The 60,948-nt window shown below is 40.1% G+C and overlaps 1 protein-coding gene across 1 annotated transcript; it reads right to left on the bottom strand.

Moving 5' to 3' along the window:
* Positions 1–20,392: 20,392 nt before the first annotated feature.
* Positions 20,393–25,916, bottom strand: LOC133461179 (C-type mannose receptor 2-like). Its single transcript, XM_061741979.1, has 6 exons — positions 25,769–25,916; positions 25,538–25,575; positions 24,519–24,890; positions 22,916–23,343; positions 22,638–22,740; positions 20,393–20,560 (listed from the first exon to the last, which is right to left on the bottom strand). Exons 1-6 carry the CDS (start codon positions 25,837–25,839, stop codon positions 20,535–20,537), a joined length of 1,038 nt encoding a protein of 345 aa, XP_061597963.1. The 5' UTR covers positions 25,840–25,916; the 3' UTR covers positions 20,393–20,534.
* Between the last annotated feature and the right edge of the window lie 35,032 nt (positions 25,917–60,948).

The raw sequence follows: 60,948 nt of genomic DNA, 5'->3' as shown, positions 1-60,948 counted from the left end.
GAAACTATCAAATAAATATGACTTAAACCAGTCTAATGCAATACCTTGAATCTCAATAACAGATTCGAGTCTCTGTAGAAATATCTTGTAATCATTTGTATCAAATGCAGCACTGAGATGCAACAAGACAAGCAGAGATATAAGTCCACTATCACAGAGGCCAAGAGGAGATCCTTCCTGACTTTCACCAGTGTAGTTTCTATGCTAATATGCACTCTAAGTCCTGACTGAAACTCTTCAGGCAGATTATTTCTGTGTAAATAATCACTGAGTAGATGTGCAACTATTTTTTCAAGAATTTAGCATATGAAAGGGATCTTAGATCTTTACACTGGTTTCATGTTCGTCACAGAGTAGATTTTAAAAATCCTGCTGTTAGTTTTAAGTCTGTGAATGGTTTAGGACCAGAATACAGCTCGGAAATTCTGGTCCATTATGAACCAACCAGAACCCTCAGGTCGTCAGGGTCAGGCCCACTTTTGGTGCTTTTCCACTAGTACCTACAGTACTCGACTCGAGTCATCTCAACTCGGCTCGACTCAACTTGTCCTAGTTTCTTTTCCACTACAATCCAGTACCCAGAGCAGAAGTAGACGGGGTTGGAGTGAAGCTGCTGTGACGTACTGTTGAGCATGTGACACAAACGAAGAAGAAGAATATAACACCAAAGGTGTAGAACATGGAGGAGATGATATATGTGCTGCTGGCTTTGTGACTTGTGTTTGATATCAAGTAAAAAAATGAGAGAGAGAGAAGCTTCAAGCGCTGGGGCTTTTTCATTTTTTTTAGCTCATCTCAGTGCTGCTGAAAAGTCAGTTGGTAGCCGTGAGCAGCTTTGGACTGACAAAGCTTCTGGTAGATCTTTTTGTTCATTATCGCCCATCCAGATCCCTTTGAGAGTTGAACCATGGAGCAGACATTTGTACTGCTTTTGCTTGTCGAATAAAATGAACAAGAAACCCGCCTGCAGAGTCGCTCTTCAAATGATGTTCACATCCTGACTCTGATTCCAACCCCCCGACCAATCGGTGGACTGTAGTGTGATGACGTCAGATACAGCCTGACTCAGCCACTTAGAACCTCGGCAGAGTAGTTACAGAAAAGTATCTACTCGGCACGGGTTGACCCCTAGTGGAAAAGCACCAAAACCAAGTTGAGGCAAGCAGAGTCGAGTTGAGTAGGTACTAGTGGAAAAGTACCATTTCTGTACCCAGAGTTAGGACCAAACACGGTGAGGCAGTGTTCAGATTTTATGCTCCTCACCTGTGGATTTCCCAGAATGCATTAGGACTACTGAAACTCTCAAGAGCTTTAAGTCAACATTGAAAACCTCTTTTACTGCTGCATTTCAGTAATCTCCCACAATAAACTACAAACTTTATTTCTTGCATTTCATTTGATTAATTAATTTTTACTTATATCTGTCTGCCTTTAATTTTTGCTTTTAAATTATTACTTTTTAAATGCATTGGAAAATATTTATTTTTATGTAAAGCACCTTGAATTACACCTTGACCACGAATGTTAAAATCACACAATGACCTTGTCTGTATTTAGCACTAGCTGAGATAGAGTCTGAGAATTCAGACAAGAACTCAGAATAAGGGCCATGTGAACAATACACAGCCACTAATAAAACTGCAATTTGTGCTTTCCATTTGAGATGAGATAGACTAACAGTCACTGAGAAATCCTACAAGTGGCTAGAAAAGGGTGGTGTGAAGGACAACACTTATAGTAGCAGCACAAGAACAGGCCTTTAATCAAAAGTGTGATAGAGGCCAGGGCCTACCACACCAGACAAGATTCCCGCTGTTGACTGTGTAAAATATGCCAAGGGACAGTCCAGCACATAATAATGTAGACGGATTTCAGAAAAAAGGCCTTTTATAAGAAGTAAGGAGCATTTATTGGTACAAGTTGGGAACCAGCCTACCTTACATATTTCAAGGGTGCTGAGTCCAAAAAAAACGGTACCCGAGTGAAATTTTGAGTTTTTTACCTTCTAATTTCCATATTAAAATGGCCGCCAAATTGCTCATCTTGCAGTTATTGGACCATTTCCTCCTATTTTTTTTTCTAAGTAGGCAATCAACATGAGGAAATTAAGTTTCTAGATTGATAGTCAAGGGTCAAACAAGGATATAGTGGATGCTCAGTGCCTTTTTTATATATATATATATATATATATATATATATATATATATATATATATATATATATATATATATATATATATATATATGCAAAATACCAACTTTTAAGGTGAAATTAAGCATTATTTGTGTCATTTTTTAAGGCCGACATAAATATTAAATAAAAGTTACTCTGAAATTTTGTTGTCTGGGATTTCATGTTATTTTTTATTTTTTTTTTTTTTGCAAATTAAGCATTTGTTCTCTAAATTCTCTAAAAACCCAGGTAAATAGGGAAAAATATTCAAAAAGAGACCACCATGAAACGTACCAAGTTGAATATTTAGATCAGTACATAGCATGGTCAGTCCCATCGCTGAGGACCCTTTGCCTGAGGTGAATTAACAGTAAAGAGGATCGTAACAGTTTCACACGCTTTGGTACCTATAGCCACCTGCAGCCACCTGCAGCCACCTATAGCCACCTGCAACCACCTATAGCCACCTGCAGCCACCTATAGCCACCTGCAGCCACCTATAGCCACCTGCAGCCACCTATAGCCACCTGCAGCCACCTATAGCCACCTGCAACCACCTATAGCCACCTGCAGCCACCTATAGCCACCTGCAACCACCTATAGCCACCTGCAACCACCTGCAGCCACCTATAACCACCTATAGCCACCTGCAGCCACCTATAGCCACCTATAGCCACCTGCAGCCACCTATAGCCACCTGCAACCACCTATAGCCACCTGCAACCACCTATAGCCACCTATACCCACCTGCAACCACCTATAGCCACTTGCAGCCACCTGCAGCCACCTATAGCCACCTGCAACCACCTATAGCCACCTGCAACCACCTAGAGCCACCTGCAACCACCTATAGCCACTTGCAGCCACCTATACCCACCTGCAACCACCTATAGCCACCTATAGCCACCTGCAGCCACCTATAGCCACCTGCAGCCACCTATATCCACCTGCAGCCACCTATAGCCACCTGCAGCCACTTATAGCCACCTGCAACCACCTATAGCCACCTGCAGCCACCTATAGCCACTTGCAGCCACCTATACCCACCTGCAACCACCTATAGCCACCTATAGCCACCTGCAGCCACCTATAGCCACTTGCAGCCACCTATACCCACCTGCAACCACCTATAGCCACCTATAGCCACCTGCAGCCACCTATAGCCACCTGCAGCCACCTATATCCACCTGCAGCCACCTATAGCCACCTGCAGCCACTTATAGCCACCTGCAACCACCTATAGCCACCTGCAGCCACCTATAGCCACTTGCAGCCACCTATAGCCACCTACAGCCACCTACAGCCACCTATAGCCACCTGCAGCCACTTATAGCCACCTGCAACCACCTATAGCCACCTGCAGCCACCTGCAGCCACCTATAGCCACCTGCAGCCACCTATAGCCACCTGCAGCCACTTATAGCCACCTGCAGCCACCTATAGCCACCTGCAGCCACTTATAGCCACCTGCAACCACCTATAACCACCTGCAGCCACCTACAGCCACCGGCAGCCACCTATAGCCACCTGCAACCACCTACAGCCACCTGCAGCCACCTACAGCCACCTACAGCCACCTGCAGCCACCTACAGCCACCTATAGCCACCTGCAGCCACCTGCAGCCACCTATAGCCACCTGCAGCCACCTATAGCCACCTGCAGCCACCTGCAGCCACCTATAGCCACCTGCAGCCACCTGCAGCCACCTATAGCCACCTGCAGCCACCTATAGCCACCTATAGCCACCTGCAGCCACCTGCAGCCACCTGCAGCCACCTACAGCCAAATGCCGAAAATCGGGGCTGTTATGCACTGCAATGTGTACATGTCAGAGTGATGACCAATGTCCTTGTTTAAATGTGGAGTTGTAGTCCTCAAGCATACCATGGGTAACCAAAGAACTCGGAAAAGGACTGCAGAAAGAAATACTAATCAAAATGAAATTCCAAAGACAAATGGCACACAAGCAAACTAGAAAGGTATAAAAACAATTTACCAAAACAAGTGACCTATACCCTATAGCCACCTGCAACCACCTATAGCCACCTGCAACCACCTGCAGCCACCTATAACCACCTATAGCCACCTGCAGCCACCTATAGCCACCTATAGCCACCTGCAGCCACCTATAGCCACCTGCAACCACCTATAGCCACCTGCAACCACCTATAGCCACCTATACCCACCTGCAACCACCTATAGCCACTTGCAGCCACCTGCAGCCACCTATAGCCACCTGCAACCACCTATAGCCACCTGCAACCACCTAGAGCCACCTGCAACCACCTATAGCCACTTGCAGCCACCTATACCCACCTGCAACCACCTATAGCCACCTATAGCCACCTGCAGCCACCTATAGCCACCTGCAGCCACCTATATCCACCTGCAGCCACCTATAGCCACCTGCAGCCACCTGCAGCCACCTACAGCCACCTACAGCCACCTATAGCCACCTGCAGCCACTTATAGCCACCTGCAACCACCTATAGCCACCTGCAGCCACCTGCAGCCACCTATAGCCACCTGCAGCCACCTATAGCCACCTGCAGCCACTTATAGCCACCTGCAGCCACCTATAGCCACCTGCAGCCACTTATAGCCACCTGCAACCACCTATAACCACCTGCAGCCACCTACAGCCACCGGCAGCCACCTATAGCCACCTGCAGCCACCTGCAACCACCTACAGCCACCTGCAGCCACCTACAGCCACCTACAGCCACCTGCAGCCACCTACAGCCACCTATAGCCACCTGCAGCCACCTGCAGCCACCTATAGCCACCTGCAGCCACCTATAGCCACCTGCAGCCACCTGCAGCCACCTATAGCCACCTGCAGCCACCTATAGCCACCTGCAGCCACCTGCAGCCACCTGCAGCCACCTACAGCCAAATGCCGAAAATCGGGGCTGTTATGCACTGCAATGTGTACATGTCAGAGTGATGACCAATGTCCTTGTTTAAATGTGGAGTTGTAGTCCTCAAGCATACCATGGGTAACCAAAGAACTCGGAAAAGGACTGCAGAAAGAAATACTAATCAAAATGAAATTCCAAAGACAAATGGCACACAAGCAAACTAGAAAGGTATAAAAACAATTTACCAAAACAAGTGACCTATGGAACTTACAGAAGAAGACAGATGAAAGCAAAGCAATTCAGCTAGAAAGATGAAAGAAAATATACAGAAACAAGATGTGATCTGTAGAACTGTTCAAGGGAAGTTTCATGTTTTTTTTCCCCATTCACTTAAATTTTTCGATGTTTGAATTAAGAGCATTATGCTTTGTTTGCATAAAAAAATGAATTCTCAGACAACTTGCAATGGTGATTTTCTTAATTATTATGTAATATGGAATACACCACATATCATATACACACTGGGAACATTTAAGAGTGATATTGACTGAATATTTATGTCGGCCTTAAAAATGACTCAAATAATGCTTAATTTCACCTTAAAAGTTGGTATTTTGCATATATATATATATATATATACATAAAAAGGCACTGAGCCTCCACTATATCCTTGCTCTGACCCTAGACTATAGATCTAGACACTTAATTCATCATCTTTGAATGCCTACTTACAAAAAAACTTGGGGAAAATGGTCCAACGACTGAGCAAGACAGGCAGTTTGGCGGCCATTTTGATATGCAAATTAGAAGGTCAAAAACTCAAAATTTTGCTCGGGTACCATATTTTTTTGGATTCAGCACCCTTGAAATATGTAAAGTAGGCCGGTTCCCGACTTGTACCCATAAATGCTCCTTACATTCACTTTTTGGGTACATCCCGTCTAGTCTATAATAGCAGGATGTAAAATGCAGGCAGGTAAAGCATGGAACACCACAACCAAGAATTTGAATAGTGTACAGGAACACGTGAACTGTGTAGGGGTCGGAGGCCCAACAGTCTAGATAGGAGACAGTTCTATGAGTGGTGAAGAATGAAGAAGAGAGCAAAGATGTTGTGGGACTTCCAAATCCAGAACGATAAACAGGGGATGGCTAACCAACAAGACGTTGATGTGGTCAAAAAATTCCAGAAGAGAGCAGATGTGATAGACATAGCAATCCTAAGTTATAGATGAAATGTTATCAGGCTATATCTTGGCTTCTTTCCATCATGTAATGGATATGATACTTTCTTCTTCTCAGGTTTTTTTTCTCTCAGAGTTGCCTTCCTGATTGGTTGCGAAGTTAGCAACAAAAAAACAGCAAAAAGATAGCAGCAGCTTATTTTCTAAAGTGGTTCTGATTGAAGAGCTGGCCTTGAGTAGAGAGAGTGTCCCCCTAAGAAGGAGAGAAAGGAGAGGAAAGATGGAGAGGCAGGGTGAAAGAAAGTGCATGAGTTAATGAGAGAAAATGTTTATAGCCAATGGTTTGACGTCAGCATTTTTTTCTTAGCATGTCACTACGTCTTTCGTCCTACAAGGACAGATGCTTTGTGCTGAGGGTGCAGGCCCTCTGTTACCGCAAAGATTCTGCTGGCTTAAACGCTGCAACATTTCAGCGGTGCCTACAGTATTATTATACTGTAAAAAAGTATTACACCCACACAAAAGTAATTTGTCCAGCACTGGGGTGTAAATGTCATTTTCGACAGGAGCATGTTTTGAAATGAAATAATAAGTAGCTACACATTTAGGTAGATTTAGTCACATTTCAGTAATTGTCAAAATTCAACACTTTATGTCCAGTTGAAGACAAATAAGACCAAACGTAAAAAAAAGTCAATAATTACCTAATGTGACACTACATCAGCCCTGCGATGGACTGGCGACCTGTCCAAGGTGAACTCCTGCCTGTCACCTGTAATGAGCTGGGATAGGCTCCAGCATGGATGGACACCACATCACTGTTATGGATGATTATAATTCCTTATAATACATCTGTTATCTATCATAATGGCTCATGATGTCCATTATAAAATCATCCTTTATGATTCTGATCTTTTTAATATATTTAAACACCAGCATACAGAATGTATATAGGCCTACCAGCGTATTATATATGAATAAAACCAGTTGGTTACATGATGGCGTGGTAGTTACTGCCTCACAGAAAGAACAGGAGTAAGCCTGAGTGTGTCGGTTTGTATGTGGCCCTGGAGTGGTGACCTGTCCAGGGTGTACCCCTGCCTTTTATCCAGAGAGAACCGGGACGGGGTACAGCAGATCCCAGTTACCCTAAATAGGAATAAGTGAGTATACGTAGGTAATGGATGAATGGATATGTGAATGAAAAGAGCGTGAAATTAAACTAGTTATGTTGGAGTCCCTTTTCTGAAAGAACTATTATGTATGTTTGACTAATCCCTTTTCAGCGTGACAGGCCGATAAATCTTTAATTTTCTGTGCGCACTGAAGCAGTGTAAATTGGAGTTCTATAAGGAGATGATCAGTGTGTTGCTTACATAAGTTCAACAACGTCATTTTATGTCGTTAAGAGGCCTGGACATACTCAAGCTCAATATTTATGAGCCATTCCCCAACATTTCTGCAACACAGAGATGCTCCTGCCATGTTGATCAGCAAACAAGGCTACATCTGGAGGTTTAAGGGGTGGTGCTGCATTAAGTCAGAAGATCTTTGGCTGGAGTCTCAGCTGAAGTCCAGAGCATTGCCTAATGTTTAATACCTACTAGGGGAAGTTCTAGTGAGCTAAACTCAATACCATTTGTTTGTAGAATAGATGTTTCACACACTAAGGTGTCCTTCAAAATTTCATGGCAAACAAATGTTTTTCAGAAGCAGATAGCTGGAACGAGAACTCTGTTGTGTTTTACTTATCTCACAGTCACAAAGGTCATAAGAGGTCATTCTTGTGAGGATTTCCTCCTCAAGGTTTAGCCAGCCTGGCTACAGTACTGAAAGGACACCTAATGTTGTTCTTGTTATTTTAATTTAATAATGAATTATATGCATATATTTCAAAGCCCTTTCTTATAAGTGAACAAACTTTATTTTCAGTCAAATTAATCCAAATTACTGGAACATTTTCCTTCCAGCCCTCTTAAAGTTTGGTATAGAGAACGCAGTTGTGAATTTGAAGCCAGCCTCCTCTGACTGATATCCCTCAGATTTAACAGACTAATGTATTGAACCTGGGTAGGTTCACTCTGAGTAAAGAGTGTGTACTTTGACTATAAGAAATCCATTACCAATGGAGCCTTGATTATTTTTATTTGTATAGCACAATTCAACAAGGGGATTCAAATTGCTTTCCAGAGAATAATAATAAATGCACATTTCCTGGTCCAGCAGCAGCTACACTTAGACAAATTTGTTGAAGAAAGAAAAACCCACAATGGTCACTAAAATAACTTGTAACTGACAAAAGTATTATCCATCAATCCATCCTACATATGGGCATACATACATACATACATACATATACAGTATATATATATATATATATATATATATATATATATATATATATATATATATATATATATATATATATATATATATATATATACATACATGTACACAGCAGTAAACAAAACATGATCCCACTCCTTCAATTCTCTTCCTTCTCCTCCTTTAGTTTGCATCAGCCAGATTGAATCCACACATCACGACCTTGTCAGCAACACTCAATCAATCTATATCAAACTAACCTACTTTAGAGTATGAATGGATGTATGCATTTTTGGAAATGTCTCTTTTAATTGTATATCTGTGCCCGGAGAGGAGTGCCTAAATCGCCATCACAATTTTTTTTATATTAGTAGATGTCTTTTTGGACGGTAGTATATTTCAAAGGAACATTCAGATAAAAGTCTAGCACCCACATTTTCCTAGCAGAACATTGCACCGCAACATTTTAATTATGGACCTTTTACATATAAGATGGTTATATATTGGGACTATAAAGGTGTATATCTACAATGAAACCTTACAGTGTTAAAATATAAATAAAATAATCTGCTTTTTCACTTCTAATCTCATTGCACTGCACCTTCCACAAATGTAGTCATCCCCAGGTGTGCTCCATGAGGAGGAGGAAAAGGGAGAGGCTTTGATGATGATAGCGGGCTTCAAGATTGCTCCCTGTCCTCTTTCTGCAGCTTTCCACCTTCCTCTTGTTACTTAAACTTAAACAGCAACCTTGGCTTACAATATGCAATCACGGCTCGCTGATCTGTGCACTGCATAGGCTTGTATCCAATCCACATCGCTTCACTAATTTCTCTGGAAAACACACACATACAGAAAACTGCTACACTGAAACTCATTCCCTCTTTGTCTCTCAGCGGCATTATTTCTGGTGGTTCTTACATTAAATTGTTTGTAGGTGGGGGTGGGGGTGTGCCATCCTTTTTTAAGTGAGTCAGGGAAACACCTTATATCTTAGGGAAACATCTTATACTATACACCACCACACAGCTTAATGCATCCATTGTTTTCCAAGAGTGTCTCCTTTATTATCACGAATGGAAGCTCATGCTTATTTAGTACATCATAAGAGGTGCAGGCCATTAGGTTTTTCTTCTCCGGACTACAGACAGCTTTTATAATTGCAGAGACTGAATGATTACTAATTAAACTTACAGATTTTTTTTTTCAAAACAAATCTTTTGTATCATTTTGCGGCACACCTCTAAAAGGAAGGCTGTTAAGTCTTTTATACAAAAAGGATCCCTGCAGCAAGACAAAGAAAACAGCCTCACAAATACACCAGTTTACACAGGTGTATTTGCTTCCAGACTACAAATGAACAAGCCTGGTGACAAGTCAAGTTACCAGGTATATTTATTAGATTTTATTTTGCTCTCCTAGTGATCGTGCAGATTCTGTCATGCATCATGACTACCTCCTCTGTGGATATATTATTTTATTTTAAGTTTTAACTCTGTAATTGCACTCACATTTCTCCATTCCCAAACGTTTTTGAGTGTAATTATTGGTTGTCCATTGAATTGAATAGCCATCTTTAATTTTATTTTAGAACAAAGATGGCGCCACGGATGGTGCCTATGCCTTTCAGTACTTTGTGTGCTTTTGTGTGTGTTTTTTTATGGGTTTGTGACTTCAAACCCCATAACTTTCAGTAGAGATGAGCTTTTAAATCTTAAATGTCTCACCTTGGACATTTATCCAAATTTCTGCTCAGACCCAGGAAGTTTTTCAGAACTTTTAGTGGGCGGAGCTGCAGCTCTTTGCAGATGCGGAAGGCGAGCTTGTAAAGCTGAGACAGCACAGTTATCGACTGGTGCTCCCAGCCATCTATCTCGCCAATGTCCGCTCTGCCCAACAAAATTAATGAGTTGTTCCTTCTGAACCGAACCAACAGAGATTTTGCACATTCTGCTGCTCTTTGAGAGAAACCTGGCTCTGTGACTCTATCATGGACTCCCAGGCTTTCAGCTGCTGTGAGTAGACTACTTCACAGAACATGCATGAGGTTTGGTGTGCAGATGTCAGTGTTTCACAAATATTGCGGCTGGATTCTGGAGTGCCTTGTTCTGAACTGTAAGCATTTCAAGTCACTGCAGGAGTTCTCCTTCATCTCCGTCTGTGTTTACATCCCACCGCAGGCCAATAGGAGCAAGGCCTGGCTGAGCAGATTATGTTTAGAATAGGAACACATAGACTCTGGTTATAATTCTAGAGGACTTTGAACCACAAACTTCCTTAATACAGACATGTACAGTAATGTGTCCTATAATAACATATTAGACCACTGTTACACTGTTCTGAAAGATGCATATTGCTCTGTCCCTTGAAGCTTAAATCTGCTGATCCCGGTAGTTAGGACAGTGAAGAAATGGACCAGTGAGACGAAAGTGAAGCTACAGGATTGTTTTGACACCACTGACTGGATTGTTTTTGAAGCTGCAGCCACCAACCTCAACAAACCAGCAGATACTGGTTTATCTAATAGCTCAGTTTATGAGGATGTATGTGCACATTCAAAAACACTAAACCCTGGTTCACCCCAAAACTCAACACTTTTGCAGAGCCAAAGACACTTACAGGAGTGTGGACAGAGCCCTGTTCAGACAAGTCAGGAATATGCTGACAAAGGAGATCAGAGTGGCCAAAAGGGACTACTTTGCAAAGCTGAGGAACAACTTTACAGCTAACGATGCAGTATGGGGAGTTTCCATTATCCCTAGATTTGCACAAAACCAAATATCGAAAAAGAATGTAATGGAAACGGCACTAATTGTTAAAAACTCCAGAATATCGAATAAACCTTTAAACGCTACCAGGAGGTGATTTTTCAGGCAATTCGATAATCCACTTATCAGCAAAAGTGTAATAGAAATGCTTTGGCAGCGCTGAATGTGATGTAGCCTGTCAATATAAAGTCATCAAAATCTAGTTTCCAGCTGTTTTTTCATTGAGGATTTCATTAATACGATGAAGTTGTCCTGTAACACTACTTAACTACTACTTAACCATTATACATTATATAAGAGCTTTACCTCTAAATAATCATTTGAATGATTATCCACTTCCTTCATCATGTGGCTATTTTCACAACAGCGGTAGCGGAAATCGTTTTTAGATTGGATCCCGCTAATATCGCTGGATGATGAATGCGCGTTGGTAATGTAAATGCAAGGCATGTAATTTGTCAACCTGTGCCTGGAGGCAAATTGAGGGGAGGGAAGGTGAGTCCGGAGCCGTCATCCACGAAACATAACGTAACAAACATAGCACGACAAACATGGTAGTCTAGAGACTACCATGCTACAGAGGTGGGCTTGGGTATGGAGGACCCTGGTTCAAACCCTGGAATGGCACACAAGATGATACGTCTTGCCCCTTGAGCAAGGCCTTAGAAACATAACGCGACAAACATAAAGTCACAAATATATATATAGTTACCATCTGTGTTCTAGTACTTTCTTGACAGGCAGTCTGCTGAATCTTTTAACAAAGCACATAGGTAGCCCATCTGAATGCAACCATGTTAACGTGGGAGCCATCAATCGGGTTGTGATTCATTGACTTTGGGTAGGATGACATAAAAGCGCTTTCAAACTGAATTATGAATTATGCTCGCTAATATCGCTGTGTCACTTTAGAAGTTTTGCTTGTATCAAAAGTTGAGAAAAGTTTTCAGGTCCCAGTGCCAGCATCAGCCAATCAATTTCCGGCTATATAGCCTAGGTGCTAGCAAACGTAATCAAACATGAAAACAGGTCAACAGATGTTCATCTTGCTGATGAAGGGGATTACTATGTTGAATGTTGACAATATGTCGAATAGGTTTGGCATCATCCTGAGGGATTGCTCAAACAGTACACCATTCGAGTGAAGCCGACTCACAATCCATACATTCACTCCACTGCCCGTGTTGCTGATCAATAGAATGCACCTAAAAATCACATGTAGATCGTTGACTGTACAAAGCACTGATAACTGTACCTGTCATGGAAAATTTACCATTCATTAATATAATTTTGTTGGTTTGACGAAAGCATAATTTATGGACAACCCAAAGACACACTCTCCATCAAACCTTGCCAACTCTCTCCTGTGTGAGTGTACAGTAAAGGAAGTAGAGCTGACAACTCTGGAGGCCCCTTGAGTACGGTCATCCCATGAAGGGTGTTGATTCTGAAAAAGAGCAGATGGTTCACCATGTTGTAACCACATGTTTTACACATCTTTGCATTGTTTGTTGTGCTGAAGTATAACCATTTAGTACAAATCAGTCTGATGAATAGTGTTATTTCAAAAGAATGTAAGTGTTTGAGCTCTCTGAAAACAATATCCATTTGTGAGCCGGTGGCCTCTGATGCTGCTGGTGCATCAGATGACTCCAGATAAACTTCAGTCTTCACCACAGCTCCCAACACTGAACGACCTAAATGTCCTTAAGAAGTATAGTCTGGACTGTCCCTTCTTGTAACAGATCCTCGGTGCTGCACCACAAGTTTAGTCTGTTGCCCAGGTATCTAGTATTCCTCCAACTCCACCTCTTTCCCAGGATGGAAATGGTGTTTGACTTAGCCCTGGTCGTCCTAAACTCCAGTCACCTCTTTTCACATTCGTCTTGTTCTCATTTAAGTTGAGGTGATGTTTCCGTAAGATGTCACAAAGTGGCCACCAGTGTTGCTGTCCACCGCAACACTGGACCCTGACTTCCACGGTAAGTCTGAGATGTACAGAGTAAAGAAAAATAGTGAGGGTACAGTCAGTCCGACAGCCTTTTGAGAATCTTAAAAAGGTTCTGTTTATAGAGTGGGCCATTACACTACAATAAGACAAAGCTCTTATCTAGTAAATGTTCCACGAGTTATTTCAATATGCAAGGTGAGAAGTTGGCCTATGTGTGTTGATTTCTTTGTCCTAACCAAGACTGAGGTGTACCTAATCGCACTTACAGTATTTCGATAAAGAGGAACAGACCGAGTGGTTAATCAGTTGGGAATCACAACAGTATGCTGAAAATGCCGCCTCAGATATTCAGTGGTGGTTATGTAATCAACTCTTCTCACCATGTAGACACACACGTGCCCCTATATGTGGCAGGAAGGAGGAAAACATCACGGGGACTGCAGCTGAAGCCATTACTAATTCACAACAATGGCTTCGTAGGGCGTGGGAGTGTTAGGTAATCAGATGGGGGACAAAGACACAAACACACATCTCTACAACCAAATGACAGATGACAAATGAATGGGGAGGGGGTGTCTTCCCACAGTAAACTATTCTGAAGAGACTACCACCTTTGAAAAACTGTGAACTAACACAACTGTCACTTTGTTCTGCCTAAATCTGAAAATATGTTACTCAGACACGATAACATAAGGCAAGGCAGGGCAATTCAAAGTGCTTTACATAAAAAAGATTTATGAAATTCATTAAAAAGGAAAAGAGTATTTAACAAATGACTTTAAACATAAGTTTAATGTGTGGTATTGAGGAGAAATGATCCACTTGTTATTTTGCTTATTTTGCTATTGCTTGCCACTAACTGTTTTCACATTGCTGTTATTGTGTTTTTGTTTAACAGTGATTCATTTGAATAAAACAGAGAATCTGAGTAAGAATCCTCTGGAAAATATATGCTAAAAATAGCATGTAATGACAGAATGAAACATGCTAACAACTGAATTCTAAGCTGCTGACCTGGACCTGGGTACAGTATTTAATCCCACCTTGTATGGACATGTGTGGAATGACAATAAAGAACCTTGAAGTGAAACTTAAGGCCATCTTACTACAAAATATTCACCTCGGTATCTGTACTCTGTGCACTGCATTCAACCACGCTGGATTTAGAAAAACCCTCCATCCGTTGCCTGCCAACAAACTTTTGGCAGTTACTTTCAAGTTTGAACTTTAATGAGAGTGTGTTCTGAGCCAATATTTAACTTAAGTCATAATCTGCCTCAATGGTGACGTCAAAATGACAACCAAAAGTCTAATTTCAATAATTAACATGGAAACTGTCATTAAACCCGCATTATGAACTTCTAATAAAACGGCGAGTGTGAGCCGGAGAACACTTCCCATCTAAAGATGACTGAGCTGGTGTCAGCTGGAATCCATTACTGGTTCCATGTGACTGAAAACACATTTGGGTTCCCTCAACATGAGTAATATGGTTTCCAGACTCCCAACACCTTCCCTTTTATTGTTTCTTTGTCTTTACTTCCAGTTCAGAGTCACTTTAGATGCCATTTGGCGCACCTCACCAGTCACTTAGAGAGTACCGGCCACACATGCATTCACACACAAACCTGCACATTAGCCAGTGCTTCGCCCATTTTATTGCATTGTCTTTGTTTGTTTCATCCTCCCGATGCACATGGAGCCGACGGGAGTGCAGGAGACGAACTGTGATTTAGTGGCAGTGTAAACCGGAGAGGCGAGGCCCAGCGGCTCAGCTTTATCAGTGGTGCTCCATCTTGCCGTGGGGGACACAAAAACTCATTTAGGGTGTTGCCAGAGAGGGTCTCACACCACGGCTGAATTGCTTTAGCACTGCAGCTCTCGTGTTTTTCTTCATTTGATTGCAGGTGTGTATGTGTTGGTGGCTGAGGATGAGGCGGCAGCAGGTGGAGTGAAACATTGTGACTGCCCTTTTAAATACTCTGCAGCTCAACACACACACACACACACACACACACACACACACACACACACACACACACACACACACACACACACACACACACACACACACACACACACACACACACGCGCGATGATGATTGGTAGATAATTCATCAGGCTGAAGATTATACCTGGGTTAAATAACTTTTATCACGTTATGTAATTATGATTGTTGTGCTCGTCATGTCTGCAGTGTAGGAGGAGATCTGTTTCTAAGTTAGTCTGATCTTTTCAGGAATAGGAAACATAAGTGGGTGCCAAGGACGTGCGGTCAGGGGAGGCAGGTGCCTCACCTGTCATCATGACAAGTAAAAAGAATAATAATAATAACATCAAATAAATATTAATATTTGTCCACTGATCTTTATGTATGATTAATTTCGAACATTTCTGTTCAAAAACGGGGCTGAAACGAGAGGTGCGGCAGCAACGAGCCGAGCCTCACCTCTGATTGCGCAATCCATCTCAAACTGGGTTGATACGTGCGATTGGCGCGTGCTGGTTGCCGTATCTCTGCATGTCGCCAAGAGTGGTGTAAAGTAACGAAGTACAAGTACTTCGTTATTGTACTTAAGTAAGATTTTTGAGAATTTGTACTTTTATTGATACTTTCATTTTTCTGTACTTTTACTTTTACTTCGTTACATTTTCATGGAAAAAATCGTACTTTTAATCCGCTATATTTAAAATTGGACACGTCGTTACTCGCTACAAATTAAAGAACAGCACAGCGGGGGCTGATTTACGGTTCCGCGTTACACCGGCGCAGAGCTACGGCGTAGGGTACGCGGCAATGCACACCCTACGCCGTAGCCTACGGCGTAATGTGTGCGCCGATTTAACGCAGAACCAAAAGGCGGACGGGAAGGAAAGGGGGTGCGTGAATATACCGAGAAGGAGCCGCAGCTCCCGGGAGAGTTGCGCCGCAGAGGCGGGCCGGAAGGCCGGAGGAACCGCCGTCGCGTCGAGTACCGATGAGGACTGAAGCCTGAATTATGGTTCCGCGTTAAATCGATGCAGATCCCCGCCTCGCTGCGTTGGTGTAACGCAGAACCATAAATCAGCCTTGAGCGGCAGCCGACGCGTGTCCATGCGCACCATTCTTTGATTCCACCCCTTCTAAGGTGGTTTTGGCATTTAAAGGTTCAAAAGTCTCATCCTTTATCAGCTGGGGTTGCTTAATTTTATCACTGCATACTACAGGCTGGGGGTGGACCTGTCAGCGGGGCCAATGGGTACAGCAGCAGTGATGAGCAAAGGGAGAAATTAAAATGGGGTAATGGAAACAAACGCTAAAGGAGTCAGAATAATATCACCATTATTTAGAGTTGTAAGCAAATTCTTGGATTCTTCATTTCTTTGCAATCCTTTTGAAAATAATTTTGTACTTTAAATTTTGTACTTTGTACTTTGTACTTTTTACTTTTGTACTTAAGTACATTTTACACCATGTACTTTTGGTACTTTATTATATTTAAGTTGAGGTACTTTTATACTTTTACTTAAGTAATGTTCTTAATGGGTACTTTTTACTTTTACTTAAGTACAATATTTTTGTACTTTTTCCACCTCTGGTCGCCAATATAATGTTTGCAGATACATTTATATATCCGGATTTTCCACAGTCTTGCTACGGTGAGGCAGACAGTACTCTGCCGCCCTGAAGGGGGCGAACGTGAGTCAACAGCTGCTCGGGGCTGCTGTTCTTCACGCAGAGTCAAGAGTACTGCTGCTGACTGCTCGTCGGACTGCCAAAATGGAAGAATATTATACCGTATATTTAAACTTAAACATTTCTCACAACTGGACTTTCAGTCAAAGTGATTAACAACGGAAGACCAACGCCAGAGCTAAAAGATTTGTTTCAAACTGCGGGACAGAAGGTAACCTGCTCTTTTCAAACGGAATAGGACAGATCCAGGACGGCTTTCATCCCTGGCGATCATCTCCATTGAGGCAGAGAGACTTTTAAAACTAAAGGAAAATAAGGAGGACTTTTACAACAAAGTAACTGAGGTTTTTGTGACGAATGATAGGCACATGGACTTCATCTAAAAATAAAGGTAAGGCCACAAACAGTTTTCTACGGAATATTAGGGCCATGCAGGAGAAAAAATATTTGTGAGGGGAAAAAATTTTTTTATTGTGCACTTCGAGAAAAATGTCGAGAAAAAAGAAAATGTCGAGACTAATGTTGAAATACAATTTCAAGAATAAACTCGAAATTTCGCCTTTTTTCTCAACATTTCGACTTTTTTCTCGAAATTGTACTTCAACATTAATCTCGACATTTCGACTTTTTTCTCGACATTTCGACTTTTTTTCTTGAAGTGCTGTCCCGTCTTGGGGTAAGGTGTGGACCCAAATGCAGGAGAGCAGGAGGCGAGAGGCAGGAGTCGGCAAAAAATAGGATTTATTTAACCAAAAGGGAAAAACAAAGCGCTGCAGAGCAGGATCAAAACAAACTAACGGGATCCAACAACTTGGAGGAAGAACGTGGCGGGAAACATGAGGAACAAAACAGTACGGTCCGACCGGGAACAAGGGATGACAAGACCAGAATACACAGGGGATAACGAGACACGACGAGACACAGGTGCAGACAATCAGGGCAGATGGGACACAGGCGGGGCAAAACAGAAACTGAAAGCTGGGGGGAATGTCAAACCTTGACAAGTGCATAATGAAAAAAAAGATCTTCCTCCTCTAAAATATAATTTTTCTTTTTCTCCTGCCTGGTAGTTTTCATTTCAATCTTATAAAAAAAAAGTGTAGCTTTTCTAGTTTCATATGATACCCACTACGTTGGGGTGGAGAAAATTGATCTTGCGTTCTCTGCATTTGTTGCGGGTGTTGCTTGCGTTGGTGGCGCCATCATTTGTTTCATATGTATTTTTAAGTTGTTATAAAGCAAATCCTCTTGTTGACAAAACGTATTTGGAGTTTTGACATATTGGCTTTAGCGCTGCTGTTTTTTTCTCTCATCTTTACGTATATACGTACCTCGTGTGTGTGTGTGTGTGTGTGTGTGTGTGTGTGTGTGTGTGTGTGTGTGTGTGTGTGTGTGTGAAGAATGCTGACGAGACATGAAATAACCAGTAGCCAATTGAATAAGCTACCCTTTTGAGTTTATATAGTTGTAAATCTGACCCTAAAGGAGTCAGTAGCCCCTTTCACACAGAGATTCCGCAATATTGGTGTAAAGAAGTCCTGCCAATACGCCGCCTTTGTTGGTTCACACAGAACCATACAACGCCGGCATAACGCCGCTCCCGTCTGTAAATTCACACAGCATGCCGGCGTTCCGCAATCAGAGGCGTGACGACAGCGTCAGCGTCTAGTGGCATGCCGGCATGCCGGCTGTGTCATTCCCACAGACCCCGTTCCGTCTCTGTGACGGCTCTGTGACTACCTCCGCTGCCGGCTTATTGGTGGGGCCACTTGGCCCCCCCATTCCGCCTCCGTGACTTTCACACAGAACAGCGAGGCGGCTTAAAGGCGCAACGTTCCCGCCTCGAACTGGCTGTGTGAAAGGGGCTAGTGCCTCACCAACCATGAAACTCACTGCACGTCACTGGTGGGTGCTTAGTGTAAGCAGGAGCAACTACAGTCATGTGAAGAAGTTACTGCCTTCTCTTTTAGTCCTGTTTTTGTGTTAAAAAGTAATAAAAATCATCTGATCATGATAGATCTAAGTATTAGGGAAATATAACTTTAAAATAACAATGGACATAACTTGTGTCACCATGCCATTAGTTATTTTGTTTTTAAAGGAATGAAGAAAAATAAAAACACGTGAGCAGTAGTAAGCGCCACTTTGTTTTGCTTGCAGATGCTTTAGGCAAGGCAAGGCAAGGCAAGTTTATTTGTATAGTACAATTCAACACAAGGTAATTCAAAGTGGTTTACATCAACATTAAAAGCGGCAAGACACAATTAAACAGTAAATAAATAAATAAAATGATAAGAAAAGAGAAAATAATAAAAAGCACAAGTTGTTAAAAGGTCAGGGCAGTAGAGTACAGCAAGTACACATCTCATTCTTACAATGGCAACAATTGCGTTTCTATACGGTCAAAACGTACAAAGACCAAGTCAAATACAGTATTACAAAAATAATCTGTGCCGATTCGTGCAGTGAATCAGACCAATTTGACAATTCTATGTCACATTGCCTGCATTTAGGGCTTATCCATCACTATTGTAACTTTGCGTGGTTTTCTAAAATCATAAGTATTTAATTTTAGAGTACGCCTCAGTAAACAGTAATGTTTTTAGGCTTGATTTAAAGGAGCTGACAGTTTGAGCAGACCTCAGGTCTACAGGAAGTTTGTTCCACAGAGAGCAGAATAACTGAACGCTGCCTTTAGGAGGAGAAGTGGCAGCCAGGTGGTGCTGCTGGCCAACCAGCAGGGGCAACATGCAGCAGTCGTGAGGTCTGGGACACTACAGGCGCACTCAAGCGCAGATGTCGGATTAAAGATGTTTTAATTACAGTTGCCGCGAGAGAACACTGCAGAAAAAAAATTTACAGAAAGAGTTTGTCGGTGTAGGTTTCACGTGGTGACATGAACAAGACAATATCACACAATGAGGAACACGGTATAAATGAGTAGGCACACAGGTGAGACGCATAAGGTTAACAAGGAGGGCACAGGTGCAGACCAGGATGATTGACTGGAGAAACCTGGGAAATGTAGTCTAGGCTGGTGATCAGTGTAGTGTGGAAGCTGACCTGGGTGGAGGAGGAGGAGGAGGAGGAGGAAGAAGAAGAAGAGGAGAAGGAGGAGGAGGAGGAGGAGGAGAAGGACTGACAGCAGTGAGCATTTTCTCTTTTAATTTGTGTATGTGTACGTGTTGGTGTGTAGCATAAAGACAAGCGCAGCTTTTTCCTCCAACTCTACATACACAACTAATCCCAGTGATTTAAATCGTAATGATCGGACTGTGTAGGAGAGGACATTCCCACTGACCACATCCCAGCTCGGCTCCATCACTACTCGTCTTTAAAGCCATTATTGTAATAGTTAGTCAGAGTTTTAAGACAAACAGCAGGATTTTATTGTTAACATGCATATTTATTAGGGTTTCATACACACACCAAAATGACATTTAATTAATGTGGCTTAGCATTAGATGGAGTAGATGTACAGAAAAGCATTTAAAATGTTCACTGGTATTTTTTAACTACATGCAGTCGCTCCCGGTTGAGAATGGACCAATTTTCCGCAGGGACAATTAATTCTGTGGAAAATGGACGATGTCCGCTCAGTCACCAGCTCTGCTTGCTGACCCTTGAAACAGATGGGAGGGAAAAGAGATGATTTTGCACGTGGTTTGATGGTGTGCATGTTCATCAGATTATTAGGGCCCGAGCACCTTCAGTGCGAAGGCCCTATTGTATCTGTAGGAATTCTTTGTATTATTTTTCTGACGAAAGGAGGGCCTTTTTGCCCCCCTAAACTTGCCCAAAAAGTCACCAAATGTTGCACCCAAGCCAGGCCTGGCGAAAAATTTGATATTTAATGGTTTGCATTAATGGGCGTGGCAAAATGGCTCAACAGCGCCCCCTAGAAAACTTTGTGCCTCAAGCCCCACGATACGGTTTGACGTACATGCACGAAAATCGGTACACGCCTGTATCATGACGTAACTTAAAGAAAAGTCTCTGGGCGTCATGTCGAGAAACCGAACAGGAAGTCGGCCATTATGAATTAATCATGTCATTTTGGCGAAATTTATGCCTTCCTTCGGCAGTTAATACAGCCCGAACCGTAACGTGCCCCCAAGTGTGTTATACATCAAAATGTGCGTCTCCATCCTCCGACACCACGCATTACTTTTCTCTTTCAAAAGCGTTACCGTAGCGACGCTAGACGCCAAAAAGCGTGCCCACCCTTCATCTGATTGGTTCAGACAGAAAAAACTTTGCGCCTCAAGCCCCATAATACGGTTTGACGTACATGAACGAAAATCGGTACACACCTGTATCATGTCGCAACTTAAAGAAAAGTCTCTTGGCGCCGTGGCCGAAACCGAACAGGAAGTCGGCCATTTTGAACATTCTGAATTAATTGCGTAATTTTGGAGCAATATATGCCATTCCTTCGAGAATTAATACGGCCCGAACCGTATCGTGAACCCAGATGTGTTATACATCAAAATGTGCGTCTCTATCCTGCGACTAAACGCATTATTTTTCTCTTTCAAAAGTGTTACCGTGGCGACGCTAGACGCCAACAAGCGCCCCCCCCCTTCATCTGATTGGTCCATATTTGATAGTTCCCCAAAAGGCACCAAATTTGGCATGCAAGCCAGGCCTGGTGATACATTTAATATTTCATGGTTTGCATTAATGGGCGTGGCAAAATGGCTCAACAGCGCCCCCCGGAAAACTTTGTGCCTCAAGCCCCACAATACGGTTTGATGTACATGCACGAAAATCACTACACACCTGTATCATGGCACAACTTAAAGAAAAGTCTCTTGGAGCCATGGCCGAAACCGAACAGGAAGTCGGCCATTTTGAAATCTGATTGGTCCATATTTGATAGTTCTCCAAAAGTCACCAAATTTTACATGCAAGACAGACTTGGCGATAAATTTGATATTTCATGGTTTGCATTAATGGGCGTGGCCTAACGGCTCAACAGCGCCCCCCTAGAATACTTTTCTCTGCCATAACTTTTGAATGGTTTGACATAGGAAGTTGTGGGTGGTGTCATGGGACTCTGTATGGAGTCCTTGAGCTTCGTTGGCCTTAATTAGCCCCGCCCCTTCTTCTGATTGGTTGTCCCGATTTTCTGCTATAACTTTTGAATGGTTTGACATAGGAAGTCGTGGGTGGTGTCATTTCTGATATGCTTATGGGGGGCGGTGGCCGTGAGTGCGAGGGCCCGTTCATCGCTGCTTGCAGCTTTAATTTCATTTGCTGTCTTACATCACATTTAATTTCATCACTTCTTAAGCTACATTTGTCAACTTATGAGGAGGAGAGACAGAGAAGGAGACACCTGTGCAGCCTTTTTCCATTATTACCAAAATGCATATTAAAACTATGAAATGACTCATTTTCTTATTAGAATGTAACATTTGTGATGAGAGTTAATTTCAGTTCTCCACTTTCCTTCCATTTAGTCCGTAATCATTACATTTTTATGTAATGTAAGTTAAGTTAAAGGAAAAAAGGTGTGTAATTCATGTCCACCGTCTCATTCACTTTGTTCACCCTTAAACAGACATAGAAATATTTCATAAAGCAGTTTTTAAACCTGAACTACATTTTCTAAAGATTAATCAAAGCGGGTGAAAATGAACACAAATGTCCTCAAATGAAGGTCCTTGTTCACGTGTGAAAGCTACAATAATTACCTTGTTTCTTCTTCTGTTTCTTGTGAAAAGTCTGTTCATCTGCCTGAATCCAGCGAAGTTTGAGCTCTGTTAATTCATGAGCCTCCTCTAGCTTGGCTTGCAGCTAAATTTAAAACGATAGTGGTATTATAAAACGCTGATATTTTTCGCACAATTCTTCCTGACAAATGCAACTTGTAAAAATGTTTCTGTTCTCCAAAACCCAGCCCCAAAACTGCCAATTGTAATTGTTGCAGAGCCAGTTAGTGTAATGTGAAGCAGATTGAGAGTTACTGTACCTGCTCCAGGATCTGCTGCTGAATGTCAGGATCAGTCAGATCAGCCTCCGACTGGAACCGCAGCACGAATCTGGTCCTTGGTGGAATTAAGGTTTGGCAGATAAACTCGTGCTCTTCCTCACAGTCAACGTCCCACCACTTTCCCGTGCTTGTGTTGACTGCAGCACACGAGGTCATGTTTGGGCCGCTGTTGTCTGGCTGGCCCTCATTCCAGTTTGTAAAGTTTGTGGGGCTCTGATCGGACCAGGGAGACCAGAGATCTCTGTGGAGACCTATCCAGGCATTCCGTCTCAGCATTTGGTTGATTTCTTCATTCTCTCTTGCGTTCCTCACTCTGACGAGATCAGTGTACCTGGATCTACAGTACTCCTTAGCCTTTTGCCAAGTCATCATCGTTTCCACTAAAATGTACTTGGAAGGGCCCGGTTCTGGAAAATAAAAGACATAATACCACAGATAACTAACCTACCAGTGAGATTTTAGTGTTCTTATGTAATATTTTTTGCACCATCCGTTACTTAAATATGAAGATGTGTTATGCATTCTTAATAGCACTCTAGTTTAATTTATTCTGGAAACGCTTTAAAATAAATTGACTGTTGTGTACTGGGAGGCACAGAGATCTGAGGCTTTTATATCCCTCAATAACACAAAAAGGTTCAAAAAACTGTCACAGAATAAAGTCATGAGTGATGCATGCAACAATCAGAGTTTGTAATATTCAGAACCTGCATATCATATTAAGTGTTACAGTAGGAAAAAACAAGTATTACTAATTGACTGTACGGATCAAAGACTTTGTAAAACTGACCTCTAAATTTAAGAGGTTCATTCTCATTCCAATAAAATTACAAAGCTATTATTTCTTTAATAAAAAAGAACTAAAACCACACAAAAACAAGAATGCAGAAGCAGTTTGTGAACACCTAAATCTACCCCACAATTCAATAGCTTCTATTACAACCTTTAGAGCAATAACTCGAGTTAATCACTTGGTGTGTGATGTTATCCGTCACTGGGATTGCTGCGGAAGTATTTTGGTGCAGAGTAAAATGGAAACAAGGACTCATACTGTTTCAGATGCTTTGTTGTTTGTTCAGATGCAACTTTGAAATGTTCTTCTTGGAAAGACTTTTGCAGATCTTCCAAAAAGCCTTTGGGATTTTAGAGAACACGTTAAACATTTTACAGGTTAATTGAGGTCTTTTTGTTGTAAGTACCCTGCATAATACAAATTTACCTTAGGCTGACCTTGCTAGGACAGACACTCATGGAAAGATTGACATTTGCCTTGAAAATGTTCTGCATGTGAACAATCTCATTGTCATTTATTGTTTGGAAATTGTCTTATATTCATTCCCAGCAATAACTACTTCTCTAATATCATTGCCTATATCTTTCCTTCTTGGCTTTGTGTTAACACATACCTGGATTGTCTATTTATACCAACAAAAATACCAAAGCTTCTGCTTTATAGAGGTGCTCACATCTCCCTGGTGATCAATTACTCTGATGCATCTGATGAACAGCTTATTTGCATCGCTTTAAAATTCTACAAATAATTACTGGTTAAAAGTTGTTGGCTTTGTAAAAATAATTCTACCATAAAAGCAGACTGAAGGACGTTCTTTTTCGCATATTTCATCACGCCAAACCCCTTTATTTGTCATCACCACGCAGCTCTCGCTGGAGTTTAGATTTTTAGGGCCATCATCTTTCCAGTTCTTGTGATCGTAATTGAAGTCTTCATCACCCATTGTCCATTTCCACCTGAACACGTCATCATGAAGCCCAATCCATGCAAATCTCCCATTTTTCTGGATTGCACGTTGCAGGTTGTTGTTTTCATGTTGGGTTTCAACAGTGGCCAGGTCAGCATACGCCTCTCTGCAGTATCTCTGAGCTTCAGCCCACGTCTTTGGGGTCTTCATGTGGTGGTACTCTCTAAACATGCTCATCGACGAGACAGAAAGCCCTGATTGACACAGGAGTTTTATTCGTTAGTATGAAATGGGAACCCATTTGTCTGCATTATTATAACTGTGAAAACATAAAAACAAAAGGGAAAAGAAAAAAACAAGTTTGACCGGCAGTCACAGTTAATAGATACTACATTTCTCATAACTTGAATGTGTTCTTGAACTGATCCATTTTATAAGTTGCATCAGGCTTTGTGTGAGTTTGGATGTCAGTCTCATGCTGACCAACCTCTTCATGATTTCACAAACGATTTCAAGGTCAGAGATATATATCCGAGGAAAAAGAATATCAGGAGGAGTGCTGCTTAATGCGGAGTGCCCTCTGGCGATCTTAGTTGTTAGGATTATGGTGGCAATTTCAGCCACCAACTAATCTTCCAAGTCTTGGCTGACTTACAACATCAATATTGCAATTATTTAGTCTTGTTTTGTTCAGACTGTGTCATGTCAGGATGAAATTATTGTCCACAACCAATAGGAACGTTGCTCGTTGGTTGTAGTCATGTAATCAGTGAGACCCTCGTCTTTGTGAAATCTTTAGTCTGAAGCTTAGCCTTTAGATGTGAGAGAATTTTCATGTCTTAATCTTTAAAAATCTTTGTAAAATGTTATCTGGTGTATTAAAGGCATTTCTAACACTGACCTGAGGATGTGAGGACCAGCAGTAGCACTACGCTCATCCTGAAAAATGAAAACATTAGTACAATCGTGGAACCCAACATCACCTTTATATTTACTTTCATTCTTATACTTTCACTGGAAAGATGCTTTAATTATGATTGCTAAGAGGGATGTCCAAACTAAAGGATCTCCGTAGTAAGAAATAAAATAAAAGAATAACCATATGAGGTTCAAATGAGAGTAAAAGTCTTACCTGAACAGGAAAGAAGGTCCAGCTGTTGCTTCCAGCTTGTGCGTTTGCTGGGATCTCAGCACTGAGCACATATATCTCAAAAACCTGGAGGGGATTCACTGACTTTTAATGCAAGTTGTTAAGCTATAGAAGTGTTTTGGAATCTCAGTTTTTATATGTTCTGAAATGTTAGTCTGATCAGCTATTGTAGTAGATGAGATTGAGGTCCTTCAACCATCTAACTGAAAGACTGTTGTCATTTGGCTTTTACGTGCTGACACCAGTGTAGTTTTCATGCGTAATCATTCATTTGCATGAACATTTAGAAGGGATTTTCATCCAGAGAACTAGTACTCACTGGATACTTTTTCTTTTTTTGAACCATTTTCTGTAAACCCTAGAGATGATTGTGTGTGAAGATCCCAGTAGATCAGTAGATTTCTGGAAGTAAATATGTGTCTCTTGGATTTGAATTAAATGCCACTGAAAATATCTTTCAACCATATAGAAATAATGAAAATGAATTTTTTTTTTTAGGTTAAAATTAGGGCTGGGCGATATGGACCAAAAGTCATATCTCAATATTTTCTAGCTGAATGGCGATACTCGATATATATCGATATTTTTTCTGTGCCATAATTGGGGTTTACCCCAAAGCATTATAGCATAGCATCTCTGTTAGCTTCATTTTTTCTGAGGCAAACCCTTAAAAAAACCTTGTGCCAAATGTCACACAGGTACCTTTATTAACAGAGGTCTGCACAATATCAAAATGTATAAAACAAATTAAATGAAAATAAACTGCCTGCATATATAGAATAAAAATGCTTCTTGAATAAAATAAAACAAATATCCCTTTCCTGCATAACAATTAAATTAAAATACCCTGTGCAATTAATACAATGTAGACAGTAACAGGCAGACTTTTCCACTGAGGTTGACAGTTGTGCAAATAACAAAACATTTGTGCAAATCTCAAATAAAACATTCAAGTCAATTTGTCACAAAATAAGCTATATGCTATATCAAAATCATAATTTTTTATTTTTTATTTTTTAATAATCGATATAAACGATATTGTCTCGTACCATATCGCGTTTAAAAATATATCGATATATATTAAAATCTCGATATATCGCCCAGCCCTAGTTAAAATGTAATCTGAATATATTTTAACACTGAAAAAGTGCGTACGAACATACAGCATTGAATTTTAAGCTGCATTTTTATTTTAAATCCTAGTGACACATACTTCCATACAACTCCAGTTGCTGCAAACAGTGGCCATAATGACATGAAAGTGTTGCTAATGTCGCCATCACCGTCACTGCTCTGCCAGTCCAATGTTAGGTATGACATTAGCACCTTTGTGTGAACCCTCCAGGATAGAGACTTCATTGAGGCGTCTGCGCTGAAAAAAAATATTAGATGCATGAGAGTCTATGGCAGAGTTTGTGTGTGATTTTGAACCGGGGTTCAATTGACCCAGAAGGGGTGGGACCACTGCCGGCATGGCTCTATTCTGATTGGACAATACAGACAGTGCTCAAACTTTTAACTGTTTTTTGGTCTGAGGTAAGAATATACATGACACACTTGTTCAGTGTAACTAACACTGCATTCACACATCCAATAACAATAGTTACTGTACCCTGTTGATTGTGGAAAGAAACAGAAATACATGCCGAAAACAGAGTTCAGGAGCACTTACAAACATGTATTCAAATACAGCATGTCCACATCACATAGGTGTTAACTTCACCTACTTTAGATCTGTGTTTACTTTAAATCAGGCTTGGCTGGAGTTGGTGATTAAGGAAATCCAGTCCATAATTATGTAAAGCCAACTTTGTCAACTCATTGGTTGTGTGGAGAGAACTCAGACTCCTATTTTCATACATCAACACGGTGGTGAAATGAGGCGTGTGACCTTCCCTCCATGTTTTTTCATTCTATCATGTAAGCAAACTAAAGCTGACTGATGATTCAATTCAGCTTCATTTATAAAGCGCCAAACCACAATAAATGGCAAGACACGTCAAAAATACAGTTCAAGCCATTTTGATTTAGTCCAGTTTATACAAAGTCGATAAAAATAACAATAATAACTGCCTCACTAAGGAAACAGGTTGCATCAAAACCTATCTTTGACACAAAACCTAATCCTGAGCAAGTACCAGGCAGCTGTGGAAAAGGGCATGGAGTCTAGTGTCGTGATCTATGAATTTGTATCGGTCTGAAGGATCTCCTGTAACGTTCTGAAGGGTCTCCTGTCTCCTGTAGCGTTTTGAAGGATGTCCTGTGGTCTGAAGGGTCTTCTTTAGAGGTCTGAAGGGTCTCCTGTAGCGTTCTGTAGGGGCTGCGGTCTCCTGTAACGGTGTGAATGGTCTTCTGTAGCAGTCTCTGTTGCAGCAGATCTGAAGAAGCCTCTGACTGAAAACACTCCTTTATGAATCATTGTGTTGTGAAGAGCAACACAATGATTCATAACGACTAATGTAAAACTACCTAATATTACAATCCGGCAAACTTTTGTAAAAGAAATATATTCATACTTGTGAAATAGAATCTCAATTTTGCAATTATTTTCTTATATATTTTCTTCTTTCTTTAAGTTTCCTATTGCACCAAAAGCGAAGGAAGTTCATTTTAAAATTCTTAATGGCATATTAAGATTATTAAGAGGTAACTCTGCTGAATTAAAAAAAAATCGATTTTAATTTTGACCACAACAACTGCTCTTTTTGTGATGAACATATTGAAACAACTGAACATTTATTTTATGATTGTAGATGTAATGATTTCTGGGAAGATTTGTATGACTGTTTATTCCCTAAATTTGTCAATTTCTCTAATCTAACAAAATGAAATGGTTTGTTTGGTATACTTGTGAAGGACCCAACACATGATTTGGCAATTAACACGATAATCCTTCTTGGGAAGTTTTTTATACATACAAATAGATTCATGAAAGTAAAACCAAACTGTTTTGTTTTTCATAAGGAGCTATGTCACTATTTTTCATCTTTAAAATGTATGGAGAAGAAGAATGCTGGGAAACTTTGCAATTTAGTAGAGGAACTTAATCTTGCAAAGTACCCCTAGGTGTGTTTTCTTTTCTTTTCTTTATTTTAAATTGTATTATTTAATTTACATATTTCCTTTAGCTTTCTATCTTACTTTGTGTACTGTCTGTTGTCTACCTACGTGCTTTCTACATCGTACCATGCCATTACTGTTTGTAAACTTGTTCAATTTTGCTAATAAAAAAAAAACGCCTTTCCGCCAGCAACTGACATCTGAAACTGACATCAAAACACAGAGGTGAACTCTGAACTCAGCACTGCCCACTAGTGGATAAATTGAATTAACAACCAAGAAAACGTAAAAGACGCATGGAAGTGTGAGGGCGGCGACATACGACAACGCTTGAATGGACATGCCTGTTTACGAACATAAGGGGAACATAAATGCACCATAACATATTTCCTTTAACAAATATCTGAAAAAAAAACTTTTAAAGCATTGTATAATATTTTTGTAAAGAACTAAGAGAAATTATTTAACAAACTGCACTGTAGCTACTGAGAGATAAACAGAACCACAAAATGTTGCCGATATGCTTACATTTGGTCTGTGAACAGAATGACTCTATTCCAGTAGCAGTTAATTCAAATATGTTGGTGATGTCCTCAGGTCAAGCAGTATCTCAGTTTCCAAACTAAAAAACACACACAAAACACACACATATAGGTTAGTGTATCTCATCATACTTTGTTACATTTTTCATAATTGCATTTGAAATAATCTGCACTGATCATGCAGTTCAGCTTAATGTAGATTTGCAACAAAAAAATACCCCAAAACACAGGATACACAGATGGAAATTTTCGATTAACCTATGTTTTCCAATGATTAGATTAAACAATACATTTGTGATACGTGTTGATGTCTATTAAAATTGATTTTCAGTCTCAAATAGATATGCTCCAGCCACTTATAGCCCCAGTCACAAGCTTGTATAAATAATAAGGGAGTTGTATCCGGAAGAATATCCGACACAAATCAATATGAACTGCTGTGGTAAACCCTACAAGAAAATTAAATTATAAAAAAAAGCTGAACGAAGTTATTTGTTTGCACTCTTAAGTCATAGTTTAGGAATGTGAAGTGTGAATGCACTTTTGCCAACCTTCTATTATTCGTGTTTCTCCTGCTTCTATAAGGACCACATGCAAATCAAATGTATTTCGTATAATCTTTTCATTAGAATACTAGTGTACAAATCAAGAGCACTTGAACTTAAGCCTGAGCATTAAGGAAATAAGGACAGAGCCTAAAGGCATTGACAATTTATATAATTTTCTGTCCAATAAAAATGTTGTGGATGCACTTCCATTTTTTTTCTAAAGCAAAGTCCACTCCTCAGTGCTTGTGCAGGATGAAAATCTGTGCAATTTTATCATTTGTCTTTAACATGAATAGTTCAGTGAAGGAAGTGGTACCTTGTGCACGAAGAGACATCACATGGTTAGGTCTAAATTGAGCAGCACTGATGGAGGAAGTATTTTCGTTGAGTCAAAGTAGCGAACACTGAAATACTCAGTAAGATCAAGATGTATGTGATATAAGATTGCTGCATATATGATATTTATTTATTTATTTTTTGTTACTATTGGGGTATTATGTAGAGTTGTCCTGCTGCAGGGGGAAAGAAACTACATTAAAACCTGCCTGGTGTACAAAGAGATTACAATCACTGCACATTATCAGGCAATCTGTTCTTCTGTGTGCAGAATTAACTTTTTAATTCAGATCTTGTGGTTGGTGAAGTAAATGACGGCTACAACACTTGTTAACACTTTGCAAGAGAGGTAACTCAGATTTCTGTTCTCAGGAAAAAAAAGTGCAAATCCCAAGGGGTTCTCAGCCTACAATTATTAATTAATTATCCATTAAGTGCCAGCTCTCGTCTTGTCCTGTATCTGCAGCTATGACTACTGGTCCTAACAGACTAGAGTTTACATTAACTAGAGGTTTACTAAACACTAACTAGAGGTTTATTAAACAGAAAGGTTTTAAGTTTGGTTTTAAAGGTGGAGGTGGTGTCAGCCTCCTTAACCCAGATTGGAAGTTGTTTCCATAGTAATTGTGCCTGATAGCAGAACGCCCGCCCTCCAAATCTACATTTGGATACTCTAGAAACTACGAGTAAACCTGCACTCTGAGAACGGAGAGCTCTGACAGGAACATAAGGTACTACCAGGTCTTGCAAAAAATGTGGAGTTAAGGCATTTAGGACTTAATACACAAGTCGCAGAATGTTGAATTGGATTATAAATTTTACAGGGAGCCAATGGAGTGAGGCTAACACAAGAGAAACTTGGTCTCTCTTGTTGATTCCTGTCAGCACTCGTGCTGCTGCATTTTGGATCAGCTGGAGCCTATTCAGCAAATTACTTGGACATCCTCCTAATAACACATTACAGTAATCTAGTCTAGAAGATACAAACGCGTGAATTACTTTTTTAGCATCACTCTGGGAGAGGATGTTCCTAATCTTTGCGATATTACAGAGATGTAAAAACGCTCTTACAAACTAAATAATATGATTATTATGCTGTTTAAACCTGATCGAAAATAACACCAAGGTTTCACACGGTAGTATTGGAGACCAGCACACAATTCCTAAGGGGTTTGGGCCCAAAAACAATAACCTCTGTTGTATGAGAAATTAAATGCAATAAACGTGTGACATCTAGGCCTTAATGTTCTTCAGACATGCCTGAAATTTGACTAACCGTTCTGTCACACCTGGCTTCATAGACAAAGATAGCTGTGTATCATCAGCATAGCAATGCAAATTGATTTCCATGATCTGCATGTATAAACTGAACAAGATTGCCCCTAGCACTGAACCCTGTGGTATACTGTAGCAGACCCTCGTCTGTGCAGGATAAACCTGAACAAACTGGAATCTGTCATATAGATATGATTCCAACCAACCTAGAGTTGTCCCTTTAATTCCAACAACATGCTCTAACCTGTGCAGCAAGATGCCATGATCTACAGTGTCAAAAGCAGAACCAGTATTGACACTAATCCCTTATTTGTGGCCATAAGAAGGATATTATTGACTCTAACCAGTGCTGTTTTTGTGCTATGATGCATTCTGAACCCTGACTGAAAAAGCTCAAATAGATAATTTCTATACAGGTGCTCATATTACTCTCTTTCAAATACTTTTTCCAAAGTTTTAAATATAAACGGAGAGCTGGAAATTGGTTTATCATTTTTTAAGATGTCTGAGTCAAGAAAGGGATTTTTGAGTAAAGGTGTAATTACTGTGAGTTTAAACAAGCGGCACATACATGTATCTGGTTTCAGGGATAGGTTGATCTAATCCAATATTATTGTACCAAAAAGAGAAAAAACAATTTTGTCTAGTCGAGTTGGGATGGGATCTAACAGACACATGGATGATTTAGCTTTATTGAAAACTGAGGTCATCTCAAGGATCTCTATATAAACGAGACAGTCTAGACTAGTCAGGTCAAGACCTGAGGAAGTCACTGAAGCTGAAGAAACACCCACAGCTGCAACCAGGCCCTGGGTGGGCTTGGCGGATTTCCCCTCTAGTTCTGATGATTTCACTGCTAAAGAAGCTCATCGAGTCTTACTGAGAGCTACAGGAATGCACAGCTCAACAGAAGTGTGACTCTTTATCAGCCTGGCCACAGTGCTGAACAGAAAATGTTGGTTATTTTATTATATTTTATTAATGACGACTAATAAGCTGGTCTAGCATTGCCAAGGGATTTTAAATATGCTATTAGAGTATCTTTCCATGCACTATGAGAATCTACAGTACCACGTCCTTTTCATTTTACACAACTCTCTTTTTCAAAGGAGCAACAGCAGCTGAGTGCAGCAAATCTGCAGCATTATTAATAAGTGAATAGTACAGAGGTAAAATTCAGGTCATAGCCCTCAATTGTTTCACTATGAAGAGGGAGTTTATAGATGAGACTGGCAAATGATCTGTAGTTAAATCCAAATCACTGGTTCAATGACATATTTTCATAAATAGGTAATCCCAAACAAAGGAACAAAGTTGTAGTGTGTCAGTGTTTTGGCACTCCCTTCAGACACCCTTACATGTGCTTTAAAGTACAGACATAATAATTGATTTGTTTGTGTGTGTTTGTGTGGGTGTTCGTGTGTGTGTGATTCTGTGCGAGTGTGTGTGTACATCTGTATCCTTGAAGATTAACTACTTTGACTTTGTTCTCTGAATATAAAGCATTCCCTTAATCTTTTTTCAGCCCTATATAAGCTCTTAAACATTGAAAATGTTTTTCTTTCCCCCACAATATATTCACTTTAAAAAAATGCCAACAAAACAAAGCATACAAAAAAAACCTTTAAAGTGCTGAATAATGTTTATGAAGAGAATGCATTCAATTTCATTGTTTTTTGGAAAAGATTTTAATACTTATGTAAACTTCAACTCGTCTAATAAGATTAACAGACCAAAAATCTTTGTACTTGAAATTTGATTATGATGGTTGTTTGTTTTGTCTTTCCCAACAAACCTTTTTCATTTGACCTCATCCAAAATGCAAATTAGTATTTGTTAATTACTACGATAAATTACAACTAATTTGAAATTTTTCAATATAATCTTTAGAAATTGTAATATAAGAGAAGTTTGTCATGTTTATTAAATTTAATTTTGCACCTGTTGCACTACCCTGAATGTAATGAAAAATATTCCTCGTTTTTATCCATGCATAACAATACCTGAAATCTTCTAAATATTAGCTAGAGCAAGTAGTATGTGAGAGGAGAAATATTTTGAAATTCATTTATTTTAGTTAGGCCGGGGGTAGACAACCCTGGTCCTGTATATATAATTTGTTATTCCTATCTCCCCCTCTCTTTCTTCATGACATGGGATTTTGTGGCTTCCCTTTAGAAAATACTGACTCAGGGGGAGCTTTGTTGTTTTTTTTTTGTTGCAAGCCCAGGCCATAAATGGGGTCATAAGTTGTAAAACAGGTCACAAGCAATAAATGTCTGCAACTGCATTGTGGATATTGTAGAGAGACAGTGGTCTCTGGTTTTCGTTTACTGTATACCTTGTTTGTGTGTGCAACTTTAAGTGACTTATACTCCCTTTCTGTTGACATGAGGGTTATATGGGGAGGGGGTCTTCTCCCCCTCAAACACTGTTATAAAACACAGAAGCAACATGCTGAGGTTGGGGCCTTTCAGACAGATACTACAGTGTGTATATGAACTGGTTTCTTTGCAAGTTTTTTTTTTTTTTTATGCAGACCCGGGAGAACGGCATTACAGTAGTCCAGTCTACTAAAGATAAAAGCATCTACTACTACTGTCACCTTTAATAAAGCTGTCTCAGTGTTGTGGTGTGACTGGAAACTTGACTGGAAGACATAAAAAACAGTAATTTAGTGTCAGGAGGTTGTATTAACATTAAACCTTAATCTTCCATGTCAACCTCCCAAGATGTCTGCTTTAATAGAAATCTGCAACACCTGCTTATTATCAGTTAATCATGTGCATTGCTCACCTGTGTGGAATCCTACTGTATTTATTCTCCAAGTCGATAGAAGAATAAAGGGTATATACATACTTTGATGGCATCCAACTTATAGACGAATCCGGCGACCGGTTTGTGTGCGCCGCCATCTTGCGGCGGCGCCATCGCTGCGGTGGCAGGTGTCAATCTGCCACCGCAGCGCTGTTATTGTAACCTGACGCTCTACAGCATCATTATAGCTGGATTGATGATGTTAGACAGTGGCCTTCCATAAATAATGAAGGTATCTTAAATTAATGCTGATGTTAATTTATAAATAATGATTTGTTTGAGCGATACGCAGGAAAGAATAGAGGAATAGGGAGATAAGGGAGTGTATGATTAAACACTGTAATATAGCTCTCTCCACCTCCTCTCCTTACGAGGCACGTCTGCACAATTAAATATTACCTGTTTATGTTTTGTTTTATTTTAGGTATCCAAGAATATTTTATTGATCGCCTGGCGTCCGATGACGAAAAAAAACGCAATTACAGGTCTCTAATTGAAGGGCAGAACTATCTCAGCTCCGGATGATACAGAATACATACATAACCCCAATCTGCAGATAAAACTAGTTTGTTGAGGAAAAAATATCAACTCTATTTGTAGCTGCAGAAGAAAAAAATAATCTCACGAGGAAAAGAAAAATATTGCTCACGCCATCGGAGCCTCTTCAGCATAAAAAAAAAGAAAAGAGAAGTAAGAGTAATAAAAAAGATGTACTGTATGTTGTACTATTATACTAATTTATTGAAACACATGGCGAGTCAAACATTTACCAAAGCAGCTGCCAAACACTAAACAAGGTAGTAAGACGGTGGTTCTGCAGAACTGCGGCAGTAAATCCTCATCGGAGCTTCATTCTTTAGTAGTGATTTCGTATGAACCCAAACCGTTTAACATCTTTTTTTGCGTTCCGTCTTTTCACTTGGTGAAACAGAAAAGTAGTTTTGAAAGTCCCTCCCGTCTTCATTCACTATCAAAACAAATGCACGTGACGGGACAGGAGTGTTCCGATGATACAAATACATTAAGAGAGCCTGGCAGGGAGCGGAGTAATAGATCCATACGTATATATGTCTATGGGCTGGAGCGGAGGAGCGGAGCCGCCACCGCAGTAATGGCGGCCGCTCGACTTCCGGGTTTCGCCGGATTCGTCTATATATTACATATGTAACGTGAAAGTTAGATAGATAGATAGATAGATAGATAGATAGATAGATAGATAGATAGATAGATAGATAGATAGATAGATAGATAGATAGATAGATAGATAGATAGATAGATAGATAGATAGATAATTGTCTTATTGTAAAATGTGTACTACTGCATGAATAAGGAACCAAATCGATAAGCGAATTTTGATAAATCTGTACATTTTTAACAATTCCCATCCCTATCAGTAATCCTTCCCAAGGACACTTTTAACACATACAATGTGCTGAATAATGTTTATGAAGAGAATGCATTCAATTTCATTGTTTTTTGGAAAAGATTTCAATACTTATGTAAACTTCAACTTCAACTTCAAACTTCAAAGACAGGTCAGAGATCCACTTACACTTATGAACCACCCACTTCACTCACTGTCTCACAGCCACCCTTTCCAGACTGATGTGCAGCAACAATTCCTTCTCCTTCTCTGAAGCCACAGCTTATGTCTTTCCTGTTTTGCATTGTGTTAGCATACGCTTGAATGATTCAGATGAGCAGGCTGACAAAATAACTGCTTCTGACTAGATCGGAGACTGGAGTGCATCCAATCAGGTCTGCACTCCTGCTGAGAACCGACTTCTTTTTTCGTCTTTGTTTATGTTTAACAGTTAATGGGTGAGTGTCTAAAGTGATATATTGTTGTTTATATACAATCAGATTATTTATTGTTTTATGTTATGTTATGTTATGTTATGTTCACTTTTGCACATGAATGTAAGTCCCACAATATTAATGGCTATAACCAGTGACATGTAAGACCATTATGTTTACATGAGTTTATCCAAAAATGGTTCAGTGATGCTGATGTGTTCTCTCAGCTTCTGATGCTTGACTACAGGTGGTATGCCTCATTATCCAAAAAAAAGAAAAAGAAAACAACAAAAAACTTTACTAACCATGGAGGAGGTGAAGATTTGACAATCAACGTCCTAATAAGTCAAAAAAGGAAATATTGAGCAACCAGCACTAGCCTGCTGCAAGTAGAGAAGGATTTATGGTGGATTTAGGACTTAGGAGGAAAACAAACTGACTTGGACCGAGATGCAAAAGATAGCCCACACGGCTTTGTATAACATCATAAAACTGATGGTGTCCATGGTTAGTCGCTGCGTGATGACTGTATGCTAGCATTTGCAAAGAACACACTGCAACACCTACCAACCAAGTTCAAAGAGTTCATTATCTCATTCAGTTTGAGATGAATTTTGCATTGTAAAGTTGTGCTTTCAAACCTTTATAGATTTTTATTGAAGTACATTGTCTGCATTTCTCATTGCCTCTCTAGTCTAATTTACTTCTCAAAGCACGTTTAGACGAGAAGCCAAAGTGATGGATTCACACAAAAATTCATACATCTCTTGTTTTGTTTTGCTATTATTTTTTTTGTGGAGGGGGAGGGGGGTGTATGCAGTCCTGTTTTTCAATATAATACTCACACAGACTAAAGAATGCAGGACATTGGAGGTTCAGAGGTTCAGTGTGTTCTCCAAAGTAATTGGCCCGAGGACTAAGATTAAAAGTACCTACCTTCAGACTGGCACAGAACTGCTGTATCCTCGGAGGACATACCCAGCACCATTACAGCACCAGCAGCAGTCTGGACTGTTAAAAGAGCCACTTGGCTTCATAGATTAATGCTGTTGATGCCGAACTCTGAGCCTGCCATCTGCAGTCTCAGTGGAAATGAGACTGGAAATCATATTTGGCTGGCGGTTGCCAGCTTATATCAACTCTGTTTAACTGGGCCAGTCCTGGCTGACAATAGTTACTGTGACTTTTCTGTTAATGCCAACCCATATGGACATTTTTCCTCAAAAGTCTCTTCTCAATCACATCAAAACGTCTGAAAAATACACACAAAAAAGTAAATTTTGTGTTCCCGAAGATGTTCTATATACTCTATATATTCTTTTGTATTACAATCCCATAATTACATGAACTCTAAATTAGTCTAAAACCAACAGTCATGCCTCATTGTGTCTGGTGTTTGATGTGAACATAATAAGAAGCTTCTGATCGGAGTAAGGTTTCATGCTTTGGACTATCTCCAAAGCACTGACTGATAAAAAGGAGAAAAAAAAGCAGGATGCACCAACAGGCTACATCCAAGTAAGATACCTTTGTGACCCTGGCCTTCAAGGGCATCCTTGAAGCTTCTAGGCCACAGCTGCAGCAAAATCCACTGCCTTTGGCTGCCCGAACCACCGAGCTGCACCAAGGCTAACGGCAGATGGCCGAAGTAGCTCAGGCGCAGCTCAGCAGTCCTCATTTTGACTCTGGGAGTCCTTGTTTCAGATGTTTTTTTGATTACAGGATCAGAATAAATATAAGGTAACCTGAGATGGTACCACAGGTTAACATGAGTTTAGCTAAACTCAAACAGGTGGTCTTTGTCTCTGTTGAGAAAATTTAATGTCAAGTAACGTAGTTCAGTGCAAACTGTTGCTCGAGTTGTCTGACCGAGCTAACTCGCCAGTGTCATACCATTTTCAATTTCTGTTATAAAAAAAAAACACTCCATGTTTGTTGTTTGTTCTGTCTTTGTCTAATATAACACTCAGGAATTGTATTTTTGGAACAATACCTAGTTGGTCAGTTTGACTGGAGAGAGAGAGAGCTGATCTCACTCTTGCCCCGGCACAGGGGCCACATGTCATTTAAGAGCATAAGCCCGAGATCAGGCCGGGCATAAAAGGTTAAGATCTTATTGGCGGTATTTAACTAAAAGAAAACTGAACAAAAGGCGTTTTAAAACTTTTATTGTAGTTGATCTTATTTTATCTTTTTGTTTAATTTGATTTCATTTATCTTATATTTTGTATTTATTTGTTTCTCAATTGTGTTACTATTGTTGCCGCTCTTTATGAAGCACTTAGTTACTATTTAGTTACTTTACTTACTTCCACGTCGTCCACTGTCCTGAGGACGTCTGTGATTTGCCCCTGCCTCCATGCAATGCTGACGGATGAAGCAGGAAAGGGACGGATGGCTGAGACCGAGAAAATATAAGAACTAGGGTTTCTCATTCTATTTTAGTTGTGGAACATACATTGGACTTTTGTTCTGTGCTCCTACAATAAAGTTTCAACACTTCTTCTGGCCTACCAGCCTTTGGATGGTGGAAGGAACCGGGAGTACCTGGAGAAGAGACTGTAGGCCTGTCCAAACATGCAAACACGTCCATATCAAGTGGTTACTGCACTTACTTTAGGTCAGTTTTTAGTTGATATCTAACTTTTTCAGCTCAGAGCTCCTGTTTGGTTGCAGTTGGTGGTTTAGGAAATCAGGAAGTAATTATGTAAAACCAGATTTATTTCCTTATTACTTGAGCGGAGAGAATCGGCTCTTACTTCCATGCATAAGGTGGTGAAATGAGGCGTGTAACCTTCCGCTCCAGGGCTGTTCAGACTATCAAGTATGCAAACTAAAGGTGACCAACAGTTCATAAATGCTAGTATTAGTCTTTATACTTTTCTTGATGTATAGTGGCAGGAAACACACACACTTTCTCAAGTCTTAGAATACAGCCATTAAAGATTCACGGTGCTGGACTTCAACGTCCTTTCGCACCAATGACTTCAAGCAAGTGTTTTCAGTAGCTCTGGATCAAACCTGCACAACATTCATTTGTAATTGTTTATGTTTTATCAGCTTAAGAACTTTGTGTTTTCATAATACTGTATCTTCCATGACGATCAGATCACATTTTATGGCAAATTACTGCAGAAAAGACGGTAAATTCCTAACTTCGTTCATAAACTTCATCTTATCACCGTAGTTAAGCGAACAAGCCATTCTTCAAGTCATAACAAAACAGTATCTGTTCCTTTTTCAACACTTAAAGAGCTGATTAAGTATGCAGAAGCATGTTTATCCAAACAAACAACAAATAATCAATCAAAACTGAGTGTCTTTGTGCGCGATAAGGACTGATAAAAACATTTATGAACCTCTGAGCTTCAGCTGATCTATTAATGTTAAAATACATTCAAAATGTATCAGTCATATTAGTATGATTCATCTGTGTCCTTGACTCTCTTCCATACAGCCAGTTTCCTCCCTGCGCCCCTCTTTTCCGTGTTTGACGTGTCTTTCTTTTACACAGATCTAAAGCACTTAATCTGCACGACATGATTTGTTGCCTCAGACACATCATCGTGTCAGGACTGGCCTTCATTATCTGTACTTGAGCTGGGACAGATGGTGAAGTTCAGTGTGTGAACGTTTTGCTCCTGGAGGATCAGCAGCAATCATCTTGCGACTGGGTCACGGTGGACAGATTTCAGTTACAGATGGTCTGAAACTCACAGCTGAAGGCCATTTAACAGACACGGAGACCTGTTTCTGAGGAAAGGTTGGCATCTCACTTGAGGTCTTGTCTTTTTCTTGCTTTCTTTTTGAAACCAATGGATCAATAACGGGCTCCCTCTAGTGGCCACTACAGGGAGCCTGTTATTGCCATCCTTTGTGAAGAAACAGAGATTTTATCTCTAAAATGGCTTCTGTGACATATCAACAGAGAATATGGGATCACTCAGAGGGTTTTCTATTTTACAGGCTGATTTACTTGAATAAAATGACACCAAAACAATGAGAATATGCCATCAGGTGTATGAGAAAGTTTACAGTGATTGATGTTTAGCTGTGATATCAGAATATGGGCTTTTTATTATTAAATGTGAGCAGACAAAAGCTGCAGATGTCCTGTTGGCATGCTCTTTCTTTAGACGCAAATTACATTAACGATATCAACAATCAAGGGTTTATCTATACTGGGTGAGAGTAGATTCATGTCCACCTGTGGGACATAAGTCAAATAACTGTGTTCTTTTTAGCTCTGGTTTGATTTACCAACCAACTCTCAAAGGAAATAGCTCACCAAGGCACATAGTGTGGAGTGTTGACAAAGTATTCTCACTAAGTCCAACTGCCTGCTGTGGTGGCGAATGCTGCAGACAAATGAGGTGATACTGGATTGAAACGCCAACAAAGTTTCATAACGTAAAACCAAAACAAAGATGCTGACATGCCTGATGGATGTTGGTTGGAATAAAAGTTATTGAAAAGCCCAGCTTCATGTGTTGTTCTGTCTGATTAAAAAAACGCAGCCTTATTGTCAGGCTTGGGTGAACCCATCCATTATCTAAACCTGCTTAAAATGTTGTTCGGGGTCATCTGCACGGGGTCTGCTGGGGCACGTCCCAGCTGTCCTCGGGGCAAAAGGCAAAGGACACGCCACTAGACAGGTCACCGGCTCCAGCTGGTGTGTGCGACGTGTGAGACAGAAAGACAAATGACAGACAGACGGGGCCCGTCCTTGTGTGTTAGCCGTGATACTGTATAGCAGGTCAATGTAGTGAAACAAATGTATGAAAGATTCACCGTTGCCATGGAAATCTACTTGAGTGACCAACACTGGTGCTCCATACTCAGTTGTCCCAGTCTGAACTGTGTGTGTGCACACGTGTGTGCAAGATGACATATTTTACAACATATTTTAAGGTCTATGCTGTGTGTGCAGACAGTAAACACGTTTTTTGTTCTTAAAAAAAATGTATAGCACACTGTATCTGTTGGATGTTTTAATTTAGTCTCTCATTTGGACAGCAGATGGCAGTGTTGTCTTCCAGATTCAGCGCCATTCCCTGGCTTCTTTGGCTTCCTCTTCCTCCTCCTCCTCCTCCTCTGCCTCCTGCCTGGTGAATCGCAACAGTAGGATCCTCTCGCCATGCCAGTCACGCCCCACACAGATATCAGCCTGTGTCTCCAACACATGCATGGTCACATCTCTAACAAACTCATGTGCAATGGACCCTCACAACACAAACATCTCAAGCCTCACACTCTGTGCTGCATCCAACCCTCCAAATTTAATTAAGACCCAAGCTGCAGCTCCCATACGTCTATTTTCAATAAAAACCAACAGCCTGACAATACTCTGTAGCGTTTCCAAGCCAAATGCATAAGACAGCATCCCACTCAGCCCTATTTTTAACCATCATTATAGTAATCGCTGAAATGCTGGATGGCAGGGACACAGGTGGAAAATAGCAATGTAATTGATCCGGTGCTGCTGCAGCCTACAACACACCGGTTGGGGTTGATGGTGGTCTGAGTGTGTAAACTACATTTGGAGTCATACATTTAAACTGATTTTATCTTCAAAATGAAAATGTTTAACAGAACTGAATGACAAAGAGGGTAGGTTTCCTTTCAACGGCATTCCAAAGCATGTTTAAAGTATTGTTGAAGGTTCGTAGATAACTGAAAAATCAGTGTTTGTTGATGGTCCCTGCGAGAATGTCAGACCTCGTGGCAAACACAAGCGCACCCCCCCCCCCAGTGAATGTAGACATTGAAGCTGACCTTTTTTGGATTCGGGCTGTATGATATATGTTAGTTTGCGTTACGTCTGGAGTCTGAAAATTAATAGCTTTCGCGTCATCAAGCAGGCGAGTGCCGAGCGAAGCCTGGAAGGGTTTTAAAGAGCAAACTGGGATCATTCATGGTTGTGGTTTTATAGTATCAATAAAATGGCCACTGTGCTAACAATAAGAGCTGACTTACTTATTAGATAAAAATGCCATTACTGCCCCCCCCCCTTTTCTCTCACACACACACGCAAAAAATAATACACACAGACACACATTAAAGCACCATCTCCCTACGTGTGGGAGACAGAGAGACCATCACCATGGAAACAAACGTCATGTAGCCCAGTCTTCCACCACCACCACCAACCCCCTCCCCAATATTAACTCACCCCCTACTTCTCTCTCTGTTGCTGCCTGTCTACATGCAACTCCATTTCTCTTCCTCCGTCTCCAATTCTCAACATCATCCATTTCCCCCCAAAATACTCCTGCTTTTTCTTTTCCCTTCTGTTGCCACTGTTTGTTCACCAGATCGCACAGAATCCCTTCACGTTCTGTTCCACATATCTCTGTTACTGTGCCAAGATGTTGCCTTTTTCTACATTAAAGGACCTCCCTTCCCCCATTGGGTGCCTACAAGTGCAGTTGTATTTGTGCATGTTTGTGCATGGGTTAAAAAAAACACAAGTCAGAGATATAGAAAGTGCATGGGGGGAGGGGTGGACTAATGGGATATGTGTTCACCCATGAAGAAATGCCTCATATGTCTGTTTTGTGTTGATGGGGCTGATCCACTTATAGTCCGATGAAGCCACTTTCAAAATGTGTGCCATCAAATAATTCAGGAACGCTATTTCAACATATCGGTTTATTGGTTCCTTAATGAACATGTGGTGTTATGTCTACAGTAACTACAATGTGAGGATTGAAGCCCAGATGTTCAGCAGCTTTCTAAAGCTCCTCCATCTTGATTTTGTTCTCTCTGAACCTGCCTGATAGTCTAATGACTGCTATGTTCACCTTGGATGTTTAGATTATGTTTAGGCCCAAAAAGTGGGTCTATTTTGATGGACCTCCATGTTAAAATGTCCACATTAACAGCAGGAATGAACATCCTTAAAGCCCCACAAAAAGTGGGTTCATACAGTTTGTGCCTCATTAGATTAAACCACATTTGCGTGCAATAATTAGTCAGGGTGCAGAATGATATCGGCACATTATCAGTGTCTGCAGATAAATACTTAGGAATAAAGTATCTGCATCCGGATAAATCGCACATATTCCTTTACTGTAGTTTTAGTTTTTTTTCACACAGGAAATTCATAAAAACGGGGAGAACAGAGTCTGCTGTATGTCAGAAAATCCTAACCATGTCACTATCTGCAAATGAATGCTCATCTTCTGCAACTAATTTAATTGAACTAATCTTAAAAGACACCATTGCGTGCAGTACAAGGAATTCGTCAAGGTCAAGCAAGAGAAGGAGACTCCTGTAAAAAAAAAAAAAACAACCTTCAGCAGCCTGCTTTCAGTTCTCAACAAAGACTAAAAAAGAATGAGCGAGACCGACCTGGGGCAAAAGGCAGCACTCTCAAACCTCTGGACAAGCAGGCTTTTTCAGCTCTAGAATTTATTGGGTTTTGCAGATTTGTGGACTCGAATGAGCCTTTCTATGCAATTCCAAGTCAGCAGTATTTTTCAGGTGTGCTTTTACCTGAGCTGCGAGCTATCATCTGTTCTAGCATATCTCCAATTTTAAATGATCACTTTCATCAAGTTAATGCAAGAGTGTGTGTGAATCACAGGAAGCCCACTAATTTGGAATGATTTATTAGGAATGAGGATTATCTGTGCTCTTTAAGATTAGCTTAATAACTGTAAAGCTGTACAGCGCACTTTGAACAGGCATTTATTCAGCGTCTGCTTGTTATTGTTTGAAGTGTCAGTGATAATATGTTAAGTTTGCAATTTGAAAAATAATCTAAAATACAGTTTAAATGGTAAGAGCATCTTAACTCTCCTACATGAGATGTATTGTTGTCAGTGTCAAGTATTGCATCAGAAGCTTAGGTGCCTATATCAGCATTGGTATCAATCAACAAAAGTAAATTCAAAGCATCAGATATCAGCAAATTCTCAATATCATGCAACCCTAATAATTAAAGACATGGTTTAATGAGTGGCAACTGCTACAGTCTATGGTGTTCAAATGGTTGGCTGTCATTATGATGAAACTGTGAAGTAGCATTTGGGGGCTAATACGGGTTGAAGACACTGACACTACGCTGTCCCCTGGACTTGCAAGGTATCTGCCTAAAGGAGCAGCTTCACCGCTGGGAAAGCCACTTTTACTCCCTACCCTACCGAGTGAAGTTTGGAAGTCTCAAGGGAGGGAGCCTTTAGGTTTGGCTAGGCTGCCCAAGCTTGAAGCTTCCTGGCTAGAGACTGAAGGAGTGTCGTCGCTCTGCTAAAACTCTGGTGGAGCTCCAGCAGAACTTATTTCAAATGCTGTTTTGGACATCGGAAACGATGATAAATGGACAGATTTGATCAGAATTAATGTGAGGCATCTTTAGTTACCATCACAGATTAGCATGATTTAGGCTAAGATTAAACACCTAACGCCTGTGGTAAGTAAGGTGAGGTGGCTGAGCTCCAACCAAACTGCCAGGCTTGTTTGCCCCCCCCACTCCCATTTGCCCACTGTGGATTTCGGTTGGGTGGCGTTACTTCCTTCCAGTACCCCATCTGCCTGGGCTCCAAACCAAACCCTCAGAAAACCTATGGGTGCGACAAAGAGGATTTTCATACATGTTTAGTTTCTGTTAGATTGTATTTCTATGGTATTGTGATCAAAGCATTTCAACGCACTTTTCATCAAGACTCCAGGATACTGTGCCAACCTTTGTAGAAAAGTCTGAATGTGTCGTCTTTAATATCTTGTCCAGTGACATACTACAGCTAATTACATTTTCCTAATTAAATTTTGGAAACTGGCACTTTCCAATTTAAGTATGAGACACTTAACTGAGCATGAATTGATTGGAGAGTTTGTAAGACAAGATCTTGAAGGACTCCATCAGCATTGTGTTCACCCGCCGGCGTTCCTGCAGTGAAAAACCTTGAAAACCAATGTTTTATTTAAGTGTTGACCTTGGTAATAACATATATATGTATAAAATGTAGGAGAATTCTTTAATGTTTTAATATGAAAACCGAAAACCCATATCAAATATGATGTATACTGTTTGTCATCACGGTAAATTGTCTGGATCAGAGCTGGTTACAACTGTAGTTTGGAGTAGCGCTGTTCTTCATGCAGGGTGTTCTGATGACAGTGGCTCTGCAGACAAAGATATGCCACAGACTGCAACTAGTTGTCATGCAAACACTTGGTCAGCAACCCTTTGTATTCTAATGTAGAGGATAACTATACACTGCTATTTTTCATCATTAAGACTAGTCAAGGAGACTCTGATTGTCCTTCGGCGTCTGAAATAGATGCTATGAGTGTGTTTTTGTCACAGCATCTAAAATTGTTTTTTATTAATCGTAATACTGAGAAATACCTGCATGTTGAAAAGTGAGAGCAAAGTTACATTTAAATGTGACACAAAACACATCTGGGTCTAAGCATCCGTATGTGATCAAGTTGAGAATGCAGGGTCTGCAGCTGAGCAGAGCAAGCTTTCACTCATCATTCATTAGACCTTATCAAACCAGAGCGGGGCAAGTCTCAGGAGACCGATGATAGACTTTAATGGAGTAAAGAAAATGTAGTTGTAAAGTAGTGTAGTTCGTAAAGGTGGAAATGCTGAAGATCTCACAGGAATGCATTCCTGTAGAAGAAGCGTTAAGTTTCGCAGCTGGAGTGAAGTAACAGCATCCCAACAACCACGAGGATGCGACTTCCAACTTTTTACTGAGCTGAATGTTTTTGTCTTCGTATGATTTTACAGCCGATACAGACATGTGACAAAGAAAGATTCATAACACTGCATGACTTATTACACAATTAATTTTGACTGAAACCAAAATGCTCAAGCAGAGTGAGAAAAAAGGAAGCACATCCCATGGTTCAAGAGCTTTAGAACCACCTTTAACACCAATAACTTGAAGCAATCATCGTCTGTATGACGTTATCAGCATCACCGGGTGTTGCTGAGGAATTTTGGCCCAGTCTTCATTTCAAGATTCTTCACAATAAGGTCTCGCTACAGAATTTCAGGTGTGGACATTGTCTAAACCCTCTAAACACATTGATTATTTTTCTGATGTAGAGTTGCTGGCGTGTTCGGGATCAATGTACTCATGTGTGATTAAACTTCAGCCAATCTCCGACTGTCAGACAGATACTGTAGCCTCATATTTATCAGTAGAATACTTCAGTGCGCAGAAGACTTCACGCTCCGGTCAACAACGCTATGGTCCTGTGACTGAAAAACAAGCGCAAATCATCACCACTGTACTTGGCAGTTGGCAAGAGATGATAAATCCAGATGCTCATATGACTTGTATTTGAATGATAGCACATTCTTGGGTTAAACGTTAAACCAGACTTTTGTTTGTGTGCTCATCTGGAACAGTGACGATGAAGACGGCTTAAAAATAATATCTCCCACATGAAATAACTCCTGGAAGCTCTTGGAACAATCCAGCTCAATGATTTAGACATAACAAATCAAATTATGTAATAGTCTGTGTTTTAAAGTGAACCGTTTTTCAGCTTGGTCATTTTTTTCAGTTACGGGGAAACAACCAGGATCCTTTATTTCATAAATGTAATCAAATCCACATATCGGTAGACTTTAACCAATTTTTAGGATTGTGGCCAAGAATGGTATTATCTAGTATTTATTATCCTCTGTTAAGGTGCTCTAGAGTTAACATCTTTTATCAGAGCAGCCGCAATGGACAGCATCATGGTGGAAGTCTCAATTATCTGAGCTCTGGGGAAGCTCCCCAACACCAGCCTCAGCATCTGCCCTGCACAGAAGACGGCAAAGCAGGCCTAGTTTAATTCATACCACATACTGTGTATCCATCAGCACTTCAAAGTGCTTTACATCTAATACACAGCTAAAAATCTGATTCATTCTAAACAGACACATCTTTGAGGCACTTGAATGAATAACTGCACAATAAAAAGGAAAGCAAACAAACACACAGGTTTCAAACACGTCGTCTGGTCATCAGCTACTGACTGGACAGGTGTTGTTACATGTTCATAGTATAATAATAGCACATTTACAGACAGAATATTTAATAACGTTATTGCCCCAAATAGATCTTTGGTTTCATTTGTTTACATAAGTATTTTTGTGTCGACTACTCGCTAACTGCTGCAACTAGTTGTCTTGCAGATGCTTGTTCAGGAACCCTTTGCATTTTAATGTAGAGGATAACTATACACTGCTATTTTTCATCATTACGACTAGTCAAATAGTCTCTGATTGTCCTTCAGCATCTGAAATAGATGTCATGAGTGTGTTTTTGTAAAGGCATCTTCATTTGATTTTATTGATAATATTATCGTGGTGGCTGGTATTTGATTGCGATATGAATAACTAAACGTTGTAGGTTTTCAGCGAGTTTTTCATTGCCAAAGATAAATCCAGCATATCTGGAAGAGGACGAGAAAGTATGACAGTCAGACTCCAGATGTCTGTTAGGTTAATAGTGCATTGCACGTTGTTGTATGGGAAAGGCGCCGCTGGTCAGCAAGCAAAACACCCATGTGGTTTCCTGCCTTGCTGTTGTTGTGTGTGGTCAGCTCGGATGAGACATCATTACCAGCTCTGACTTCTGACTTCTGTGGTGGTCATCTCAGGCAGCACAAAATCCTGACCCTGCTCTCTTCATCTCCTCTGATCTGCCCATCTGCCCACAGTGTTATATAGCACATGTTGTTCAGCTAGTAAGGCCAGAGGATTGTTTTGATTGTGTCCTGATATGTCCTAAGAAGTAGAAAGAGGGCATACTTTTTCTCAAGTAAATTTCCCAAGTTGTACGAGGATGATAATTTATCTTTTTATTACGGCATGGAATGTATAAAAAGAACTGACAAACCCTCCGTGATGTTGTCCAATAGTTTTCTCAGCAGTACATTTAAGCTCTGGTTGACGCCATGTTGACAGGAGCTGATTTAAGCCAACCCCAGCCCCAGCCCGAGCGGTCGCCACGGACGAGGGGGGAGAGCCCGGTGAGTGGGATGCTGCTGACTCCGCAGAGCAACAAGTAGCTGACTTTCTACAGTCCAAGAAAATTAAGTTGGACCGTAACTACATTGAAGCATGCCACCCTCTGCCAAAGAAGAAGCCCAGCGACAGACCAGTCGTAATCATGCGGTTTACAAATAGGAAATACAAAAGCACACTCCTGAAACAAGGAAGGAAGTTAAAGGGAACAGATGTCTTCATAAACGAACACCTAACCAAACACAATGCTGAAATAGCCAAAGAAGCAAGGCAACTCAGGAAACAGAAGAAAATACAGAACACCTGGACTTCAAACTGCAAAATCTTTATAAAACTAAACGGGAGCCCCGAGGAAGCCAAGGTGATTTGCATCAGGAACATCGCGGATCTGGATAAATATAAATGACTGGCATGACCTGCACTACAGGAGAGCGTCATCATCCGGACGGAGGTGGGGAACTGGATTATGAGGTGACAAACTGAACACAACTATGACAAACAATGACAGAACTACATCCAGTCACATAACACAATGGATAGATGAATATCAACATCTGGAACTGGAAGAATTTGAACACACAGAGCACAACATGATGGACTTGGAACAGGATATAGATCCAGACAATAATTTTTTTACCACCTTAGAAAATAATTGCTATTACTATACAGATGAGCAGTACAATCAGAACATTAAATCTGAGGGAAAATTATCACTTATTCATTTCAATAGCAGAAGCCTACACGCAAATTTCAACAACATAAAGAATTATTTACGCACATTTGATAAACCATTCAGTATAATAGCAATATCGGAAACATGGATTGACGGGGGAAAAGGTGAAGACTTTCAACTAGAGGGGTATGAATTCAGGTATGAAAACAGAAAAAATAAGGGTGGTGGAGGAGTGGCTATGTTCATTCATAAATCATTAGAACTCAGGGTACTGGAGGAAATGACAACTGTGGTTGATAATTTACTTGAATGCTTGACAATTGAACTTTGCATGGGAAGAAATAAAAATGTTATTGTTAGCTGTATTTATAGAGCACCGGGGTCAAATATGAATGCATTCAATGAGTGGATGGAAAGCACATTCTCAAAAAGAAGCAATAAAACAATTTTCGTATGTGGGGACTTCAACATAGATATATTGAATCCCAATAAACATCACACTACTGATGAATTTATAAATACAGTACACAGTATGGGTCTATTCCCAAGAATTACCAGACCTAGCAGAATAACATCTCATTCTGCCACTCTCATTGATAATATTTTCACTAATGACATTGAGAGCAAAACAATTAGTGGATTGCTAATCAATGACATAAGTGACCACTTGCCAGTGTTTACAGTTTATAATATCAATCACAGTATAAGATCAAAAAAGCAAACAGTATATAGACGAGTGAAAACGGAAGAAGCCATTAACACTCTTAAAAATGAATTAGGGGAGTATAACTGGGAAGTGATTTACAGAGAAAAGGATGTAAACCGTGCATATAATGAATTTCTGAGAATATTCTCCTCATTGTATGATAAGCATTGTCCAATCAAAAAATACAACCGAAAATGCAAAACCAATTGTCCTTGGATTACAAAAGGTCTACAAAATGCCTGTAAAAAGAAAAATACACTTTACAGAGATTTCATAAAAAAGAGAACTAAAGAGGCAGAATATAGATATAAAAAATATAAAAATAAGTTAACCACTATTATAAGAGCAAGTAAGAAAGATTATTATAAGAGGTTATTAGATGATAATAAAAATAACATTAAAGGAATATGGAAAATATTAAATAATATAATAAATAGGGGTTCTAAACATAATAGTCTGCCTAACTATTTTATGGATAAGGATATTAAAAACTATAACATGAAAGGGGTAGCACACAGCCTCAATGAGTTTTTTGTAAGGGTGGGACCTGACCTTGCAAAAGAAATCCCTGACTCAGGTACATATGATGAATCCGTGGTAGAGAGGAATCATAACTCATTATTCCTACAGCAGTGGATGAAAATGAAATTTTGAGTGTTGTTAAGAAGTGTAAGAATAAAGAGTCCACTGACTTAAATGATATTAATATGTCACTAGTTAAAAGGGTCATTGGGGGAATTTCAAAGCCATTAACATACATCTGTAACTTATCATTTCAAACTGGTTCATTCCCTCAAAAAATGAAAATAGCTAAAGTCATACCTCTGTACAAAGCTGGAAACAAGCACCAATTCACAAACTACAGACCTGTCTCCTTGTTACCACAATTCTCAAAAATTCTGGAAAAACTCTTTAACAACAGACTGGATTCATTTTTAGAGAAGAACAGAATACTTGTGGAGAATCAGTATGGGTTTCGATCAAACAGATCTACATCATTGGCACTAATAGAGGCAATAGAAGAAATAACAAATGCAATAGATCGCAAACAGTATGCCGTTGGGATATTCATTGATTTAAAAAAGGCTTTCGATACGATCAATCATGAAATACTAATCAAGAAACTGGAAAAATATGGCATCAGGGGAATAGTGTTGAATTGGGTGAAAAGTTATTTAAGCGGGAGACAGCAGTTTGTGAAATTGGGTGACTGTGTTTCTCCATGCTTGGACATTGCATGTGGGGTACCCCAGGGGTCAGTTTTGGGCCCTAAATTTTTCATTTTGTACATCAATGATATATGTCAGATCTCTAAGTTATTGCATTTTGTATTATTTGCAGACGACACTAATATTTTTTGTTCCGGGGATAATTTACAAAAGCTACAAGAGGATATTACCATAGAAATGAACAAACTGAAAGAATGGTTCGACAGAAACAGATTATCATTAAATTTGAGTAAGACTAAAATAATGTTGTTTGGCAATTATACATTAAATACTAAGGTAATAATAAAAATAGATGGAGTTGAAATAGAAAGAGTTAATGAAATAACATTTTTGGGAGTAATCATAGATGATAAAATCAACTGGAAATCACACATCAAACATGTACAAAGTAAAGTATCAAGAACCATTGCCATTATAAATAAAGTTAAAAAGGTCTTGGATCAGAAATCACTCCACACTCTTTATTGTTCCCTGGTCTCACCATATTTTCAATACTGTGCAGAAATCTGGGGCAACAATTACAAAACATCTCTACAGCCATTAACCATAATGCAAAAAAGAGCAATAAGAATAATCCACAATGCTGACTACAAGGAACACACAAACCCATTATTCCTGAAGTCCAAAATACTCAAATTTATGGATATTGTGGGCTATCAAACAGCGCAAATAATGTTCAAAGCAAAAAATGATCTGTTACCAACAAATATACAGAAATTATTTAGTATTCATGAGGGAAGATATGGTTTAAGGGGCAAAAGTAATTTTAATGTCACATTAATACGCACAAACAGGAAAGGTTTTTGTGTTTCAGTCAGCGGGGTGAGGCTATGGAACAAGTTTTCAATGGAATTAAAGCAATGTCCAAATATTAAACCGTTTAAAATAAAATACAAAGATATTATTTTTCAGAGGTACAGGGATGAGCAAAATGCTTGGGTGCAATGATACAGTGTTTATTTTTTATTTATCTATTTTTATCCTTATTTTCTTACACTAGTCAGTAGCTTATGTTGCTACAATGTTTTTATTGTCTTGTTTTGGTTGTTTTGTTTTTTTATTTTTATTTATTTATTTTTTTAATTATGTTTGCATAATGTTATGTTCGCATGTGTTAGCTAGTCATATTTAAGGAGAGGGGGTGAGAGTTTATAAGTTTTACTTCTTCTCACTCCCTTTCGAATATGTACTTGTTATGTCTCATGTTAAGACGATTGTCTTATTTTCTTTCTTTTTTTATATATGATTCATATTCGAAATAAACACTACTACTACTACTACTACTACAGTTAAGTCAGCGTATGGCCAGAACAACGGGCCTGGCAGCTGACTGAAACATACTCACGTTCCCTCAGCTGCTGCAAGCTCTCCGTTTTAGCTCGGCTTAGTTCACGTGAATCCACGAGCTAACTGAGTTTAAATTGATTCTGATCTAATCGGTCCATCCGTCCACGTTTCATACGTTGTTTTGGCTGTGACATCTGAAATGAGGATTGCTGGAGTTGAAACGAGGCCCTCAATCCTTTGAGGGCAAACCAGTACCACACCTCTGTAATATATGCTCTCTTGGGTCTCTATTCACAACTCACTGAATGTGCTTAGTAGCTAAAGTGATGACACCTAGCGGTTGGAGACCATAGACTGCAATGAAGCTGTCACTTCTAAAACCATCCCCTGATTATAACCACCTTACAGTGATCAAGGATGGGACAAGGATGTGTAGCTATATAGGCAGAAGGCTTTTCTTGTATCAGGCGGTAAATATGTTTGTTGTAAAGTTGGACACTTTAACATGAAAGTCAGTAAAGATGGAGATTTCTTTGGGAGGGGGTTGGTGCTTAGTGGTTATTGGATGAACTGCAGTTTTCATGACTTCTGCCATGGCTTCAGCAACAACAACTGGATGTCTCCCCTTGACTGTTAACAGTGAATCCCTGGACAGGTCACACGACTGGGGTGGCTGTTTGGGCGTGTGTGTGTGTGTGTGTGTGTGTGTGTGTGTGTGTGTGTGTGTGTGTGTGTGTGTGTGTGTGTGTGTGTGTGTGTGTGTGTGTGTGTGTGTGTGTGTGTGTGTGTGTGTGTGTGTGAGTTTTAGGCTGATCTGGGTCACTGTAAGAACAAATGTGCAGAGAATGTGTATCTCAGAGAAAGTGTGTACTTGTATCTGCCTGTGTGTGTGTGTGTGTGTGTGTGTGTGTGTGTGTGTGTGTGTGTGTGTGTGTGTGTGTGTGTGTGTGTGTGTGTGTGTGTGTGTGTGTGTGTGTGTGTGTGTGTGTGTGTGTGTGTGTGTGTGTGGACCATCTGTCCTGACAAGATTACTGGAGTCAGACAAGAAGTCAGATTATACTATGAATATAGGGCAGGAGAAAGAGAAAGAAGGGGACAAATGGAAAAGAAGGAAGAGCAGAGAAAAAGAGTGAAGAGAGGAAACGGCAGCAGAGTATGTTGCCATGTCAGTGAACTTCCCTTGCAGCCAGATCCATGGTCATCCACAGTTCAGATGACTTGTATGCAGGTAGCGCCGAACGTTGACAGGAACCGGGAGGCAAGTGCTCCAACTGAAAGCTGATTGCATCGCCATGGCAACTGGGTCCTACCTTCTTCATCCCACATCCCATCAGCGGCACTTTCAGTGGCGGTTGATTTTAAATGGATTTCGCGTTCACAAACATACAGTAAACACTTTTTTAATGATTTTATTCTAGTCATACTCATACTCTAGTTATTCTCATACACACCCTTCTGTAAACTATTAACTGTATCTTTTTTTTTATGCATCTGTGTTTGCGTGTGGGTTTGTATTTCTCAGAGCAAAAAAAAATATCCTTTTACTGTAAATCCTGCCTCACTGCTGCCCTCTTTTTTCTTCCAAGTTCATCCATTCATTTCATAACAAATCAGTACAACTCATCTACAGATCTTATAAGCAGATATGCACATTTACATTCATTAAATAAACAAACAAAAACAAAGCAATACCAAACAACCAAAAGAAAAAATATTTTTTTTAAAACAGAACAAAAAAGCACACATAGACATATAATGGTGGTCATTCATCCACTCTTTTCTCCCAAGACGAGTGACAAGCTGGCAAAGAGTTCCCCAAGCTGTTGCCTTGGCAACTCAAGAATATTCTTTTGTGGCCATGACAACCGATGATGCACATCCGACGTGGTCGGCAGATTTTTATTTAGACCTCTAACAGGGGGCCTTGCATGTGTCGGCATTCATGTGTTTATAGATTGTGAACGAATGCAAATAAACGTGGCTGCATGCATCTAGCTGTACCACTGCATTCCTCCTTTATTTTAGTTCATGTGCTTGTGTGTGCATGGGTGTTTGTGTGTGTGTGTGTGTGTCATTAGGGGGTTTTTGGGGAGGGTCTAAGATGTACCTTTTAGGTTTATTTTGTATTTCTCTGAGCATTTAGTCTGATCTTGGGCTGAATTTATCAGAACATCCATTCCTGGGAAAATTGGCAGCTGTCTTGAACGTACTATTGTATTTGTCATGACTTGGGGAATGTATGACCCAAATCCAGGAGACTGGGGCAGCAGGAGCTCCAAACAAAAGTATTTTATTACTAAAAGATGCTGCATAGGCAGAAAAAACAAAGGAACCAAAAAAAAAAAAAAACAGACAGAGAACCAACCAGAACCCGCAAGACACAGTACGGAAGAAAACGGTACAATCCAGTCAGGAGGAAGTGCAGGCACAAACACTCGTGGCAGATGAACAAGGGGAAGAACTAAAACACAAAGACCCAGACCTTCGAAACAAAACGAGAACAAACAAACCCAAAAACCGTGACAGTATTAAAGGGTACTTAATAAATACAGCCTCAGACACATATATAAAACTCACTAAAATCTGATTTTTTTTTTATTGTTTGTACACAAAAGAATTGCGCAAGACTGTTGGTATTTTTTGAGTTGTTGTTATAAAGACGCAAGAAACCATTCAACTTGGTGATGAATGCTTACTCCAAATGCTGATTCAGATTGAATTAACTAAGGAAACAAATGAATAAGAATAAGATGATATGAGACTAAATGAGGAGACATGGGAGAGAATACTTGAGTTACCAAAGAGCAGCAGGATTTGATGGATTGGAGCTGACAGGGAAAGTCGACCTTTTCAGCAACACCTGAGCGTGTTTGTGTGTATGTGAAGACCACATGTTGTGTCGACAGGGCTCGTCAGCGCTCACTTAACTTGACGACAAGCTGCAGAAAGGGCTGGCTTCAAGCAAAGGTCTTGTGGATGAAACTCATCCATCCTCCATTTTGGTCGAGCTCGCTATTCCATCTTGATTCCTGCTCACGCACTCTCACTTAGACTCCTGTAACCCTGCCGTGTGTGACGCTGAGGCTCCCTGACAGTCATATAAATAATCAATAAGTCCTGCTGTTGTGCATTTTCACAGAAACCTCCTCTAAATGACCTTGTGATTAGTCCTTTCAACTGTTTGTGCGCCTCCCTGTTGACACTTTCACCCACTGCCTCAAGCTGCAAATGACTTCTGGTGGATGAGTAAAGAAAAGTAAAGTCATGTTAGATAGGGATGGAAGAGGAGGAGGGCGTTTATATACTGTACATGTAAGAATAACGAAAAAACAAATAAACAAACTCTAAAGGCTGAGCTGAGTTCAATGCCATTGTGGAAGTGAAGGATGTAGGATTTGATATAAGAACATCAACAAAAGGCCTCTGGATTTGCATCGCTGTATGATCTTTGTCACCACAATCTGTGATGTTTTGATAAATGTCTGCTCTTTCTTCTATTGTTTGTCACAGTGAGAGCGTGCCGAACATGAAGCCTTACTCTATTCAGCTAAAGCTTTTATGCGTCTTGTTTTTTTATCCTAGTAGTCGGTGGCTCAGTGGTTGTGACGTGATGAGGTTATGGCCAGACTCTACCATCGACCGCTCACTGGCAGATCAATCTTGTTGTCAATGCAAGTTCTGTTTACGGGCTCTGGTCTTGCTTGATACAATTTTAGTTCACACACGGTCTATACTAAAGACAGAGCTGTGTATAAGTTTTTCTGTCTTTTTAGGTTTCTTGAAAATAAATACATAATGCACCTTAAGTGTTAAAGCAGCACAAAAACCTTTTTTTATACATCAAAATATTATCCTCAAGTTCATTTGAAGCAACGTTTGGTTATTTCTTGGAAGCATTGTCTAGCTCTTGGTGCAAAGTAACTCTGGACTCCCACTTTGGTCGTCTCTTGGGAAATCTGTGTATCACTTTATGTCACTCTGTCCACATTAACAATAATGAAACTAGCACACGGAGCTACAGTTGGCATTATGGCAGAGGAGATTAAGGGTGCATTCACACCAGACCTGCTTGAGCCACGTTAAACAGACCAGTTTGTTTGGGGGTGTGTGAACGCACAACAGAATCAAACAAGCAGACGCTCGTCCGTCTAAAAATGTAGATCTCAACCTGCTTCAAGGGACCAAGAGTATATCACAAATGGTAAGCACTCACAAGAACAATGAGGTTCGCAAACTAACTAGCATGAAATTAGCGCTGCATTAACCAATTAATGAGCAAGGTTTCTTCTTCATTTTTTGTCTTATCGCATCAGGAATTCTTGGTGTAGTATCATCACAGGCAAAGAGGGGAATATCTTTTTCAAAAGGTTCGGTTTGGTGCGGTGTGAACCAGTTGCGGCTGGTGCTAAAAATCTTTTGGGGGGCGCAATTGACCTTGGCATACTTAGGGGTGTAACGGTACACAGAAGTCACGGTTAGGTACAAGCTTGGTACAATGGGGAAAAAAGAAAGGTAGAAAATAATATTTTGGTCCTTTAATTTTGAAAAGTGTAACCATCCAACAATGGATTATTTTCATAGGTTTTAGTGAAGCAGTTCAGTTATGCTGCAGTGGAAAAAGAAAAGTGAACATAAAGTCGGGGTTTATCATTTCAACAAGTGCACTGTTGTTTTGTAATGTTTTTTTCTTCCTGGTTTGAGTTCAGTTTATTTTACACATTAGAAAGAAGAAAAACATTAACATTTCCATTGTTCTGTCTGGAATTTATATTATTTGAAAAGATAGCATTCATTTCTTTCAGATATTTGATAATATACAAAATCAACAAATATTATTTCAAAAGCAAGTGTTATTTAAAGCAGCACAATGTAACTTTTCCACCTTAATATCATATTTCCAGAGTCATTGTGATGGTACATCAACTTCCAACAGGTTTAATGACACCTCTGTCATGGTCTGAGGGGTCTGTATCGCCTTCACTGGCACTATGTAACTTTGAGGTGCATGGTAGGAACCCTTCCACACTACTGGTAAAACACTACCGCTTTTGTCCAAAGGAGCCGCCAAACTCAACAAAAGCTGAAAGTTACATTGTGCTGCTTTAACCTACGTAAAACAAGACAGGGAATGAATTGTCCAACAACATAAGAGTACATCACGATACTGATCGTGGATTCATTGCTAATAACTGAGTTTCTAGGATGCACACAACTGCATCCCTTTACTAATCTACTTCAAACCAATTATAAGAGATCCTCAGGTCACGTGCTTATCAAATGTTAAAGAGTTTACACTGACTGGCGCCCCTTACTTTCAGAAGTAAATAAAATAAAATAAAAAAAACATTTTGGAACCAAATAAAAATTTAAACAACATTTAAGTACTATTGACAGTACCACAGTACTACATACTGAAATAACACCCTCTTTTAATAAGTCTATGCATCTTACAGCATGTTTTTGAGTTTATTTTCTTCTTCTCTTGATTTGATGGGAGCAGCGCTGTAGCACCCTCTACTGACCAGCCGCCACTGGTGTGAATGCAAACTGGGAACAGATGATGTTGGAACTCCAACTGAAACAAGCCCCCAGTGGTCCATAATCTACCAGACTGTTAGACATGCAAACATCCTAAGAGACTCATGAAGGTAATGATGGGAGAAAAAACAAGGGGCCAAGCAAGAGAGCAAACGAGAACAATGCTCAGTTTACAACCACAGTTTAACACAGCTTTGGCTCAACTAGGTCTTTGAACTGTTCGTGCAGATGCAGTGAATCGATTGACTTAAAGCTCTGTACATTCCATGCAATCTGTACGCTTTAGCTGTTTTCTTCTCATCTGTATCAGCTTCCTTTATTGGTTTTGCGTCAGAACTGTGGAGGATTCACAGAGCATATACTGTAGGTCTGCCTTTGTCCTTCTTTTGACACCTGTTGCCCTAACGTGGTTTGAGTGGCTTGGTTTACCACACCTCCCACACTCTTCTTTCGTTTGAATCCCCTGGCTGTTATGCTCATGATGCTGTATCTTTTTCCTGTGTTCCATCTGTCCACTTGACAGCATGAACGTTGGTCAACTGGGCGCCCGGTCGGTTGGCTACCTGCCGCTTTATCTCCTCTGCCTGGCGGACACATTCAATCACATGTTCCGTGTCTGCTACGCCAGCGACAGGGCAATCTCAAATATGTTCATCCTTGTTTTCCCCAAACCCAAACAGTACTCGATCAACTTAGCGGCTGATGTGCATTCCAGCCGTTTCTCTGGGTCTTTGGTTCCTCTGGTAGAAGAATGTGTCCTGGAAAAGAGTAGTCATCAAACTTCGGCAAAACTACATCAAAGTTCTTCTTCTGAGCTGCCTCAGCAAAATCAAAAGAGTTTGCAGATATATATTCAGCTTCACTGCCCATTGCGGTGAATCTTGCCAACATCCCTATCCAGCTTTGTGGCTAACCAGTAGCAGGTAACCGCCATCACTACTACTACTGCTACTACTTCTGCTGGGCTCACAAACTTAAACTCACACGGTTGTTTAACTTTGCCTTGTCTTCCGTACCGACACAAAAGGCTAATCCGACACCATGTGATGTCTGTAGATAGATCTTACAGGCATATAATATAATAACCAGGGCCGTGCCGCCCATAGGGCAGGTTAGGCAAATGCTAGGGGCGCCAGCATGCCAGGGGGCGCCATGCAACCAGCTCTTTTTTTTTTTTTTTTTTTTTTGAAATTTTTTTTTTTTTTTTGAAAAATTAGAAATGAATACACTAAAAAACAACAACAGTACATATATAGCCAAAAGTCTTTAAATAATAAGGGAATCGTTTTTGTAATTTTAATTTCTGCCTGGCTGCATCCTTCTGCCTCTCTGGCAGCCACAATTAATTTTGCTGCGGTCCCTCACCTCAACTCACTCGCGTGCGGCGCCCCCTCCCCCACCCACTACGACGTAAGCTCTGCGTTGCTGTAACGCAGAACCATAAATCAGCCTTTAGCCAGTTGTCGCATCAGAAGGAGCCTTAAAGCAGGAAATATGTTTTGATGTGGATGGAAATATGTTTTGTTGGGGTTTTCTGCCCAACCCTGGATGAAACCATCATTGGTAAGCTGTCATATTATTAATTATTTCTGATAACATTGTCATGACGCTGACCACCGTGTCTGATTGTGTTAAATACATGTCGTCGCACATTGTAAACTGTTGTGTAAATTGAACACACGTGTCTGAATTGATCTACTCAGCCAATCCGACATCTATGGCTAAGATGAAAACTTAGCCTTAAAAATAAAAATATCCCCACGATAAGTCATAATTATGAGATAGAAAGTCAAAATTATGAGATAGAAAGTCAAAATTATGAGATAGAAAGTCATAATTATGAGATATAAAGTCGAAATTATGAGATATAAAGTCGAAATTATGAGATAGAAAGTCAGAATTATGAGATAGAAAGTCAGAATTATGAGATAGAAAGTCGAAATTATGAGATAGAAAGCCGAAATTATGATAGAAAGCCGAAATTATGAGATAGAAAGTCATAATTATGAGATAAAAAGTTGAAATTATGAGATAGAAAGCCGAAATTATGAGATAGAAAGTCGAAATTATGAGATAGAAAGTCATAATTATGAGATAAAAAGTTGAAATTAGGACTTTTTATGTCAAAATTATGACAAAATTATGATATTTTTATTTTTAAGGCTAAGATTTCATCTTATTTTTTTCTTTTACTGGAGGAAATGAGCTTCCATAGACATCACTGGATGTCATTAGATTTTTATCTCCAGTTTGATACTTATATCTTAAAGTCTGCATTAGGCTTATAATTAGGTTTGACATAATGACTGGTAAATCCATGGTGCTGAAACCTCATTTGAATGGTTCTGACCGTGTCCCCTGCGTGCTGTGGTTGTGTGTCAGAGGGGCTGATCTGTGGCATTTTTAGCTATTACGTTTTAACGGAGATGTTTAGGCGTCAAGGGCCCATCTAGAATGCTTCACCCTCCTTAGGCTGGGACCCCTGCTCCGCCCCTGACCTTGACAATCATGTGCATTTAAGTAATCCTCACGTTTTATTGTTAAACTTACTTCTGATTGTCTGCTGAAAATCTAGATAATTGTTGGGAAAACGGGAGCGATGCTAACATGTTAGCCGGTCAATGGCTATAATGCTGTTGTTATTGTTGTTAAAATTGTTATTGTAAGATGTTGTGGGCTAAATTGAGGTTTTTACAGGGTATTTTGTATATAGTTATTATTGGTAGTAGTTGTTATTTGTGTGCAATACCTTTTACTTGACCTATTTTACTATTTGAAATTTTGTTTGTGTTTGCACTTGTTTCTTTATTTAACTGCTGCACTGAGTTGTTTTATTACTTATTTATTACATATTATATATTTAATTATTTAATACATCCTAAAGAAATTGCTATTCCGTTTGTGTGTGTGTGTTGGTAGTGGACGGGACGGGACAGGACGGGAACGGGGTGGGGGGGCGCCAGCAAATATTTTGCCTAGGGCGCCAAATGGGTCAGGAACGGCCCTGATAATAACTTGTTCTCTTTGTGTTAAGCTTCATTCTCTATCAGCCCAATACCACCCACAACTACAGCATAACGCCCTTGTTGCCTAACTTCTTCTTGCCCTTTTTTTACAAAGACACAGAGCCCCTCCGGTCAGACCGGTGACATCATCTGGCCACTTCTCAGCATTACACAGGTCATGTGATAATTGGGCTTTGACTGCTACATTAATTTCATCAACACAATATGAAGTTATTTTCACAAGTTCAAGTGAAAAGTGTCTCGGGAATTGGGTCTAGACTTTCTCCACTGTTGCAATAAAACGAAACACATGAGATGGGGTTCTCATGCAGGAAATGTTCCAAACTGCTTATGGGCTGCTTTTGAAAC

Source organism: Cololabis saira, chromosome 15 (genome assembly GCF_033807715.1).
Source record: "Cololabis saira isolate AMF1-May2022 chromosome 15, fColSai1.1, whole genome shotgun sequence".
Taxonomy (NCBI): Eukaryota; Metazoa; Chordata; class Actinopteri; order Beloniformes; family Belonidae; genus Cololabis; species Cololabis saira.
The sequence above is the reverse complement of the archived record's forward strand: the minus strand, read 5'-3'. Positions and strand labels throughout refer to the sequence as shown.

Bases quoted from the DNA above. Each gene is read 5' to 3' on its own strand.
- LOC133461179 (XM_061741979.1), bottom strand. From the start codon at position 25,839: ATGTGCTCAGTGCTGAGATCCCAGCAAACGCACAAGCTGGAAGCAACA. The intron at 24,891-25,537 runs GTCAGTGTTAGA...TGTGTCAATCAG, and splicing joins GCTGGTCCTCACATCCTCAG to GGCTTTCTGTCTCGTCGATG. The intron at 22,741-22,915 runs GTACAGTAACTC...TTTTAAATTTAG, and splicing joins AGCAGCAGATCCTGGAGCAG to CTGCAAGCCAAGCTAGAGGA.